Raw genomic sequence first — 60,646 nt, 5'->3', positions numbered from 1 at the left:
TTGTGGTAATACAAGTTGTGTGCAAGTTTGGTTAAAATCAAATCATAAATGAAGCTGTTATTGTGCAGACAAGGTCAAAATAGCTAATTTTGGCCCTTTCAGGGGCCATAACTCTGGAACCCATTAAGGGAACTGGCCGGTTTAAAAAAGGAACCGATATCTTATGGTGACACAAGTTTTGTGCAAGTTTGATTAAATTCAAATCAAAAATGAAGCTGCTATTGTGCAGACAAGGTCAAAATAGCTAATTCTGGCCCTTTCAGGGGCCATAACTCTGGAACCCATAATGGAATCTGGCCGGTTTAAGAAAGGAACCAAGATCTTATGGTGATACAAGTTGTGTGCAAGTTTGATAAAAATCAAATCATAAATAAAGCTGCTATTGTGCAGACAAGGTCAAAATACCTAATTTTGGCCCTTTCAGGGGCCATAACTCTGGAACCCATAATGGAATCTGGCCGGTTCAAGAAAGGAACCAAGATCTTATAGTGATACAAGTCGTGTGCAAGTTTGGTAAAAATCAAACAAAAATAAAGCTGCTATTGTGCAGACAAGGTCAAAATAGCTAAATTTGGCCCTTTCAGGGGCCATAACTCTGGAACCCATAATGGGATCTGGCCGGTTCAAGAAAGGAACCGAGATCTTATGGTGATACAAGTTGTGTGCAAGTTTGGTTAAAATAAAATCATAAATGAAACCAGTATCGTGCAGACAAGAAATTGTTGACGCACGGACGGACGGATGGACGCATGCACAGACGACGGACGAAGGGTGATCACAAAAGCTCACCTTGTCACTATGTGACAGGTGAGCTAAAAAGTGAAAAATAAATATTATGTTTTCATACATCGATTACATTTCCATTTTGTTTTTACACCCTCCCCACCCCCTGAAAAACTTAAAGTTTGGAAAATTATAGTACTCATCAATGCGGAGATAGTAACAAAAACTTAAAGTACAACTTGTTATGAAAATCCTTTGAATCTGTATTTACTCACAATTACACAGATTATACATATCCCCTGAACACTGCCATTCAGTGATAACAACAATTTTATACAAAGATGTCTTTTTTTCTGTAGCTCAAAAATAAATAAAATATAGCCTGTGACAGCATGCCCAGTTTTATACATACTTCATACATACCATAAGCACTGTATAGCGGGAGGGGCACATCAAACTTTAATTACAAGAAAATCATGCATAGTTAAGAAAATCAGCAAAGCAACATTTTACAAAGAAAATATAAGTGAAGCAGGCACTGTACAACCCCTGAAAACAAGACCACACTGTTGTTATAGCATTACACACATCAACTATGTTCTTACGATGATCGAACAATACCGATACTCTGTAAGGAAACACTTTGCTGTTCTATAATAAATCATTAGCAGTTTCCATTATATTTTAAATTAAATTGTGCGGAAAAAAAAATGTTTTAAATTTCAATGTATATTTTTCTTTTTGCTACATATTTTGTTATGATGCCTCACAATCTATGACTTAAAGATGAAAACCTATGCCTTCTAGGACAGTTTTCAATAGGTAAAGAAATTGTATCTATTTAAATGCTTAAATTTTTATTTGATTTCTTTCCCTGTTATATCTGGCCTTGAAGTAGGATCATCATTGACAAAATGTAATCTACAATGATACTATATTTAAATGAAATACCAACTCCTCTGCAAGTTACAAATTTCTCCACTAAAATGTGAGGATAACTAGAGACTGCTTTTAACCCTTACCATGCTAAATTTCTATAATGGACTGGTCCATCTTCCAATATGGGCAGTACCATTTATCATTTGAAGGGGTGTTTACTAAATATTTACTGACTGAATAGCGAACAGTGCAGACCATGATCAGACTGCACGGATGTGCAGGCTGATCTTGGTCTGCACTGGTCGCAAAGGCAGAATCACTTGCCGCCAGCAGGCTAAGGGTTAAAAGAAAAACTTCCCTCACAAATTACTTTATAATGGCTGTATGAATGGATATGAAATATCTGGGTGTAACAAAAAGACTCATGTTTGGGGGAAGACAAATAATACAATAAATGTTAAGCAGCAAAGTGTCTGTGATACAAGTTCTTTTTTTTTGGGGGGGGGGGGGGGGGGGAATGTAGAATCAGTTGTTTTTTTTGTGGGTGGGGAGGGGGAGAGGGGGGAGGGAGTGAGGATGGGGTAAGTCACATCAACATGATTATAGGTCATGCTAAATGGTGGAGGAAGAGCCCAGGTACCCCTCCTTGCATTATTTCATCACAGGCGGCACAGGTCCTGTGTATAACCTGAGTAGAACAACTAACCTTCTGTAAGCAATCTGGATAGCTTCTTCACATATATATGAAGAATTCAACACCCAAAGTAAGGCTAAAACATACATCAGTGAGAGGCAATTGATTCTAAGTCAGTGACGTTAATAGAAAGGGAAACCATTTAATGTAAAGAGGATATTGTATGTAACCATTAGTAATCAAGAAGAGCAAACAAGACGGCCATGGTGACCTTTTACCTCTCACCCGAATACCATTGCTCTTAATTCATGGTGAAGTTCACAAAGACCCAACCTAAGTACATGCTCTGACACCCATGACTTCAAATAGAAAGTATGTAGGCACAATAATACAAGAGTTACACTGAACATTAATGTTTAATTGTTACATAGAAATTATTCATAAATTAAGAGAACATACCTCAGCACTCAACAGTCTGACCTCAATAGTCCCCTGACCTGACATTTGATTTTACAAGTACAAGAGTTGTTCACAAAATATGTAGACTGATGTCATAACTTCAAATCTAGCCAACAAAGACGTGTTAAATTTGTATCATCTCGAACAACAATGTATCTGCTACAAATATACCAAAATTGGAAATTGTTACCGTGCATTTTGTTTTTGCTGTGGTCATTTGTTTAAGTAAGGGTTATGCATACCAGTCCATGCACACCAGCACGTGTTCAACATGTCTCAATAATGTCAATTTCTGTAATCAATATGACTATTTATTTTAATCTATAAAAGTATACTGAACAGTTTCATATTAAAAATCAGAGTACCAGCTGAAGAAAAAGAATTTTCATTTCAAACAAGATATGACTCTTTGTTGATGTAAAAAGTACAGTTAACAGATTTAACAGAATGCATATAGATATTAGAATTTTTTTTAGTTTATTTCTCTGTAAATCATAAAAATCCATTTGTATGTGCATTATGCCATATAAAGTTATTCATATTATTACTAATTGTTGATTGAGCTCTATTGCAAAGATAGGTCAACTAAAACTCTTGTTTTCTTCAGTGATTAAGAAATGCTGTTTTTTTTTCTGTGCTGAGGTTACAAATAATTGTATTTTATTAGATGCACACTGCAATGTTGTTATGAGCACACTGTACCTGTACTACGCAATGTTTAAATACTAGTCTTGTACTATTAGAATAGGGGCAATAACATAATTACTTTAACAATGTGTCTGATTATGGACAGATGGACAAACATAGTAATTACTAAATGTCTTCATCAAAAGATGGACCCTACTAATATAAGTAACTGCCAAAGTCTAGTAACATTCATTTCTTTATAGTGCCTGTAACCCTTATCATGCCGGACATGATTGGTTCTGCCTTTGCGACCAGTGCAGAACATGATCAGACTGCACATACTGGCAGTCTGATCAAGATCTGCACTGTTCCCCATTCAGTCAGTATCTTTTTTGTATGCACCCCTTTTAACAGTTAATGGTACTGTTCAAATTGAAAGATGGACAAGTTCATTATAGAAATTTAGCAGGGTCTGGGTTAATTTAGTTGCTAGCCTGTATGTAAAGTCAGCATCTTGCTGGAGGAATGAATTTCTGCCCACTGAAATAACTGGTATGACAGAAAATTATTGTGTTGGTGATCTAGTATGAATGATTAAATTAATAATTAAAATATCTAACAATCTGACTAGTATTGACGCTTTTAAAGCTGTTTTCTCTAAAGTTGTAATTCTGTAACTTTAAAAGTTAAAGTTGTAAGTATTCATGGTTTATAAATATTTCTGCAATTTGAGAACTGAATGCAAACTTAAAATTAATGTTACAGATGTAATTATTAAACAAATTCTAACTTTTCTGTTTGCTAAAGGCAGCCTGTAGCAGTATTTCAGCCCTGCGAAGTATAAAGCTCTAATATCTAATGCAGTACTTAAACAAGAGGGCCATGATGGCCCTGTATCGCTCACCTGAGTACCATTGCTCAATTTGATATGATCGTTTCAAACCAATCTCATTAGAAGCTGCTAAGGTGTATTCATTTAGATAAAAAAATAAAGGGAGGTAATTTGTCACAAATTCAGTCGATATGTATCTTCACTGATTGTCCAAGTCCATCTGTTGACATAAATGAAATTTCAGATCAGTATCTTCATTAGTTACTGAGATATACCCATTTTAATTTGAAATAAAGGGAGGTAATTTGACATAAAATCAGTCCATAGTTATCTACCTTGATTGTCTCAGTTCAACTAATGTCAATAATGAAATTTCAAATAAGTCCTATAAGTACTTACTGATATAAATCTATTTTGATTACAATCAGGGGAGGTAATCAGATATAAATAACTCTGGAACCTATGATTGGATCTGACAGATTTGTCATGGAATCCAAGATTTATTGTTGTTGAAGATATTTTGGAAGTTTGTATCAAATCAAACCATAAATGAAGTCTCTATATGGCTGCAAAAGCCAAAATAGCAAATTTTGGACCTTTAAGGGGCCATAACTCTTGAACCCATGATGGAATCTGGCCAGTTCAAGAAAGGAACCAAGATCTTATGGTGATACAAGTTGTGTGCAAGTTTGGTTAAAATCAAATAAAAAATGAAGCTGCTATTGTGCAGACAAGGTCAAAATAGCTAATTTTGGCCCTTTCAGGGGCCATAACTCTGGAACCCATTTAGGGATCTGGCCAGTTCAAGAAAGGAACTGAGTTCTTATGGTGACACAAGTTTTGTGTAAGTTTGATTAAATTCAAATCATAAATGAAGCTGCTATTGTGCAGACAAGGTCAAAATAGCTAATTCTGGCCCTTTCAGGGGCCATAACTCTGGAACCCATAAGCGGATCTGGCCAGTTCAAGAAAGGAACCAAGATCTTATGGTGATACAAGTTGTGTGCAAGTTTAGTTAAAATCAAATCATAAATGAAGCTGCTATTGTGCAGTCAAAATAGCTAATTCTGGCCCTTTCAGGGGCCATAACTCTGGAACCCATAAGCGGATCTGGCCTGTTCAAGAAAGGAACCGAGATCTTATGGTGATACAAGTTGTGTGCAAGTTTGGTTAAAATAAAATCATAAATGAAACCACTATCGTGCAGACAAGAAATTGTTGACGGACGCACACACGCAGACGAAGGACGAAGGGTGATCACAAAAGCTCACCTTGTCACTATGTGACAGGTGAGCTAAAAACCATTCTCAAATCTCGCACAACCATTTTGTTATTAAGCAATGAAACTGAGAGAGAATACAAGCAGCATTCACATAGAGTGGTTATTACAATTAACAAGCACATCACAACATTCATTTTCATTCCATGAAACAGCGAAAAGTTCATGCTTTGTATAGTCTATTCTATAATAATGGTAACTTTCGTTCTACAACATCACAGATTCAGATGCCTTAAAATCACGATAGGTAATCACGATAGGTAAGAATTTTGTCATTCTAAATAAATGGTATTTAACTCAGTAGATGTTTTGGGAACATTCCACATATTGCATATCTGGAAGCTTCTCTATACAACAGTGTTACCATGACAACAAGTGGTCTGATTTTACCGAGGTGATACTGTACCTGATACTCAGTAGTTACCATAGAGCTTGAGGTAGACGACGTCGGGGGTAGAGTTCTCACCCGCTTTGCCGGGGGTTGCTGTCCATGTGTGGAAGAAGCATCATTGCCGGTCTGTTGCTACAAAACAAATTGCAGTTTCTCATCGTAGTAAATTGGTTGTAGAGTTTATAAAACTGAGTTTGGGGACCAGTTTCAAATCTCTAGGATCTGATTGGCTGATGCTGAGCACAATTTTAATATTGACCAATGGCAAGGCTGCATCCTTAGACTGATCTCCAAATTCAATTTTTAATAACCAAGGTATGCACAGAGAAAATTGTCAAGGAAGACAAGTCAACTAACTGTTCAAATCATGACAATCTGCTATATAATAATCATAAAATTTAAACGAAGATAAGACATGCTTCTGAAAGGCATACATTAGCAAGGCTAAAACAAACTAGTAAATGAACATTAATTTTAGGTACTGAGAATCTGTTAAAAATAGTTTTGTTTCCACATCTTTGTGACACATTTGTTTTTTGAAAGAGAAAAACATAAAAGTAAGTTTATTTCAAATCCATACACATCTCTTATTAATCCTTTACCAAAGCCTAGAACCTTGTCAGCCCTTTAGACTAACATTCTCTACTTTTTTTCTACATGGTCAACATCAGTATTGTTCGTACCTTACTAGCTGCTCCTGATGCACCTTTATCTTCTTCATCATCAGCCAGAAACTCTCGTTTTGGATATGGAATTTGGTAGGTTTCAAATACACTGTAATATAGAGAAAACAGGCCATGACAAAACACACTGTCATTTTGCACACAGTATTTATAAGGTCACTGAGCTCAGTGGCTGTGAGGCAATAATTAAATTAAAGAAAAAGACACTAACATAAGAAATTATGTGACAATAAGCACAACTTACTCAAAGAAACCGGTGAAAACAATTTGGCTGGCAAGCACTAGTTTGACAACACTGGTACTAAGAATGGAGGCAGCCAGTCCTACTGGTGGTACTGGATTAAAATCTAATTAGAGTCATAGTTGCAACACTTTGTAACATATTACTGCTGGCTTTTCTGTGGAAGGTATACTGCGGAAATTCAAATGAGTTTTTATGTAATATTTACAATCAAGTTATTCAACTTAAAACATCCCATGTAATAATTTAGGTTAAAAGAAACCTAGGTTTAGTCGGTCTTGAACATTTTGCTCCAAGGTGTTCAAGATTCTAATATTCTAACAGTATTGTCCCAACTTGCTCACTCAAATAATGAAAAAAGTGAGGATAAAAACTCAAATAGCAATATTTAAACACTGACCAACATACTGTGAAATCATTTTTATTCGCGTAGGACGAATTTTCGCGTATTTCGCGCTATGACCAATGTTCGAATTTAAGACCATGCTATTATTATTATTCTAATCTACTTTTTCATTTCTAAAATTGAAAATGCACAAATTAAAGCCAGCATGAAACAGTCTTTTTTCACATTTGCACAAAATTTAATGCCAGCGAATTTAAATGATTTCACAGTAACTGATATACTGAAAAATCATTTAATTTCATGGGCATGGAATTTCGTGGTTTGGTCAAAATGTTAATTTCATGGGGATATGAATTCGTTGATTTTGACCTTTGAACATAAAATGAATGGGAATTTTACTTGTTTATTGGGATTAAATTTCATGGATTGACTCAATCACGAAATCCAAAAAAATCTGTCCCCTACAAATATTAATGATTTTACAGTATGTAGAGATAGTACCTATTTTTTTCAAATCATAGGTATGATGTTAAAACGCTTTGAAATGCATGCAAATGTCCATAGATTTCTCAGAAATAGATATACTGACAATATTTTAATCAGAAGCATATAGTTTTGAGTATTTAACAAAAAAAATTGCGATCAAGGAAATGTAACTCTTCTTGGACATGTAGAGCAGAAACATCAAAGGGACATAATATATTGGGTACCATGAAATTATTAATATTCGTGGGGGACTAATTTTTGTGGATTTGTGGTTCAGGCAATCCACAAAATTTAATCCCAACAAACAAGTAAAATTCCCATTCATTTTATGTTCAAGAGTTGAAATCCACGAATTCATATCCCCACAAAATTGCTGTTTTGACCAAAACCACGAAATTTCATGCCCACGAAATTAAATGATTTTACAGTATTTTCTATTTGTGTGTATTTCATTGTACATTAACAGTGATCAGGATTGCTAGATAATCATCCATTATACTCGTCGCAAAAAAATATAGAACATCTGAAACAGTCTGATAGCCTGCAAATACATGCTGTAACAGAATGCAAGATTTTAAAGTCTGACTGGAACTCAAACCCAGGACCTCTCACACATAAGACAGACAGTACCACTTTGCTTTAACAGTAGTAGCTAAAAGTAGGAAGTGTAAGTGCACCCCTATTCTCTACCCGCCTACATTAAGTGAACTGGAACAATTTTGTGACAATAACATCATGTTCTGAGTACTCTGGATTATCAGCACACTGACTTTGCTAGCTAACAGCAGTTTTTGTGTAAAGAAAAAAAATATAATCTAATTTTTATCAGTCAAAACTGCCCAAATTTCCCTGACATGGGTTTTACAGTATGAACTTACTAAATGGCAGTACCAGTGAAAAATAACTTACACAGAATCTTTTGTATTTGCCCTTTTACCAGCAGGTGAATGGCATAGACAGCGAGCTTTGTCCAAATTTAAGCACTGATTTTATAATTTTCAGGAGGATTTCAATCAATAGAAAATAACAGTTATAAAGTTAGTACCTTTCTGCATCACACAAAGTCATTAGCTTTCATTGTCAATCAGTATTATTATTCATAGACACAGAGACCATTGTTTATATTTCTACTCGTTACTGGTGATTACATTTGCAAAAATCAAAGTATGTGAAGAACTCTTGTACGGTCTCAAATATATGAATGCATGCTGTGAAATAATTTTTATTATTGGAGCCAGCCACCATGTGACAAGTTATGTGAAACAAGAGGGCCATGAAGGCCCTGTATCGCTCACCTGACCTATTGACCTAAAGATCATCAAGATTAACATTCTGACCAAGTTTCATTAAGATATGGTCATAAATAAGTGTTAACTAGCTTTTCCTTTGATTTGACCCCGTGACCTAGTTTTTGGCCCAACATGACCCAGATTCGAACTTGACCTAAAGATCATCAAGTTTAACATTCTGACTAAGTTTCATGAAGATACAGTCATAAATGTGGCCTCTAGAGAGTTAACAAGCTTTTCCTTTGATTTGACCCCGTGACCTAGTTTTTGACCCAACATGACCCAGATTCCAACTTGACCTAAAGATCATCAAGTTTAACATTCTGACTAAGTTTCATGAAGATACAGTCATAAATGTGGCCTCTAGAGAGTTAACAAGCTTTTCCTTTGATTTGATTCCGTGACCTAGTTTTTCACCCAACATGACCCAGATTCGAACTTGACCTAAAGGTCATCAAGTTTAACATTCTGACTAAGTTTCATGAAGATACAGTCATAAATGTGGCCTCTAGAGAGTTAACAAGCTTTTCCTTTGATTTGACCCCGTGACCTAGTTTTTGACCCAACATGACCCAGATTCGAATCTGACCTAAAGATCATCAAGTTTAACATTCTGACTAAGTTTCATGAAGATACAGTCATAAATGTGGCCTCTAGAGTGTTAACAAGCTTTTCCTTTGATTTGACATAGTGACCTAGTTTCTGATCCCAGCTGACCCAGATTTAAAGCTGACCTAAAGATCACCAAGATAAACATTCCGACCAAGTTTCATTAAGATATGGTCATAAATGTGGCCTCTACAGTGTTAATTAGCTTTTCCTTTGATTTGACCGGGTGACCTAGTTTTTGATCCAACATGACCCAGATTCGAACTTGACCTAAAGATCATCAAGTTTAACATTCTGACTAAGTTTCATGAAGATACAGTCATAAATGTGGCCTCTAGTGTGTTAACAAGCTTTTCCTTTGATTTGACCTAGTGACCTAGTTTTTGACCCCAGCTGACCCAGATTTAAACCTGACCTAAAGATCACCAAGATAAACATTCTGACCAAGTTTCATTAAGATATGGTCATAAATGTGGCCTCTACAGTGTTAATTAGCTTTTCCTTTGATTTGACCGGGTGACCTAGTTTTTGATCCTACATGACCCAGATTCGAACTTGACCTTAGGATCATCAATACTAACATTCTGACCAAGTTTCATGAAGATATAGTCATAAATGCGGCCTCTACAGTGTTAAAAAGCTTTTCCTTTGATTTGACCTGGTGACCTAGTTTTTGACCCCAGATGACCCAATATCAAATTCGTCCAAGACTTTATTAAGGATAACACTCTGACCAACTTTCATTAAGATTGGGCCAAAATTGTGACCTCTAAAGTGTTAACAAGCTTTTCCTTTGATTTGACCTGGTGACCTAGATTTTGACCCCAGATGACCCAATATCAAAATCGTCCAAGATTTTATTGAGGGTAACATTCTGACCAAGTTTCATTAAGATTGGGCCAAAATTGTGACCTCTAGAGTGTTAACAAGCTTTTCCTTTGATTTGACCTGGTGACCTAGTTTTTGACCCCAGATGACCCAATATTGAACTCATCCAAGATTTTATCGAGGGTAACATTCTGACTAAGTTTCATTAAGATTGGGCCAAAAATGTGACCTCTAGAGTGTTAACAGTCAAATTGTTGACGACGGACGGACGGACGCCGGACGACGCCGGACGCCGGACACAGGGTGATCACTAAAGCTCACCTTTGAGCACTTCTTGCTCAGGTGAGCTAAAAAAATGACTGTGGGTAAAAAAATAACACAATCCTATAACAAAAACAAAACAAAAGCAGATATCAAAATGATAACAAATTTTGTTTGTCAAAGTGAAATTCAATCAGAAAACTATCACAAAACAAGTTCACAAGTCAGTTGTTTTGATGAACTTGTTTATTAGAGCTATCAGTAAGTTTAAAATCCACCATTGATCAAGATATGTTATCAAAAGTTTACAGTTAGATAAATATAAAAGCACAGCGATTGAAGTCCACATATCACTGCTGTACATGGCAAAAACTGTCATCAAATCAGTTTTAATGGTAATATAATTTCATTTATCTTAATTAGGATTATACAACTGTTTCTCTATAGGTATCTTATCTTATCTTTTATGGAGTTAGTACAGTGTGTTACGACCAGGCTTCCATATATATAAACCAATACTTTCAGGTAAGATTAAGAATATTTAGATACATGTGCTCAATACTATTCCAGCTTTTTTACAACTAAGCAAGATAAGTAATGGAAACCAACAAACAAATAATTCTACGTTGCTCATCTGTGGAACATGACCTACTCACTTGCTCCTGACCAAGTGTGGTAAACATCCAATAAGCAGTTTATTAAAAGTAATTTAATGTTTTCTTCCTTTTTTTGCTGTGACAGCCCCAAAATGCATAAAAATTTGAACAAACTTGAGAGAGGTCTAACCAAAGGTGATCGAGATAAAGTTTGATACATCAAGTGGTTCATAAGAAGAAGCTGTTGAACATTTTGTTTCTTTTAAATATGGTTTACTCTTGTAGGGGCCAAATGGAACCATTTGAAGAACTATGAGAGACCCAGGCCAGGATGCCACTGACTAGGTTTGGTGTAATTCTGTTTGATAGAAATGTTGACACTGGACAGCAGGGCCATACACCTATACCAATAGATCGCCAGGAACAAAGTTCTGGTGAGCTAAAAAGATATTAAACATGAAAACTGTGCAATTCTTTTATAGTTGTTTCATTTTTTTCCTGTGCATTCGTTTAGAAAATAATTTGCATTGAATTTATAATTTATGTATCTGAATTACTTTTTAAAGACTTGCCACAGAAATCTATGAGCACAACCGAAATAGCCATATTTAACAGATTCAGGGTGACATTTTTCTAACTTCTACAAAATACAGCCAAACATGTTCTTAAGGACCACCAGAAATTATTTGGTCACTGTGCAATGGATGTTTCACATTATGACCTCAAATTAATAATTATGGCTTAATTACCAGTCATAAGTGACCTCCATATCTTAGACCAAAATATTCTCTAATTATTTGGCAAAAAATGTTTTACTGTTCTGGGTCACCTGACCTTGACCTTTGACCTACTGATCTAAATATCAATAAGGGGTCATCTGCTTCTCATGACCAACCTCCCTGTCAACTTTCACAATTCTAGGCCCAAGCGTTCTTGAGTAATCATCTGGAAACCTATTGGTCTACTGACCAACTGACCAACAGATGACATCAGCAAAACAATATACCCCTCCTTCTTTGAAGGGGAGCATAATCATAAAACCATTTTCTCTTCTAAAAAACACATTCTCGCATACGAGAGCTCTGCCATGGTTTCCCAGTAGAACCTCGGGTACCATGTCGAACATCTGATAAATGAGAATGAAACTAGAGGGCCATGAAGTCCCTATATCACTCACCTGACCTACTGACCTAAAGATCATCTAGATTAACATTCTGACCAAGTTTCATAAAGATATGGTCATAAATGTGGTCTCTCAAGTGTTAACTAGCTTTTCCTTTCTATTTGACTGGGTGACCTAGTTTCTGACTCCACATGACCCAGATTCAAAACTGACTTAAAGATCATCAAGATTAACAGTCTGACTAAGTATCATGAAGATACAGTCATAAATGTGGCCTCTAGAGTGTTAATAAGCTTTTCCTTTGATTTGACCTAGTGACCTAGTTTTTGACCTCACCTGATCCAGATTTGAACTTGACCTAAAGATCATCAAGAATAACATTCTGACCAAGTTTCATTAAGATCTGGTCATAAATGTGGCCTCTACAGTGTTAACTAGCATTTCCTTTGATCTGACCTGTTGACCTAGTTTTTGATCCTACATGACCCAGATTCAAACTGGACCTTGAGACCCTCAAGATTAACTTTCTGACCAAGATTCATGACGATAAAGTCATAAATGTCACAAAGATTTCATTTCGAAAGTTAGCTGTCTAGTTGCTAAAGGCAAGTGGCTGTTATTACACGTTCGCTGTATTAGTATCAACATATCTTTTTTTAAATTATCAGGAAAAGAAAATGGCAAGGAATAACAAGAAAGACTTATCAAGATGCATCAGCAATGAACTTAATTTGGTTGGTTTCAACCGCGAAGCTATTAGACAGAGAGTTACATATATGGATAAAATTTCAAAAGCAAAAGATTTATCAACTAAGAAATTACTAGGTGATAAAACAATACAAAAAATACTTGTTGGGAGTCGACGAGATGGAACTGGGCTTGACCTTGAAAGCGATTATGACATTCTTCAAATTTATAACTCTGTTATGTGCATTGAAGATTCCACTAAAAAAAATAAATATGTCAACAGAACAGTGCTTCATTTAGATAAAATTTCGGCACCAGCTGGTTACACATTTTTGACAGTTTTAGTCAATGGTAAAAGTGCATTTTACACCTCTATTGAACATACTCTGACTAAGAAAAATGGTAAAGATTATGTTTCTAGTGACCTATTCATGAGTAAAAATGATGACATTTTTTATGGCAACAATGGATTCATTGGAAGCAGAATCTGCTATCTGGAACGGAAAGGGCCATCTATCCCAACAACTGTAAAAGCAAGCTATCTAGAACAAGTTCTATTTAATGTTGATACTTCCGAGCGAATGGACTTTGTACGTGCCTTTCCTTGCAAATGTGGGTCACTTGTAAACAGTTGGTGTGAAAGAAGAAGATATAAGTGGCCTTCACAAAAAACTATAGAACGTATCAGACACCTACCAATGTATGTTGTTCCTGTGGGGAAAAAGGGAAGTAAAAATGAAGATTTCCAGTGGCGAATAAGTTTCATTATGGCAGAAATACATCTAATAAAATCATTCAATAACACTCAGATAAAAGTTCTAGTACTTTTAAAACTTATAAAAAAACATATACTAAAGCCTGTCTGTGAAGAGATTACAACTTATGTCATTAAAAATGTTATGTTTTGGATCTGTGAAGCAAATCCACCGTCAAAGTTCCGACAAAAGCACCTATTGAGCCGTCTGACTGATGCATTGAAGTTATTAAAAACTTCAGTGCAAAACAAAGACCTGAAGTGTTACATGATTCCAGAGCAAAATCTTCTAGAGGGAAAAATAAATGATTGTGAAAGAGAGACAATAGTTACTAAAATTGATCAAGTCCTTTCAAAAGGACAAGAACTTCTTTATAAATATTTCAGAAATACACTAACAAACATGGAAAAATATGAGTCTGCTCTTGCACCATTTGCTATTGAACACTATTTCTTGAAAGCTGCTTTGAGGAAAGGAAAAGATGTAAATGCAGAAGAAATAGCTGAATATGAGGTTTCAACATACCATATTAAAAATCGCTTACAGTGGATTTTTCAGTATGGCCGAGAATATATTCAAACAATATACAGATATGGATGGGAAGGTTATTCTAATTTGGTTACAGATAAATATATTAGTAAATATTTCTGGTCATCTATAGACACAAGGAATGAGAATCATAAACCTGAAGCCAGTAATATACACACAGAACACAAAAACGTGAAGCAGGACCAATATACAATTACTGCAAGCCTGAATGAGTCCCCTAGCAAATCAAGGCTCTGCATACATAAAAACAATAATTCAATCATGAACTTTCTGTTGCCTGCGATATTTCTTCTAAACTGTACAAGTACTATATGCACCTACAAAGTTGCAGGGATAAACACAGTATCTGTCATATTACATATTGCAGCTTATCTTTTATATCTATATCTACTACTGAATCATATTATTATCACAAAGCATATAAAATTGAAGTTAAAGTGTGACAGGCACTATCCCTGTGTACTGCAACACTTGTTTGATATACAGAACAGCTTGATATCTCTTGTGTTTTTCCTTCTGTTTGCAATGCAATTGGACATTTCAAAATATATCCTAAAATACCCTGTAATATTTAGGTGCATTTTAAAGTGGATATTTGATTACCTGTATCAGGTATTAAAATGGAATAGGTCTTTCTGCTGGAGCAATATTCATTTAATTTATTAATCAACTGTAAATGAGTCATACTTATGTTAATTCTTTGAAACTGCGAGACATGTCTTTTATTTTTGGGATATATTTTCAAATATCATCTTCAGTAGTTGCTTTTGGCTTTCCATTTTTAGCAACTCTATGAGCTAATGTAATGACTGTTAATCAATGTTTGTAACAATAATATTCAGATCTGCCATTTATTATTAAAAGATATCATATTTGTTTGTTTTGTTTGGTTTAACACCGTACCAACAAAATTAAAGGTAATTCTTCCAGTTGTTTATGATGGAGGAGGACCCATGATGCCAAATAATATCTCATCATGGGTGGGCACCTGGGTAGAACCACTGGCCTTCCGTAAGCCAGCTTGATGGTTTCATCATATGAAAGAATTCTACACCCTGTGTCTAAGCTTCAAACTACAGTTGTAAAGGGCAAGAGATTCAAAGTCAAGGACCTTTACCACTCTGCCATGGAGGCAACTCACAGACATCACTTACAAAGTTTTTGAGCTGTGTCTTCCAGGGAAATGTGAGACATGTCTTTTTTAAAATATAATCTGAGACTTGACCCTTTAAAAATGAAAGCAAAGTAATACTAACTCTGTAGCAGGTTTTGGTTCTTCAAGAAAATATGGATCCATCATTGCTTGTTCTGAGGTTATTCTTTTGGTTGGGTCCATTGTTAGCAACTTCTGTAGCTGTCAATATTAATTGTAATAACACATGAAATTCAAATACTATTACTGCAATTATAGAACTTAAATCAAAAGTAGGCATTATTCTTGAAATTCTTTTTAAACTAGCTAAGTACTGAGTATTCTATTAAGATTAACAAACACATACATAGATCACTATTTAAAGGTATATTAGATCCAGATTTCATTTTTTTTTTGGTTGGATTTAACGTCGCACTGACACAATTTTAGGTCATATGGCGACTTTCCAGCTTTAATGGTGGAGGAAGACCCCAGGTGCCCCTCTGTGCATTATTTATCATGAGCGGGCACCTGGGTAGAACCACTGACCTTCCGTAAGCCAGCTGGATGGCTTCCTCACATGAAGAATTCAACGCCCCGAGTGAGGCTCGAACCCACATCAATTAGGGGCATTGATTTGAAGTCAGCGACCTGAACCACTCGGCCAATTCGGCCCCCAGATTTCATATTTAACTAGAAATGTGTCCATGGGACACAGATGCCCCCACTACATGACATTAGTCAGGGGCCAGAACTCCTACAATACTGAATGAATCCGGATGCGAAACCCCAGGTGCACAACTACACATGCTGACCAACATTCCTGTAAACTTTGGTGATTCTAGGTCAAATACTTTTGGGGCTATGCGCGACACAACATTAAAATGACCAATTTTTTACTAAGTCAGGGGCCATAACTCCTACATGACTGGATGAATCCGGACGCGAAACCCTAGGTGCACAACTACACATGCTGACCAACATGCCTGTAAAGTTATGTGACTCTAGGTCATATACTTTTGGAGCTAGGCACGACACAACATTAAAATGACCAATTTTTACAAAGTCAGGGGCCATAACTTCTACATGACTGCATGAATCTGGACGTGAAACCCCAGGTGCACAACTACACATGCTGACCAACATTCCTGTAAACTTTGGTGATTCTAGGTCAAATACTTTTGGAGCTATGCGCGACACAACATTAAAATAACCAATTTTTTACTAAGTCAGGGGCCGTAACTCCTACATGTCTGGATGAATCCGGACGCGAAACCCCAGGTGCACAACTAAACATGCTGACCAACATGCCAGTAAAGTTTTGTGACTCTAGGTCATATACTTTTGGAGCTAGGCACGACACAACATTAAAATGACCAATTTTTACAAAGTCAGGGGCCATAACTTCTACATGACTGAATGAATCTGGACGCGAAACCCCAGGTGCACAACTACACATGCTGACCAACATTCCTGTAAAGTTTTGTGACTCTATGTCAAATACTTTCAGAGCTACGCGCGACACAACATTTTCGGAAGGACGGACGGACGGAAGGACGGACGGACAAGAGCAAATCTATATGCACCCCCCAAAGTGGGGGCATAAAAACATGAACAATTACTTCATATAGTATATGTAAACATAAAATTAACAAGTTTATGTGTATTAACAATACTATGCATTAAATTTAAAATAGTACACACTGCATACATGTGAAGATGAACATGGTATAAGTGTGTACTACCACTATTACTAGCTGTTTTTTAACAATCAGCTGTTACTGCATAACATTAAATTATAAATGTAGATCTGTATGCAAACTTAACTTAAATATTTAGTAAAGGTAAATATTTTTGATGAACATTTTATACATTTAAAGTAAATATCTAAAGATAAAATATTTCAGTGAATGATGGCCATTGGATGTCTTTAACATATTAACTGTTTCACCAAAGTGTGCAATTCAAATGTTCAAGCGAGTAAATGAAATAAGAGGGACTGGAAGGAGAAGCTTTTATACCCAAAGAACTCTAAGTGAGAACAACTCACACATATCAGCATGTGACTACTCACCCCTCTCCCCATTCCTGTTTGTGTATTTTTCACAATAATCATACACCTGAGAGACAAGAAGAGTCCTGGTTTATTTAAAATCATATCAACAGTAGCAGACTGCAGTACGACTGTTGTATGAAGTTTTCTATAACTTACCAAATGGAATGCTTTACTATCCGGCTTTATCTTATGCTTCTCCATATATTTTGTAAGATTACAATTACCATAACTGAAAAACAAGAGGCACTTCAATCAAACCGAAATCGCCCACCTGCTTAGCTCAATGGGGAGAGTGCAGATCTACTGATCGCCGGGTTGTGAGTTTGTTCCCCGGTCAGGGTATATTTTCTCTGTGACGATTTGATAAAAGATATTGTGTCTGAAATCATTAGTCCTCCACCTCTGAGTCATGTAGGGAAGTTGGCAGTTACTTGCGGAGAACAGGTTTGTACTGGTACAGAATCCAGGAAAACTGGTTTGATTAACTGCCCACCATTACATAACTGAAATACTGTTGAAAAATGGTGTTAAACCAAAAAAAAAAAAAAAATCGAAATAAAAAAGATCTTTATGCTACTGTTCAGATTCTATGGCAGCCAGTTTTGTATTTTCTAAATGAAAAATTACAATAATGTCGAGGTATTCCTATATTCCATTTAAACAATATACATACATTATATCAAACTATTAGAACTTTAGAAATATTTAAATTGTGAATAAAACACACAAAAATGTTACATGTCCTTTCAGATTTCAAAACTAGTAATAATGGTATGGAAAGAATAAATCATATATGTTCCAAAGCATTTGAAGACAATTATTGACTGATTGAGAAGACATTATTCATTTATAATTACAAGGACAAACAGTCAATTTAGCAGTTTTGATTTAGTGAATGAAATGACTTTCATACTTAGATCTTTTAAAATCTTTCATTAATGTCCCGTGTTCTGGCATTTTCCGTATATCTTCCCAATCTTTTTCTGCAAGAAAGAAAGTTAAAAATAACAAGTAGTTCCTGTTATCAACATTTCACATATTGGGTAAGACTGAAAAGTTAAAAGCTCAACCATATAATACAGAACTGCCCTTCTCTAAAAACGTATTGCCATCATCAAAGTCATCTTATCTCCACTCACTTTGTCATAAGATATATTGAGATTTGTAGACAATAACGTATCCAGCTTGTTGTCCTAATACTCCATGATGATGATGAAATACTTTCTGAAGAAGAATCCAGTTTTGGCATAAATAACATTTTTATGTCAGTTTATATCTGCTAGAAAGCTACTGAAGATACTGGCAAATGTTGACAAAATCCCAGGATGGCAAAATTTCTTATGCTGTTCATTATCTAGTTAAAGCAAATTTGTAGTCAGAAAGTTGTTTATCATCTGACAACAAACTGCATACTTCCATATATCAAGACTCTGACCTGCAGCAAAGTAATTTTGATGCCAATAACATGTCTGTTGTAATTACTTATGCCGTCAAGCAGAGTAATATCAAGTGATCACCTTGTTAAGCTGGATTTGTCTTCAGAAATCCCCCCTTCATGTATGAGAAATAGAACAACAAACTGTCCCCCAAGACAAGCAGAATATTTTGCACATATGGTTTCTTAGCCTTATTTGTTCTTTGGTTTTGGTAGGACATGTGTTGATATTTAGTTCTGTCTTCGATGAAAGAGAAAGCTGACAATTGGTAATAAACAGAAAAATCTAATATGATATTGTCACTGTAACAATGTATTACCTTGTGGAAAACCCATAACATTAAATATTCTATCTAGCTGGTCGTGATGGTAGGGATTGCTGGTTTTAATGTCTTCTTGTCGACAGTGAAATATAGGTTCTGATGTTAACAACTCCGCAAATATACAACCTATAGCCCATATATCTGAAAAAATATATATCTAAGAATAAACTGTACATAGAATATTAAAAATGATCAATTTCTCCTGGTTACCTACCAAACAATAGAGAGATTTTGTTCACTCTGTGAAATATCACCTAGAGGGCTTTTCTTCAGGTTTTTTTCTGGCTCCTGTATTGCAGGCACTAATTTTTTGTAAGTGATTTGGAAAAAATGAGTCATTTTAAATATATTCTGTTCAGCTATAGATATGAATGTTTTGCAAAGTCTGTAATTTTCTTTAAGAGTCTCAAATTGATGGTGAACCATCAAGCCAAGGAAATCAAATATTTCTAAGCAGATATCCTAAATGTAGGGAATGCAAGTTCATATCATTTCATGTTTTAAATTAAATTATTATTCTGTGTGTAAACAAACAAGCTAAGTTTAAGTCTGAAAGTGTTTACAATCACTGATTAAACAGCAAAGATCAACAAATTTAAAACTGAAACTTCAAGCGCAGGTTTAACTGGCTACCTTTAAATAATGTTCAAAGCACACTAAAACAAACAAACCTACCAATAGCTTTAGTATAATGTCTAGCACCAAGTAAAAGTTCTGGAGCTCTGTACCAGAATGTTACAACCACAGGATCAAGGTCAGCAAGAGGCTTCAACGGAGCATTGAATAACCGTGCAAAACCCATGTCAGCTGTAAACATCAATGTAATATGTTAACCCTTACCCTGCTAAATTTCTATGAACTTGTCCATCTTTCAATTTGGACAGTACCATTAATTGTTAAAAGGGGTGCTTAGCAAAAAGATACTGACTGAATGGCGCAGTGCAGATCATGATCAGACTGCATGGATGTGCAGGCTGATCATGATCTACACTGGTCTAAAGGCAAAATATCTCATGTCCAGCATCATAAAGGTTAAAATTTCAACTTAAATATAAGTTTAAAGAAGCATGTGTTTTAGAAAGTTAAATATAAGTTTAAAGAAGCATGTGTTTTAGAAAGTTAAATATAACTTTAAAGAAGCACGTGTTTTAGAAACTTAAATATAAGTTTAAAGAAGCATGTGTTTTAGACGTGTTCAAGAGAGGTTACATTATTTTAACATTTAAAGTGCCGAAAGATGAAATCAAGAACGGATGGTAAAAGACTAATTCAACAACTATGTTTAGATAGTTGCAGCTGATTGTGTTCTTTGACATGATCCTTATTAAAATTCACATCTGTTTTAGATTTTTGAGTATAAGATATATAATTCTTTGCAAATATTATCCAAATTATGTAACTGTATGATATTAGCTTTACTTTGTTTAACAGTGAAATATCAAATATTTTAACAAGAGGACCATGATGGTCCTGAATCGCTCACCTGTCCCCACATGACCCAGTTTTGAACTGAGTATGACATAGTTTTTTCTATTATTTGAAAGTGACCTAGTTTTTAAGCTCATGTGACCCAGTTTTGAACTTGACCTAGATATCATCAAGATAAAAATTCTGACCAATTTTCATGAAGATCCATTGAAAAATATGGCCTCTAGAGAGGTCACTAGGTTTTTCATGTGATCCAGTTTTGAACTTGACCTAGATATCATCAAGGTGAACATTCTCACCAATTTTCAGGAAGATCTCATGAAAAATATGGCCTCTAGAGAGGTCACTAGGTTTTTCTACTTTTAGACCTAATGACCTAGTTTTTGACGGCAGTTGACCATGTTTCAAACTTGACCTAGATATCACCAAGATGAACATTCAGACCAACTTCCATACAGATCCCATGAAAAATATGGCCTATAGAGAGGTCACAAGGTTTTTTATCATTTGACCTACTGACCTAGTTTTTGAGAGCACGTGACCCAGTTTCAAACTTGACCCAGATATCATCAAGATGAACATTCAGACCAACTTTCATAAAGATCCCATGAAAAATGTCACAAGTTTTCTTATTATTTGACCTACTGACCTAGTTTTTAATGGCACGTAACCCAGCTTCAAATTTGACCTAGATCTTATCAAGGTGAACATTCTGACCAATTTTCATGAAGATCCATTGAAAAGTATGGACTCTATAGAGGTCACAAGGTTTTTCTATTTTTAGACCTACTGACCTAGTTTTTTACCGCAGTTGACCCAGTTTTGAACTTGACCTAGATATCATCGAGGTGAACATTCAGACCAACTTTCATACAGATCCCTGAAAAATATGGCCTATAGAGAGGTCACAAGGTTTTTTTTATCATTTGACCTACTGACCTAGTTTTTGACTGCACTTGACCCAGTTTCAAATTTGACCTAGATATCATCAAGGTGAACATTCTGACTAAATTTCATGAAGAGCCATGAAAAGTATGGCCTCTAGAGAGGTCACAAGCTTTTTCTATTTTTAGACCTACTGACCTAGTTTTGGACTGCACGTGACCCAGTTTCAAACTTGACCTAGATATCATCAAGATGATCATTCAGACCAACTTTCATAAAGATCCCATGAAAAATGTGACCTCTAGAGTGGTCACAAGCAAAAGTTTACGGATGGACGGACGCACGGAAAGACGACGGACGCTGTGTGATCACAAAAGCTCACCTTGTCACTTTGTGACATCTGAGCTAAAAAACTGAAAACCAAACTGTATCACTAATTCTGTAGAATTTTACCTGCAATCCTGAAATTCCAGTTAGATCGACAGATCATTTACTACTAAGATTCAGACAAAAATATTGGATCTACAGTCATTTGGTCTCGAACACAATTCATGTCCAATAACTGAGTTTTAAGTGCCATAAGATGCTTACCAATTTTAACTCTGCCTCGCTCCTGTCCCTCACCCATCACCAGGATGTTAGCTGGCTTCTACAAACAGAATATGTACACTGTGATATAACAAGTTCTGATCATTTTTCTATTTCTACCTCCACTTAAACAAATTTGGGAGTGGACCTTAAAATGATGCTACAGACCAAGTCTGATGATCAATTATGTGGTTCATGAGAAGAAGTTGTTTAAAGATATTTCTAGTTTTAGCTCTAGTGGCCCCCTAAAATGGGCAAAGTGCCCCCATTTGAATATAATTGCCAGAGGACCTTATAATGATGCTAAATACCAATTCTGATCAAGATCCATTAAGTACTTCATGAGAATCACTTGTTTAAATGTTTTACTATTTTCAGCTTTAGCGGTCTTTAAATGGGGCCAAGTGCTTCCACTTTTAAAAATTGAGAGATAATGATATTACAGACCAAGTTTAATAAAGATCCATCAAGCTTTTCACGAGAAGTGGTGTCTAAAGGTATGTCTATTTCTAGATTTAGCAGCCCTAAAAGGGGCTAACTGCCCCCAACTGAACAAATTTGAGAGAGGACCTTATGATGATGCTACAGATCAAGTTTGATGAAGATCCATCCAGTGGCCCATGAGGAGAAATTAATGGTATTTCTATTATTGGCTCTAACGGCCCAAGTGCTCCATTTGAACAAATGTTTAAGTAAAAATGTTGAAGCAGGACAATGGACAACAGACGATGGTCGCCAGGCCATCTATACATACTAATAGCTCACCCTGAACATAAAATATTAGTGCAAGTGTAATGGCCCTTGTGTCATATGATGTGGGTTATTATGAGGAATGACTATTTTAAGTTTGAAGCAATTCCATAATGAAATAACAGAGATGATGTGAAAGTGCATCAAAACTTTAACCAAGGTATGGACATGGAAGGACGCCAACACTGGGTCAAGTAGGATAGTTCTCCATATACTTTGTACAATCGAGCTCAAAACCACTTTTTTTGCTTTATCCTAAAATGTGGTATTTATAAACAACTTTGAGAGTATATACTTACCAGATCTCTGTGTAGCACCCAGTTAGCATGGAGGTAGTGTATACCGTCCAATATTTGATATAATAAGGATTTCACCATGTTCTTTGGCACACTGATAGGTTTCTTTGTTGCCTTCGCTGATCTATGAAATTTGATGATATGCTGCAAGAAAATCGGGGAAGCAGAATTAACCATGCTGGTTTAAAATGACAGATATAAGGAAATGGTAATGCTTTTCAATACTAAAAATTCTAGTCAAATCTACTAGTTCTTATGTGCCAAAGGTGTAATACTGTTCAGCCATATTACACTATATGTTGCGAATAACTTGAATTTAACAGACCTACTGTCAACATGGTAAGTATTCTATGCTTTGAAATGAGGTATACTAACTTTAAAGTTTCCTTCATATCAAATGGGTTTGATATTTAATAAACTATTTATCATATTATAACACAGTTTTTAAGCTCAGAGTTCTATACAATATAATTATGTCTAGTCTAATAATAACGTAGAAAATAACAGTGTTGGGAATTCTTCAAAACGTCTGCATAGATAAATCGGTACAAAAATGCCTGATTGATGATTATACATGTACATGACAAAAGTCAAACAAATCAATTCTGGCCAAAATATGAAGAACAAAGTAAATATTTTGAATTGGGGCAATAATTCCAGTTACTTTGGTAGTTTTGAAACAATGTCCAGGCATTTTCAATTACATAATTCAGTCTAATTACAAATCAATTTAAAGGCACATTGATAATTAGAAGTGACACGCAATTTTACCAAATTTAGGAATTATTAAGATGTCAAAATTTCTTGAAGATGAAAAACTTTGCCAACAATCACATCATGAATATCATTCATCAATTTTATAATTAACTAGCACATCACTAGAAAATAGTGTTTTATACTGATGTTTAAACTTAAACCTGCTAAATTTCTAGAATGGACTGGTCCATCATTCAGTTTGGACAATACCATTTATTATTTGAAGGGGTCTTCACTGAAAATTTACTAACTTAATAGCGAACAGTGCAAACCATGATCAGCTGGCATGGACGTACAGGCTTGTCTTTGTCTGCAGTGGTCGCAAAGGCAAAATCACTTGTCACCAGCAGGCTATAAATTGCATTCAGTGTGCACTAAGCTAATCAAACAGATTACTCACCCATAGATCATGTTCTGCATAGTCAAACAACAGCCATACTTTTCTGTCTGTATGAGATAGGAATACTTTCTGTAAACTTATCACATTTGGATGCTTTAACTCCCTCAGCAACTGAAAGTAAACACAAACTGATAATGTGAAATATGAGAAGATAACAAGCAAAAGTGGCAGGTGAAAATTAATCCTTTCTGCCTAGAAAAACTTTGTCTCACCAGGGCCAAACAACCAGTGAAATATCAAAATTTTCAGAGCTCCAAGTAAGCTTTTGGTGGAACTGGATATTTACCAATCACTTTTTGTCTGAAAATAATATCATTATCAAGGCTTTTCAAAAGTAACTGGGTATTTGCTAAAACCATTTGGTTATTTCACCAATCTAGCACAAACAATTGAGTATTTGTTTTTTCTTGTGGCTAAATGGTACTGGATGAAAAAAGCTTACTGTTACAGCATATATCATTAACCATGTTTGACTATTTTTCTACATGCCCGTAAGCAAGGTAAACATGTGTGTATTATAATTTATAGTTCTAATTATGTGTAACTTAAACCAAGGATATTTTTTTCCTCCAATTGTTTCATGTTTTCTGGGATACTTTCGTTCCACTGTACTTTTTGCATTTTAATATGCAGTTGGAGATCAATTCATCCACAATATCCGGAACGATGTATATATTATACCCCAATATGTGCTCTCATGTAAGATGTTGGCCAGTATCGGTGGCTCTATATTATCACAAACAGATAAACTGTCTTTGTTGAACAACAAAATAGCCTTCTGTTTTGTTTGTTTGTGCTGCAACAATGGTTTTCTGCGACCTCTTTTAGTACTGGAAGTGGTCATTTTATCGGCGAACGTTTTTGTTACCTGTTCTGCCGTAACGTATAACCAGTCTGTTGTCTAGTGTTAAAATCTCGTACCCATTCTATAATACGGCAAATGCGATACACAAGCGATTTTTAATGAACTGGGTATAAGGAATTTTAATTGTGTTTCAGTACGCACACTGTATGAATTCAATTGGGTTTTCTGCAAATTTAACTGCGCAAATACGCAGCTTATCTGGAGCTCTGTCAAATGCTGGTGTCTCAACCTAAAATGCAGCAGAAAATAACTCTATCAGAGTTCTATAAAAGATCTCTAGCAAAGTACATGTCACTGTCTGAATTACAGAACATCTTGTACAGATAAAACACCTGTCTAATTTTCAGACTGTATGCAAACTCTTATAAGTGGTGTTCTAGTGATTAATGTGTCAGCCTCTCATCCTTGAGGTCCTGGGTATGAGCCCGGCTTGGGGCCATGTACTGTTTTCACCAAAGACAGATTCAAATAAGCTAATAACTTTTATTACAATTGAGCTAAAATAAATTGCTAAAAACCAGTGTTAGAAATAATGATATGCCCACTTACCTCTGAAAAAATAAAAGCCAGCAAGGCAAGTCAAAAGTGCTAGTATGGTTGCAAGTTTACAACAACTTCTCCAAGCATTAAATCATTTGTGAACTGGTGTGACTGGTGAAAATCAGTTGTTAAATTGACATCGTATACATCGTATACATGTCAAAACATGTATAATTTAAATAAATTCTAAGTGATTTCTATACTACTTTAAGTACTTATCTCGGCAAGTTGAATTCAGTGGAGGCAATTGTAAAAAGAGAAAATTTAATCTATCACTGTAAACTTAACTCCAAGTGAGTCAGGTTTAACTGTCACAAACTAAAAATGTGAATGCTAATATTTTTACTGAAACATCACAAATAAAGAGAAAGTCTTACAGCTATTTCTCTGCATGCAGACATTGAGATTCCTGTCCCTTCAATTTGCTTCAATGCATATTCTTTCCCATCAGAACTGAAACAAAAGAAAAACACTAACTATTAATATTGAAGTATTAAGAACAGTCATTATTTTCACAGAGAAAAACAGCCAGTCAATATCTGACTAAAAAAGAGTTTCCTTCTGTACCTGTAAAATTTCCCAGGTTTATCAGACCACTGAGTGATGCGAAAAATGTGTAGTCTGTCTGGATATCAAACCAATGACCCTCTTTTTCAGGGCGAGTTCCTTACCAACTGAGCTGATCAAATGCTTAAACATATTCACAGTTCTAAAAAAATTACCCTAAGCCCTTTTTACACAAGGGAAACAATCTATTTATAGAGTGAAATTGTTGAGTGAACAATGTTTGTCAATGATAACCCTGTCCAAGTTATAACAGTGCTATGAAAAATTAAGCCATCTATGTAAAAAGTATGTTACCTGCTATACATGCAGGGTAACACAGTCAGTAGTAATTAAAACAAGCAAATTCGATGAATTGGTATCCCCCGCCGAAAGGGTTTGTGGTGAGGAATGGCGAAAATATATATCCGGCAAAAAGTTAAGGATGTTAATAAGAAGCAAATGATTTCATTAGTCAAAATCAATTTAACAGAAAACAAATGTTTAATTAAAGAGTACATAATAAATGTATGATACTTTGATCCTGACTAAAGAATTTATTTTGAATGGGATATGCTTACTGTAATAAGCTTAGCTTTTAAAATTAAATGCAGTTAATTGAAATGTGAGCTTGAAGTTTAACTGGAATGAAATATTGTCTTTGAGTGGTTTGGCACCAGGTGTTGCTGTTTTACATTTACATTTGAACTTAAAAGATCAGATGTCCTTAAGAGAACACAGGTAAGATATCTTGAACATGCTGAGGGCAAGGTTTGTGCAGTCACAACTTAACATGCTGAAGGTTTGAACATTTAAAAAAAAAAAAAAGGAATGGAAATATATATATCTATATATAGATATATGTATATACTTATTTTTTTAGGGGGTGGGGGTGCAGGGGAACGGGGAGAGAAACAAAATTTCACATGTTGATTATAAATATTGATTGAAAATTAAAAATGAAAAAAAAAAAAAAAAAAGGTAAAAGGGTGAAGTTGGAGGGGGGTGGGGGGGGGGGGGGGGGGCAGAGGATGCATGATCAGTGGTGGGCATGACTGGGTGGAGAAGTGAAGTGGGGGAATGGTACAACTTGGAAGGTTTGAAAAAAATATAAAATAAGAAATGAAAAAAAAAAAAAAATTGGGAGTGGGGGGGGGAGGGGGAGGGGGGTTGGGTGTGACCAAGGCAAGTGGGTGACCAGGTGTGGGTGCGCAACTTCACATGTTTATAATAAATGTTCACAGAAAAGAATGAAAGAAATTTAATGAAATTCTGCCAAATGGTAAGTTTGTTATGTACAAATATGTGGATTTTTAGACAATTAAAGGGCAATAACTCTGAAGTTACAAAAAGAAATCCGTACAAAATTGTCTGTGCACAACCACATTATAGTGCTCTAAATTCTGTTAAAGTTTCATAGTTCTAGGTCAAATATATCAAAAGTTATGATGCAGAAATTGGCATATCTATAATACCCTATATAGTTAACACTAGAAACTTCTAAGGGCCGTAACTCCGGTGTTACTTGGGCAATCTGTCTGAAACATGATGGGCCCCATAACCTCATAGTGGTGAACATGTATATGAAGTTTGTTTGAAAAAAATCTAAAATAAGGAATGATTTTTTTTTTTTTTTTTTTTTTTTTTGTTGGGGGGGGGGGGGGGGGGGGTCGGGGGATAGGGGTGTCGGTGTGTGATCAAGGTAAGGGGGTGACCAGGTGTGGGTACACAACTTCACATGTTTACAATAAATGTTCATGGAAAAGAATGAAAGAAATTTAATGAAATTCTACCAAATGGTAAGTTTGTTATGTACAAATATGTGGATTTTTATACAATTAAAGGGCAATAACTCTTAATTTACAAATAAATCCAAATGAAATTGTGTGTACACAACCACATTATGGTGATCTAAATTCTGTTTAAGTTTCATAGTTCTAGGTCAAATATATCAAAAGTTATGATGCAGAAATTGCCATATTTATAGTACCCTATATAGTTAACACTAGAAACTTCTAAGGGCCATAACTCTGGTGTTACTTGGGCAATCTGACTGAAACTTGACGGGCCGCAAGAACTCATTGTGGTGAACATGTATATGAAGTTTTAAATAAATATTCCCAACCATTTCCTAGATATGGCTCCGGACGGACGGAAAGACGGAAGGACGGACGGACGGACGGAATGACGGACGGAAGGACGGACGGACGGACAACGCCAAAACTATATCCCTCCGACTTTCGTCGGGGGATAACAAAGTAGTAAGTGCTTATTCCTTACTCACTAATTTATCCGATAATTGACTGCAAATGCAAACTGCAACTCATTTGTCAAAATGTTTAAATAAATTACACGTATAACCTTCACACGGTTGCATAAAATGCAGACTGCGTATCATTTTTTCGTAACACGAATTGAAGGCAATTTATCTGAACCACTCAAAATTGTAGACAGGTCATGATTCAGAACAAACAAATATGTAGAAATTTCCATTTTCGCCACTTGTGATTTTTATGAGCCACTTTTATCGCAAATTCACCAATAATTTGGCTCAAACGGCAAAGGACACCATGGGCCCTGTTTTCAAGACTTCATTTGATAAAATAAAGGCAGAGGCTACAATTACGGTACCGTAATCCTAGCCTCCGATTCTAGGATTACGGAAGTTCCGTATTCCTAGACACACCTATAAGGATAGGCTAGGATTACGGAAATACTTGAGGCATCAAATGTATGTTAGGACATGCATAAATGTTATTGTAAACTTACTTATATATTTCACTTAAAATAGCGGGTTTTTTATGACTGTCCTATTATTTTGTGTTATCTATCAGCCATTTCGGGTTAGTATAATCAGAAACAGTCGAAATCATCACCTGTATAACATACGTTTTTCTTTCCAAAACCACACTCCTTTTTTTTTGAAAATTGGCAGACAAACGAAGAATTACATATAATCTTAATAATAGCTCAAAAATATTTTTAAAGATATTCATTACTTAAAATTTTTATGATTTGATTTTGCCTGTCACTTTAGATTTCCTCGCATATAGAATCAACACCCATATACGTTTTTGCATTTCATTTTCGCGATTTTAAGTGAAACAAGAGGGCCAAGATGGCCCTAGGTCGCTCACCTGAGAAACACACCATAACAGTGTTGTAAACATGTTTGACCTAGTGATTTCATGGAAATAAATATTCTGGCCAATTATCATTAAAATTGGAGCAAAAATCTTGAGTATAAATAAGTATTTTCTTTGATTCGACCTGTGACCTAATTTTTGACCCCAGAGCACGAGACCCATATTCGAACTTGACCTAGATTTCATCAAGACTACCATTCTGACCAAATTTCATGAAGATCAATTGAAAAATACAGCCTCTATCGCATACACAAGGTTTTTCTTTGATTTGACCTAGTGACCTACTTTTTGACCCAAGATGATCCATTTTCAAACTCGGCCTAGATTTCATTAAGGTTATCATTTTGGACTTAATTTCAGGAAGATCAATTGAAAAATACAGCCTCTATCGCATATACAAGCTTTTCCTTTGATTTGACCTAGTGACCTACTTTTTGACCCCAGAGGACCCATATTCGAACTTGACCTAGATTTCATCAAGGCAATCATTCTGACCAAAATTCATCAAGATTAATTGAAAAATACAGCCTCTATCGTATACACAAGGTTTTTCTTTGATTTGACCTAGTGACCTAGTTTTTGACCCCAGATGACCCGTTTTCATACTCGGCCTAGATGTCATCAAGGTTATCATTCTGAACAAAATTCATGAAGATTAATGGAAAAATACAGCCTCTATCGCATACACAAGGTTTTTCTTTGATTTGACCTAGTGACCTAGTTTTTGACCCCAGATGACCCATTTTCGAACTCAGCCTAAATTTCATCAAGGTAATCATTCTGACTAAAATTCATGAAGATTAATTGAAAAATACAGCCTTTATCGCATACACAAGGTTTTTCTTTGATTTGACCTAGTGACCTACTTTTTGACCCCAGATGACCCATTTTCGAACTCGGCCTAGATTTCATCAAGGTAATCATTCTGACCAAAATTCATGAAGATTAATTGAAAAATACAGCCTCTATCGCATACACAAGGTTTTTCTTTGATTTGACCTAGTGACCTACTTTTTGACCCCAGATAACCCACTTTCAAACTCGGCCTAGTTTTCATCAAGGTAATCATTCTGACCAAATTTCTTAAAGATCAGTTGAAAAAAACAGTCTCTATCGCATACACAAGGTTTTTCTTTGATTTGACCTAGTGACCTAGTTTTTGACCCCAGATGACCCATTTTCGACTCGGCCTAGATTTCATCAAGGTAATCATTCTGACCAAAATTCATGAAGATTAATTGAAAAATACAGCCTCTATCGCATACACAAGGTTTTTCTTTGATTTGACCTAGTGACCTAGTTTTTGACCCCAGATGACCCACTTTCAAACTCGGCCTAGATTTCATCAAGGTTATCATTCTGACCAATTTTCATGAAGATCAGTTGAAAAATACAGCCTCTATCGCATACACAAGCTAAATGTTGACAGACAGACGACAGACAGACGCCGGACATTGAGCAATCAGAAAAAATCACCTGAGCATTGCTCAGGTGAGCTAAAAAAGTAAGTTCACAACATCATTTATGCACATATTAACATAAATTTGATGCCTCTTAAATACTTCCGTAATCCTAGCCTATCCTCATAGGTGTCTAGGATAGGAATAACAAACAATTTCTTTTCTTTTAAATAAATGGCACACACTATATACTGTTAACATCTGAAATCTTCCCCAGCAGTCTAAATTACACAGTCTACAGAGATGATAGGTCATATTCAAAAGGCGGAGGTGTCCTCCTTGCTGTAAGCAACAGGTTACTAAGTCAAGACCAGCCCCACCTTAAAACTGATTGCAATATAGTTTGGTCCAAGATCTCCATCACTGGTTTAAAAGACATATATGTTTCATCATATTACAAACCACATGAAAATGATGAACATTCACTAAATGAATTGTGGACATCAGTATCAAAAATCCCTAAGAATAGCCACATCTGGATTTTCGGAGATTATAACCTTCCCAGTACGGATTGGGAAACCCAGTCACCCACCCTTACATGTAAATTCAAAGACATATATGAATCCTTCACTGAAAATCTTACAAATTTCAGCCTTGAACAAATGTTCAAACTCCCCACTCGTGATAAAAACATACTTGACCTATACCTCACAAATAATCCCTCTGTTGTCCACAACATCCAAACACTCCCAAGTTTAGGTTCTTCTGATCATGACATTGTCCATCATGAACTCAACCTAAAAAGAGGCCACCCAATCCAGGTTAAAAGACTCATTAAATCATATAAAAATGCTGACTGGTTCAATTTCAAGATGGACTTAAAACAGTTCTCCGAGAAATTTCTCCAGTGTAAGCACACTAATCTAAATACCTCTTGGAATAGTTTCAAGGAAGAAATAAATAGGTTAAGTTCAAAGTACATCCCATCTAGACTTAGTAAATCCCGCCAAGACCTCCCATGGGTTACTCACGAAATTGTAAAACTTATTAGGAAAAGGGACAAATTTTATAAAAAGATCAAAAGGTCAACTACCAATAACCCAGATAATGTCAAGTCATTCAAAACTCTTACGATGGTCATCCAAAGTAAAATTAGGAATGCATATTGGTCATACTTGGACTCAGTCATATTTAGCGACAGCTCAAACACAGGTCAAAAGAAAAAAATTTATTCGTTCATCAAACATAACAAAACTGAAAACAGTGGTGTCGCCCCTCTGTCTAGTAATGGCGTTATCCATTCTGACCCCGTTACCAAGGCTAATATATTGAACAAACAGTTTGAGTCTGTCTTCTCCAAACCCCAGCCCCTTAGTCTTAAACAAATAGCAAAGAGTGCAGTATCTAAACTCCTACATCCACCCATGACACCAATAGATATCACAGTCCAGGGCGTTGATAAACTGTTAGCTGGTCTCAACCCAAATAAGGCATCAGGCCCGGACGAAATCTCCCCTAGGTTATTAAAGGAACTGCACAGTGAGGTTGCCCCCATGCTCACACATATATTTCAATTGTCTCTGGACACAGGCAATGTCCCCGATGATTGGAGACATGCGGTTATCTCCCCTGTTTACAAAAGAGGTGAAAAGTCCAAGGCTAGTAATTATCGTCCAATCTCACTTACATGCATAGCGTCCAAACTCCTTGAACATATCTTAGTCTCTAATATCATGTCCTACTTTGACTCCTACAACATTCTTAGCCCAAAGCAGCATGGTTTCAGGTCAAAACACAGCTGCGAGACCCAACTCATAGGTTTCACCCAAGAAATTGCTGATTCCCTAGACCCAGGCCAGCAATCTGATGTCATTGTTATGGATTTCAGCAAAGCCTTCGATAAGGTGGATCACCATAAGCTAGTCCACAAACTTAAACGTTTAGGCATAGATAACAAGGTCACATCATGGATTAAATCATTTCTAAGTAATAGGTCACAACAAGTTCTTGTTGAAGGCAAGTCTTCAGATAGGTTACCAGTTCTCTCAGGGGTTCCCCAGGGTTCAGTCCTAGGCCCCTGCCTCTTTCTTGCATACATAAATGACCTGCCCGATAGTGTCAAAAGTAGGGTCCGCCTTTTCGCAGATGACACTATCGTCTACCTTACCATCTCATCTCAGTCTTCAGCAGAAAGCTTACAGCATGACTTGCACTTATTAGAGTTATGGGAACAGGATTTGGCCATGGAGTTCAATCCTGATAAGTGTGAGATCCTTAGGATACATAGGAAGAGAAAACATAAATCCTTTACCCCTACAGATTACACAATACCCTACTTAAATCAGTAATCAGCAATACTTAGGTGTTACTATAAGCAAGGATCTCAACTGGGCCCCCCACATTAACCTCCAAGGCCAATAATACCCTCCGCTTTGTTAAAAGAAATGTCAAAACCAATAACACACAGGTCAAAGAAACTGCTTATAAAACATACGTCCGTCCCCAGGTAGAGTACTGTTCTACAGTCTGGTGTCCTTGGCAGAAATATTTAATAAATAAAGTAGAAATGGTCCAAAGGTCAGCTGCCCGTTATGTAAAAAATGACTACAGTTACACCGGTAGTGTCACAGACATAATCAATACCCTCAAATGGAAAACACTCGAACAACGTAGAAACCATGCCTCCCTGATCATGTTCTATAAAATAAGATCCAACCTTGTAGTAGTGGATAACCATCACCTCCTCCCTACTAGAAATCTTAATTATCTAATCCCACATTCTAAGACCAACTACCATGCTACATCCTTCTTCCCAAGGACCATCAGGCTATGGAACAGTCTTCCAATATATGTCCAGTCAAGTTCGAGTCTACCAATTTTTGTTGGTAGACTTGACTCATGCTCTCTGTAGACCGATGTATACTGTTTTTAACCTTAGATCTGTAGATCTTTTATCTTTGCAATATATGTATATGCTATATATACTTTTAACCCCCATGCACATAACATATCTTTTAAACTAATAACTGCTCCTGACAAGCGCCTGCAAAGTGTTATCAGTGTTGATTTTATGGCAGTATAAAGTTGAAGTTGAAAGGTCTATTTTTAAGAGAAACAATGGTGAAAACCATTTTTTCATAGCTTCATCTGTTAAAAAGTTATAACGAGTTAAACCTGGTGACTGTCAGAAATTCATCTGTCAAAACTACGGCAAATCCATATCGGAAAATTGAAGAGTATTTGTCAAGGGATGTAATTTGTTTATAAGTTTATAACTAGAGTGCACCTGCTGAGGGGGTATTTGGAAACGATGGCCCAAAAAAGCGCAAGGTTAAACATATATTTGTATGTTATCAACTTTTTCTTTAATGATTAAATTCGATAAAAAAATGGGTCCTGGGAGGTCCAGTCAATAGGCTATTTTCAGTTATATTTTTTTTAATATTGCTTTAATTTTCAGAAAATAAAAAAATTCACCCCCTTCGGAGGCCTCTTATGAATAGAAATTAGCCTCGTTTTGATAATTTTATATATAGTATGATGCGTGTACAGCTATTTTTGTTTCCCATATGGCACTATTCGAAACAAAAATGGCGGCCGAATTCCTCGTAAACTAGAAATTTACCGCTGAAACAAGGTAAAACTACATAATCTCAGATTAAAAAATATATAGATATTTCTACATATTTAAAAAGATAAATCTAGCAACCCCAGCTGATTTTTAAACTTATTCAAATTCCAGAAACAACCAGACAGTTATTTAGAGCTCTTCATGAGCTTTAAAGAACACTTTTCCTTTTTAAAATATCTTTAAAAATAAAAAAGTTATGACCATTTGAAATTTGAAAAATAACGCGTAATTTTAGAATTTTTCCACTATATAAAATACAGCTGAACATGTCGCGTTCGCGGCACCGAGAAGTGAATTTTCTCCGTTGCCATAATAGAAAAATGGTCATATCTTTTTTAGTTTTTAAGATATCTTCATGAAATTTGGAATAGTTACAGATCTAACCCTGTAGCATTAAATGCTTTATTTAAAATCATAATATATGTGAATAAGATACAGAAACAACACAACAAATGTTGGCAATATACAATGGATTTTAATAAAATGGACGAGGTATCTGGTAATAAATACATCTTATTAAAGCATGATAAAATGACACTCTATATTTGATCACAGATCATCTATGACTCATCTCAAACTGTTTAACAACAATTTCCTAGCAATATATACAAGACAAATGAAGAAAATATATAAAACCTATAACAAATTTTCACAATAAAATTATTTTTAATTTTTGACCGTCAAGTTGATTTTAATAAATCTACACATTCAAATAAATGTCTATACACTATCAAACATTAACAGACACTACACTGATAAGCATGGCAATTTGTGGCTCAAACAGATTCATTTTATGTACTCAAGTACAGTATTCAGAAAAAAACACTGGAATATTTCTTAAAGACACTGTCAATGGAGTTTGCCTCTTTGATTTTCCACATACGTCCGGAATTCATACAGTCTGGTATGAAACCGGTTGACAGAACAAAACCTTTCTCAACAATCTGAATGTCTTCACGGCTAGGCCAGCTGAAACAGCCAGGCTTACGGGTTGGTGTCATGAACTTAACAACAAAATTTTCATTGTCTTTCACTTTCACAACAATTCCTGGGTACCATGCATCCTGATATGCGATTGCAACATAGTCATTTTCTGACACAGTTTGGTTTGTTGGAAGTATCTCTAACAGTCTTGCTTCCTCCTCTGTATCAGAATAGGTTTCGTTATCTTCATATTCATACCTGCCATTTTTTTCGGAGTTTTTAAGGTTCAAGTCTGCTTTCCTTTTTTTGTTTTCTTTCTTTTTCTTATTCAATAATATGTCACTATTAATTTCATTAAGTACATTCTTGTCACTATCCTGATGCTTTTGTCTTAAGAGTTTACCTCCTTTTCTTGCAGATTTCAGTAGTTTTTGGCGATCACTTTCAGGCATTTCTGTCAACCAGTGCATCATTGGGGACCGGTTTCTTTTAAGAAGTTGCACTGATGAGTGGTGATGAAGAGAGGCATGTGGTCTTCGGCGCTGGCTACTGTCTAGGTCACCAAAGTGGTGCTCGCAACCTAAATTAGTGACATGAGCGAAGTTTGTTCTCTGTAACTCTTTCTCTGTTGCCTCCTGACTGTACTGACCCTCATTTAGGAAGTCAACTAGCTGTTTTTCAACTGTACGCTTCATTGCTCCTGAAACTAACTTAATGGTCACATTCAAAAGTTCTCGATACACTGGGTTTTCACTGATATTTTCAAGTTTTTTCAGTAGTAATTCTTGGTAAGGGACTTTGTTAGTGTCTATTTCACTGAAGGGGATTTCATGGAGAATGGTTGCTGGGTTAATTTCACATTTTGTGAGAAATTGGTGGAGGACCTGCACTTCCTTGTGCAATTCTAGGTATGGCACATTGTTTCCAACAAGCAAATTCCAGTACGGACCGGTAAGCTTCAAATAAAACAGTCCTAAGCACTGCACTACAGTCATTATTGTGTCAGACTGAAGGTCTGCCAAAACAGACTGGAGTTTCAGATTTGGGGCATTAATTGTTTCTAGGACAGTGATGAAGTCTTCTCGGTGGAGATAAATTTCAGCAGAAGTCTGGAAAAGGGCATTAAAACGATTGTCTTTGTAGTTCCCGATGACAGATTTCAGTCCATTCTTTGCGCAGTGGGCTTCCCATATATCACGTACACCATGGTGATCACCAGATGGCCCGAATACATCTGAAGTTGTGCGTAGAGCTCTCTCGACAACAGTTCCTTTCTTACTCCAGAATTTGAATACAGATAAATTATCCCTTCCTAGCAGACCATGTTCTGCGACAAGTGAACTTTGCTGAGCTTTAAGATCAGCACAAATGTAATTGTGGAAGCCAAGAAGTACGTGCGCCATACAATGAAAATGATGAACTTTGCTGGGATTTTCTATATTCTGTTGCAAAACCTGATCACGCCACTCATCCAGAAGTCTGTCTGCTTTTTTCTCGTTGCTTGCGCGATCGCTCATGGTAAATGCTAACTTTTCAAGAGAATTTACAATGTAACTTTCAGCTGATGTTCCATCATGGTCAACACTTGAATGCAAGTCGGCCAGTTCATGTAAATGTGATTTTGTGACTTCATTTATTGCTACCGCTGTCTCGTGCGCAACCCTATTAAAGCCTAAACTCATTATACCACCTGAAGACAAGGTTACAGATGTATCTAGGATCTTTTGTTTACGGCGAGTTGTACCGTCCCTACTCAATCCCCAGTTCTCAGTTTCCGACAGTTGATGTGAAATATAGGTCTTGGCCAAGTAGTGACCCTCATCCACAATTGACTGAACAGTGCTACTTGAAGGCAAGTCACTGTTTTCAATGTCCACATGAAAGAGATGCTTTGAAACAGTTTTTATCACTTCTGAAACCTTTTCAACTGCAACCTCTAAACCAGACAGTTCAACAATGCACAACCGAACTTTATCACTGTAACTTCCATCTTCATTCTTTGTTGTCAATTTTTCAGACTTCAACATATTTCCAAGTTCTTCAAGTTCAATAACTTCATTTTCCTTCTTGGATAGTCTCGCAAGTAGAGTTTCACAATTGTTGCACTTTCTATCATTTTCCGTTTGCTCAGTTTTTGTTTCACTGTTCGTGTTCTTAAATTTCACTCTCAGGGACCTCAGTTCATTTCGCAGGTGCGAGTTGTATTTCTGTGCAGAAAGCTTCTTACTTTTTTCACTGCTTATTTGCTGTTTTAAAATTTCTACTTCATTGGACAAAGAAGTAACTTCATCGGAAAGTGCTTTTGTATCAATGCTTAGTTTTTTAGACTGTTGTTCTGCAGTTTTCAGTTTTTCTGTAGTCACTTTTAGTTGCCGTTCTTGCTTGAGTGCTAATCTCTGTGTGTCGCGTAATGCATGCAGATTCTTTTTGGCTGTTTCGTCCCTTTTGTTGACATTGCGTACTGAATAATGTCCAATTCTATTTTGTATCTCATTCAAATTTTCATTCTGATCTTGAATTTTCTGTGAAAGTTGTTTGCTGTATTTCATTTGCTTAGAATTTTCATACTGAAGCAGATTTGTAGTTTTATCTAAATCTTCATAGTTCACATCACCTGTTTGAGTGGAGACTGTCTTGCGGTGCACTTCATCAGTTACAGTTATGTTTTCAATTTTACGTATTGTTTCATTTAAACATTCTGTGTCTCTTGCATTTGATGGTTTGTGATCAGCCCGTTCAGTAGCACTTGTACTTGCTGGCGGAGTAAATACAGCATTTAATAAGTCACTGACATTGTTCATTCCTTGAACCTTTTTCTTGTGCGCAAGTTTCTTCTTTTGTTCCCATAATCGCGACACCTTAGTCTTAAGAGTTTTTTACTGACACTGATTTTAATTCTGGCTCTAGCTGCACTAAAACATTACATAAATCATTAGAACTGAACCCTAATGTCTGGAAAAACTTGTTGATTTCAATCACAATGCCATTTAATAATGGTTGGCTTGTTTTCTTGATATGCCCTTGTTCTAAGTCAGACTTTGTGATACCGTGTGCCTCACAAAATGGGCCTGGGTATGTCTCTGCCATATTTGACCTGAAAAGGTAAAAAACTACCATTATACAACTGCTTTAACTAAATTTTGACTACTTAATCTTTATATATAACAATTATTTATCAAAACTGTTTTAAAAAAAAACTACTATCGAATCATCATTTACATCTTGTTACATCGCTCGATAAATGCAATCCTTTAGGTACGAATTTGTGAGGGACAAAACGGTCGAATGATTTAAACAAAAAAATGGGCAGTTCAGCAAATAATTTCGTATACAGACGAAGAAATTATATTTTGTTACATATATTACGCAATAATATTTTGAATTAACCTCAAATTATTATGTTTAAATAAAAGAAAAACTTGTTTTCTTTGCGGGATCGGCGATGTAATTTTTTGATCTTTCGTACCCTCCGACGCCCCGTTAAAGATTTGTAAACATTCTCGCTGTATTTCTTCTGAATGATAATAAATAACTTATAAAACACTTACCATATGTTATGATTAAACAATCATATCATTTTTGATCGTTTTCCTGTATTTTAATTGAATAGATTCATTGATTATTGGCGATATTTTCTATCGGTATTGTGTTTACGTAAATTTCAAAATGGCGGTCGACCTGAAGCGTGCGTGACCTTTGGATTTTCCGAAAATCACTATTTTCAGAAATAAATGCGACATGGTAAATGGCGTTTCCGAAAAATGATTTTGGTACCAAATTAAACTTCAGAATGTATATTTTGCATTGGTATATGATGCATGTCGGAAAATATCGGAGTTTTTGAGTAAAAAACGGTCAACTTTGGGGGACTATATCTTCGCGTAGAAGTATCATATTAATATGCATCAAGTTGTAATATATTCATAAACCTTTTTTCTGATTGGATAAGTTAAGGTCATTAATATTCATAGCTATTAAACCAGTCGCATATTGAAACAAAGACACATGGTATCACGCGACCGCTGCATGTTTCCTGTTTATATCAGATCGAGCGTAAATTACCGTGATCTGTATGATAACAAGATCATAAATCTGATAATATGGCAATAAAATAACAAAGAAAATATGCATATTGTAGATAATTTTATTAGCTTTTTAAACATGTATATCTTATTTTGATTGAATGTCATTTGATGATTTGGCATGAAAAAGTTTACGACAGGTATTAAATTTTTGCACTTTTCCAGGTTAATCTGGAGGCTTATCAGTGATAAGCTGGGGTTGCTAATAAATCTTTCCTTTGTTTAATGAAACTAAACAACTGTAATTTGATTAATGAATAAAGAAACTACAGCCGATTGAAGCAGGTAAGGTTTATAACAGTGACAGATAGTGCAGCGCTCAAGCAGCCGATATGTTGTTATTCCTATCTAGGAATACGGAACTTCCCTAATGGGCTAATCCTAGAATCGGAGGCTAGAATTACGGTAACGTAATCGTAGCCACTGCCTAAAATAATGTTACTTAGGCATACTGTTAAAAAATAATAAAACCTGGTTTCTTATATAATTGAATGCTTATTCATTTTTAGAAAAGACATATGCTTTGAAAGAAAAACCCGTTATTTTTTGTAAACAAATTTGAAAACATCTCCGAGTCTGACCTATCCTTGCTTTTAGCCTTGTAAACACTTCCGTAGGTTCCTCTGCCAACTTTGCAACCTTCATAATCAAATAAATCTTCAACTTTTTTCCTTTCTTGTGCAGTTTTCTGTTTATATTCGTAGTCCATGTTGCTGAAGTTGAGGGAAACCTAAAATTACTTTTTTGCAAGTGCCATTTTACCATGAGAGTAGCCTCCCTTGCTCTAAGCGCACAAATAAACCGAAAGAAGTAATTTAAAGGACTTAAAGAGCTTTAAGTGAGGAGAAGTGAGATTGGAATATTGTTGTTCATGACGTAGTCATAACCTAGAAACTGATACAGAGTCTTCCCTCAAAAATGAATTTCCCCATCCCACCCCCAACTCCTTTGCAGAGATAGGACCTCAGGTAAAGGAGGTGGAGTATTCATTCTTATCAGAAACTGCTGACTTTCATCTGAACAACATAAACTAAACAGATATTGTGGAATCATCTGAATAAAACTAGAAATTTAAAGCAGTTAACCTATCTACATAGCACATAGAAGTCTCATAGAATTTGAAAAAAGTCCGGGGCTAGATCTTGTCCTGTACCTTAAAGGCAAGAAAATCATTCTGGGAATTTTCTTCCCAAAAGTTTTACGAAATCTAGAACTTACCCCCTTCTTCAAACCAGGCTGTAGAACCAGTATAGTCTAAGACTAGATCTGAAAGTCTTGGATAATTACAGTCTGACACGGGTGTTTACTAAATCTCTCTACTGAATATATCAAAAACCAATATATATACTATATATATACTCGACCTTGAATCGCCGTCTCTAGTTGACAGAGTTGAAATTATTTCACCTATATCTGACCATGATATGATCTATGCACGTTAAGCTTCCCGGAATCTGTTACCTTTTCCATAAAGCAAACTGGCCCGAGTTTAAGAAAGTTCTACATATACATGCATCAAGCGAAGAAGTATTACAAAATTCTGACTTTCTTTCAGCTATAGGTCTATGGGCACAGTTCAAAAACAAATCTGAAGCCAAAACATTTCCCTGCATAATAAGAGAGATCGCCTGACCAGAAAGGTAAAGACAAACAAGAGTTGTCACTAATGGTGACAAATGCCCCCGCAGCGCCTTGACCTTTGACCTGGTGACCTTGACCTTTGACCTTGAGCATGTGAAGTTTGAAGGTCCTGGGTGCAGTGGTTCACGAGTAAAGTGCCTTCATGCAAAAAGTTAAAGTTGTGATGAACGGACATTGCGACGAACGGACGGACAGTTGAAAACTAATATGCCTCCCTTCGGGGGCATAAAAATTCAACCATACGCAGTAGAATGAATTTAAGAAAATAAAGGGTCTCGTTAAAACTAAAATATATCAATCCTATATTAATCTATTCATACATAGAACACATACTTGAAATTGCTGCTTCTGATAAGACAGACACACAAAATACCCTTTCTTCTAAAATTATGCACAATAATTAAAACCCCAAAACAGGACTCATAAAGCGTCTCCCTCCTCAAAGACCAAACATCAGGCTGTCTAAAAACTAAGACCATAGACAAAGCGAATTAACATATTTAATAAACAGTTTCACTGAGTTTTCTCTAGCAAGGCCCCACTATCCTTGAAGCAAACATGCATTCAAACAATACGATATTTATCTCCTCTGCAAGATTCTGAGTATTCTCAGATGCCTGACATCTCTATCTTAGCAAATCTGGTTAGTAAATCTTTTTTGTAATCTCAAAACATAAAAGCTATTAAACTAACTTGATAACAACATCACCTTTGGCAACCAAAATGACCTTATTCTCCTTAGCTTTAGTAAGGCATTCGACAAGGCAAATAATCTCGAACTCCTTGAGATTCTCCAAGAAAATGTTGCTTCTCCTCAATTTTTTATTGAAACTGTACGAGATGAGTATACAACTTTCATATGTAGTTGAAATATTTCAAAGCCTAAGAAAGGGCGGCTTTTTTAAGGGTAACAACTCTAGTACAATTATTGGACATAAATGTTTCGATGAAATTCCCTTGTCCACCCAAAATTGGTGATTTATTTAACGGTACATAATGTTCTTAAGTTGTAACATTCCGAAGACAAAAGTGCCTAACTCCAGGAAAAACGATTGGACATAGAAGCCCCGACAATATGCTAGGTTCGCATCATGTTGATGATGTACGTGATTTATTTGGATTGGTCGAGTGCATATCCAATTTAATAGAGGCAGCATATACTTAAAAAGATATTGTAAAATGGTATTAACGTATATATACGCTGAAAACAGTTATTCATAACATGACGAGTATCTATACCAAGATACGTTCAATCTTAGGGACAGAAAAAAAAAAGAACTAACCTAAAATGTTTGACTGCTTATTGTGACTTTGACTTGCGTGCGACACGCCGAATAGTAATGTTAAATGATTATGTCAAGTAATTAGAAAATCCATTCTGTCATGACAGAATTATTGACAATGACGATAACATTATTTGTATCTTACTTTCCAACAAAAAGAAGATTAATTAAGTATAAACAGCAATAATTAGCTACACCAACATAGACAGGAATTTTCACAAAACCAATGAAAATGAAAAGATATTTACACACCAACAAAGGCAGGAATTTTCACAAAAGAGATAATTCTAAATTGTTACTGTGTGTAACAGTCTTTATAACATTTTAACAGAAATACTCATTTAAATAAAGCATGAAAGTCGTCATCAACAAACAACTGAAGGAAATCAAACATATAATTTAGACTAGTAACTAAACCCGGAAAGCGGATATAAATATTTATACATAATTTTGAATTATTCTAATATGCAAAGTTCAGTATCTTAATTTTTAATCTTACACACGCATACTTACAGCAAAATGTGTTAATATCATGAGATGAGCAATACACACAAAAGTCATGTTTGTCAAGTTTATTTGATAATATGGTTACTATCATAAGGTAATTTATAGAATAAAGTATAAATTTCAGCATATTTCTTTCCATGTGATAAGATTGCACGCTTGGCATTTTGGAATGTGCAATTATCAGCGATTAACGTAAAATAGTTAAAGGAAAAGATTCAATTTTTTTTTTTATTTCGGATCAAATTTATATGCAATGTACTAGTATCACGAATATAATTCACGACAGTATCGCAAATGGAATCAAGTAGAAGTGAAGACGAAGGTAGGTTTATATTTGAATAAATTATTTTGCAATGTATAATTGTAACGTGTTCGAAACAATGTTAGCAATCTGTAGCCTCTATTTAAAGAACTACCTGGTCATGACCATTTAAACGCATTCTCTTGAGCGGAGATCTTATGCGTGTATCACTGGGATTTAAATGCAACGTTTAATAAAAAAAATTGTTTCAATAATCAGTAAAATCGTTCCGAATATACGTCATGTCTAAATTCGTGTAAACATCGGCGGTGTACTTTACTTTTAAGTTCATGCAATATAGTGCATTATCAAAATCGAAAAAGCAGTATTCTGTAGGGGAAAAATACCTCTACATGCATGCCTGATTCAGAATAAATCTCCTGGTCATACACAAAAAATGCCAAAAAGATTCCTTAAGATATGTTAATTGCCGTGTACTTTACCTTTTTACATGATACTAGAAAGATAAAAAAAAAACAATAATAAGATTTTCATTATAAAAACTTTGAAATAGATTGCGCATCAAAAGTGATATTATGACATTGAAAAATATTTTCAAAAGGGATAGAATAACACGCATTGGGAGCCCGAACTGAATGTGGATTGTACCACAGGGCTCATTTAAATATGAGACAGGCATGTTCGAATTTTAGTGGATAAAGTGATTCGAATTCAATAAAAAATTTGTATATACCAAGTAAAAGCATAATAACTTCAAAATAATTTTAAAGTATTTGCAATGGTTTAAAAATGAAGACGTGGCAAAACAAATAAAAAAATCGAGGGTGTTTTGCCTACTGGGTAGGAATATTTGCTTTTTTTACCGCAGATTATTTAACATTTTGTATCATTCTTTATTTGAGGATATAAGATACAAAGCGCCAATTTATATGTATTTGTAAAGCTATTAACTGAAACTTAAGATAACTGTTTAATATGAATACACAAACATTGCGGGAAATTTGACTCGCTATTGTTCTATCTCGAATGAATATTTGAGTAGTTTTACTTTTGAGGTGTTGTTATCTTGTTTCCTAGAAGCTGATATTTATAACATGTTCATGGAATGTAGTTTCATTTTAATTTTTTATTACGGAAGTTTCAGCAATTAAAACACTATTCAATTGTGTATATAGGTGTAAGAGCTAGTCTGTTGGATATTTTGAGAATATTTTTCACGGATATACCTGGACAACTTATACCTATGAATCATTATGCAACTGGCTATCTCCCGTGGTACCTTGGTAAGTAATTCTTTTGATGTCTTAGTTGATCATTTCAATGAGGCAGAAGGGAACATTTAATGAAAATGAATATGGATTCATCCCGTTTTAATATGTATTGAATGTTTTGTAAAGATATTTGCTTGCATATAAGGGACAGTCAATTAATTTTTTTTGCTTTACAATTTTAAACCTATTATCCTGATAATTATATATTATGTTTTATATCCCACTTAACGCATTTAGAAGCGTAAATTTGGGCAGTACAAATTATATCATAGCCGCATTTACAATTATTTTGCCAAATTTAATACAATTTTAAAACTCATGTTGGAAAGGTTATGCGATCTCATCATACATCACGCGTTACAAAACCGTACACTTTCGAAACATGTGTAACTTTGAAATATTATCTCATTTAAAGTTCTTATTAAGTGAGGACAATATAAGGAATGCTACATCTCGGCGCAAGCTAAATCTCTACCACCCCGCCAATCCACATACATGAGAAAGGATTCTAGGCTTTAACCAAGACCAGAAAAATAGTTTTTACCAAGGTTTGGGCGACCTGTTCTTTTTCCTATTCCCTAACGTTCTTATTCAAACATCACTACATCAAGGTTACATTCATGATGACTAGAAAAGCGCATTAATTTTGTTTCTCCATTTTTTCAAAAAGGACAAAAGCACCACACCATTAAACTACAGACTGGTATCTCTAACATCCATATGCTGGAAGTATGTTGAACACATTGCCCAAAGCAACTTGATACCCTTCTTTGATAAAAAAACAACATGATTTCTGGGAAAAAGCGGTGAAACACTCATCATTACTCCCGGAGTTATACTGCTATACTGCTAGACAAGGTCTACCATGAACGTCTTGCTGTTAAACTGCATTACCATAGTGTGAGGGACAAGACCTTGGAATGGGTCAGAAGCAATCTTGCTCACCCACTCACTGTTATCTTCCTGTTCTTCGTCGGTCACATGTCACTTTCCTCAAGGAACAGTCATGGGTTCACTGATCGTTTTAGTCTACATAAAAGACTTATCATCAAGAGCTGACATTACGGTTAGCCTTAATGTTTATCTAGTTTATTGATTGCACTATCAAATTGTTCAATGTCATTACAAAAATACTATCAGTAATCAGACTCTGCGGAAGACCCCAAGCAAGTACAGGCAGTTGTAGATCATTTAGGGCAATGGAAAGATGAGTGTTCCTTGAATAATGTGAATAAACTAGAATAGTAAACAAGAGGCACTTCATTTCTGCCAACTATTCAATCTGTGGTCAACAACTGCAATCGACATCGAAAACAAAATACCCCGGAACTGAAATAGGCATCAAGTTGTCATGGAACTCACATACACATGCGTAAACATATGAATATACCACAACCCCGTAATATTTCGAAATAAATTGCTCAGTATGACCATTTTCTTTTAGTGTTACATTACAGTGACAAAAAGTAAATGTTTAAAAGCATATTCCGAGAATAATGATACAATGCAGACATAAGTTCATTTTCTTTTTTTGTAAAAATATAACGAATGTAAATATGGCGTAAAAGCCAGTAAAAATGTTTGTTTTGATGTTGTCAAATAAAACGAATATTTAACTTTACGTCTTTCGTTTAGATGAATATATATCATATAAACGATTGAAACATTAACAGTTTTGGATACAAATAATTAGTATAATTAGGACTGATTTTATAACCTGTTTACATAACACATTTTTATCAGAAAATGGTATTTTGTCCATTAGAAGCATTCTACAATAGATCGTTTGCCTAACAGAGGCTCCGTGGACACTAATGAGACAATGTAGCGTTGAAATCAATTGTTTCAGCTGCACGAGGATCCCATCTACAGACTGTCTCTGCAAAACAGGTGGTTCATTCATTTAGAATTTCTTAATTTGAATAACAGATTTTCAAACCCGATCATTTTTAAGTTTAGGTCATCCCAATATATTAAACTGCATCTGAGTAGTAATACTTAACAAACGGAATAGATTTAGGGGCCGAACATTTGATATTCGGCCGGGGAGGGTGATGAGTGAAGGAAAAAAAATCCTAACTTTGGTTCGGCTTGAAAAAATATTCTGACTTCCAACACACTAAAAATATTCTGACTCCTAAACTCAGTGATTTTTTCTTTCCATTACTCTGAAAGCCATATCATTTGTCTTTATATTTGATATTTTATAATTATATAATAAGGTTACTGTTCTTTCATAATATAACACTTTTCGTCATTAGGAAGAGCAGCATTTCCATCAACGTTTAAATATTTAACACCGTTGAAGAAGAGTGTGAGATTGATTTAAAAGTATTAAAGCTGTGTTGTGTAATTTTGATGCAATCTGTTATATTGATACTTTAGGATATGAGCAGTAATCTTTATTGTGTACATAGACGTAAGAGCAGGGATGTGGGGAAGGAGAACCAATCTTTTGAGAATGTAATATTTCCTCTTTATTTATAAGACCATACTGACAGTTTTATCCTAAAAGCTCACTAGAAGTCAACGTTTGGCTTTTGAAATATTCAAAATCATCTACAGGACTACTTCCTGCAAGAATCTTGCACCCTATTGAAGATTTCTACTTAAATACCTTTTTATGTCCCCCTTTTTTGTGGGAGGCATGTCTGTATGTTCGTATGTCCGTCCGTACGTCCCGAAATCTTGTTTGTCAAACTCTTCCCACACTATAAGCCTGATTTGCTTCAAAGTTTCACAGATGAACAAGCTTTATCTGCAGATGACCATAAAGGAAGGAATTTTTGCTGTGACTATTTTCACCAAGGTTATGGCCGTTTGATAGTTATGCTATATAGAATATAGAGAAAGATCTTGTGTGTCCAACTCCTCAAACACTCTTAAACTGATTTTATTCAAACTTTCACAAATGAACACGTTTTATGTGCAGATGACCATAAAAAACTAAAGTTTGTTGTGACTATTTTACTGCAGTTATGGCCGTTTTATAATTTTGCTATACATGTATATATATAGAATTTAGAAAAAAACGTGTGTCCAACTCCTCAAACGCTATTGAAAGAATATGCTTGAAAGTTTCAAAGATGAAGGTCCTTGATGTGATGATCATAAATAATGGACTTTTTCTGTGGCTATTTTTCCCAGAATTATGACCCTTTCTTAATTTCACAAAATATGCCATAGTGAAGAAATTTGGTGTTTGCAATTCCTCATTGATATTATATAACTTAAGCCTAAACTAATCGTCAACCATAATTTTCAGTCTTGAAGTCACATTAGAATTCAAGATCTGGCATGCACAAACTGCATAATTTGCGGTGGAGGACCACCGTACCCTCCCCCTATACAGAAATAGTACAACGGTTTCTCGAAATAATTTTATTTAGAACAACTCTCAAACACATAGACCAAAGAGTGCGAATAACAATATTGATAGTTTTTAACTCTTATAATAAATTTTATTTAAAATACAAACTTTTCTTCAGGAAAAGTAAAACACTTGTAAAACTTAAGCTAATAAAAGAGATGACCTTCTCTAAAAACTCAGTAGATTGCTGGATTTAGTGTTTAAAATACCAAAAATATTGTAGGATCGGTTGCCATGACAGAGCAGAAAACAGACCCACCGTCTTCTAGTTATACAAGATATTTTGCTTCTTCTCCTTTTCTCTAGACCTTGTATTAGGTATAGACGGTTCACCTTTGTTTCAACTAAGAGCAGTTATTATTCAAATATATGGATAAAGCTTATTAGACATTTTTGCTTGCATTTATATCAGATAAGCCACACAGGTCCAGAGGTCAGGGCACGCTCATGATGTTCGCAGGTGGGGAGAGTATGTCAGTTCAGTTCATTTATTTCCTTGGGAGCATGCAGGGGGTCCCCCACCCCCACCAATTTGTCCCGATCAACATCAAGTTTGCCCACTGGGGCTCATTTATCTTTTAGGTATCAATTATATAACTTATGTATATGAATATTAACAGTAGTTCTATTCTACCATTTGTGCTTGGAGAAGTACATTACTGTGCACAAAATAAGGAACTGTAATTTGGGTCAAATTGCTTCTTATTTAGAAAGAAACTTGCATTTAGCTATTTCATGTGCACTTAGGCAAATTACTCAATATAGACTGTATGTCTTTAACGCGCCTTTTTGTTTTCAAAAACATAAGTATAACAAAAATAGTTTTAGAAAAAAAAGAGGAATTATCTTTGGATTAATCTGAAAAAATCTGACTTCCATAGAAGGTAAAAACGATCTTGGCTCCAAGCAAAATCATAGCCCCTTCCCAGAAGTTCAAATGGTTGGCCCCTCACACCATCAAATGATGCGTTGAATATAGAATGTATGAGACATCAAACTTCAAATAAAATCATGAAGTAAGACAAAATCTGAAATATACGATTCTTGTGTGTTAATTAAAGAATTACATTTACAAACAAATGTTTTGGATGTCTCAATAATTAAGACATTATAGAATATAGAATATAGACATGCATCTTTTGTCATACATTTACGACTTTGACCCTGCTACTAAAGGCATAAAGTTAAATATTCGTTTCATTTAAGGTAAGTAGAACATCATTTTGAATATCCCGAAAGCCCTATCAAAATTCAGTATATGAAAATGCTTTACTGTTGATTAGTTTTCTTAGATATAATCATAAATGCAAGTTATTGTACCAGAAACTGTCTGTGCTGTGCAATTTATATCGAAGCTTTATAAAGATCAATGACAATAATTGATACTTATATACAGAACAAAATACCGATGATAACCTGTAACAAAAAAGGCAAAAAAAACATGTCTAACGTTTACTTAAAGATATCAGATAAAATTTATTGTTTCACGCTGAAGTTACCTAATCTACGACCTTCAACTTACTCATGAGTCATGATTATCTCTTTATTACCACATATCTTTAGCAGTTTAACTGGATTGATTATACAAGAAATCACGTGGCCAAGAATCTGTTGTCTTATACTGATTTACCTAATCAGTAAGAATACACAATTTTGGGAACAGAATAAAAGTTATGAAAAGGATTTCCATAAAAGGTAAAAAAAGCAATTTATAGCATGATGATGTTATTTAAATATATTGCAATGGCGATTTTCAACAACATATATTTTAAAGGAATAATTCTACAGATGTTTAGGAAATATATTAAATTGATATTGCCGATAAAGAAATAAACATAATAACAGAATTGTTCCATCAGTCTTGATGGACAAAAACAGTATCTGTATACACGATAGACACACTATAATTATAGATCTTGAACATATTAATGATAGATAGATAGATAGACAGATAGATAGATATTTCAGTCTCATTATCATGTACATCATTACATAAAACAAAAACATACATGTATAAATTCACATACACATTATATAACATGGTACAAAGATGCCACTCATTAATGAGTTATAAGAGACTAATCATGTATACCACATATGCTATACAAATACAACGCTTGTATAAAAAAATCTTAAAAGCAATTTCTTAAACCATTGGAATACGATGATAGTTATCACTAGTGAATGACGAGTTGTTGCGTGAGTAGATGGATGAGTGAAAGACGTTTGGTGGATATATTAGGTGTGTGACTGAATTAAGCATTATAATTATGGTTCTGTTTTAATGCTTACCTGGCAAATGACAGAAACAAAATACTGTTCTTGATAACTATGAAGTATGAGTAATATATCACATTTACTACTATCTATTCACATAGTAAGACTATTAAGACTAAGGAGCAGTTGCCAATCACTCATAAAATTAGATTAAAAGGATGCATCTAAAACAAAACAAAAGGGAACACATAAAATATAACTTGCGCATTAATAAGAATGCTATTTTTTTATTTTGAAATTGGAAATCCCCTGTCTGTAAATGAACTGATTAGCTGCTACTCCCTAGATCAAAGTAAGACAATGTGGACAAATACAAATTAAAATATAGGCATTACGAAATAATAAGTATACAATTTCTTCGTTTGCTAGTTTGTTTATGATCGTCATCAATAAATATGTCGCGATAAGTCCGGTGGCGTGGCCAAAGTTACCGCTGATAACAAATCCGATAAAATACCGTTGAAGTAAATAATGTTGAATTTCAAATGTTATTATATAACAAATAAAATTTGACTGGTGTTAGATGCTTTTTACGTGATGACATTGACTATTTGACAAATTACTATAAAACTTATACTACTTGCAGTTTTACTAGTGAAAATGAATAGGAATACATCAGTGATATTGACAGAATATAAACCTTCATTTCGATGCTATGAACAAAGTGATATCTATATCAAAGTTTTGTTTTCGTCGCCATTTTTACCAGGGGAACTATCTATATTCCTTACTATGAAACCTATTGTTAGCATCTTACGTAATGTGTATCAGCCATTAAAGACAACTTAAATATGTTTATTTAGTTTATTGATTGCACTATCAAACTGTTCAAGGTCAATACAAAAATACTATCAGTAGACACAATGTTGCTCATTTTTCTGTAACTAAGTTAAAATAAAAAAAGCTCAGAGGAACCATTCATTGAACCAATCTGGCAATATTTTTATTTTAATGTTACATTATTTCATGCTAATCTTCTCAGGAAACTTTAGAAACTTAAAATATAACACGGTACAAAGCGAACAAACATGTGCTAGCATGGAAACACTGTTTGTCAAGGTCACTTAGAATAACTTGAATTCTTTTAACAAGGTCTGCTAAGACTGGGTTAAATCTAGATTCTCACATTCTTAACTAAAGTAGAAAAAAGAAATTTGATACGAATTTTTGTGCAATATGCCCCATCTCAAGATAGTTTTATAAACATTATACAATTCGAAAACAATACAAGAGAAAAAATAAGAATGCTACTGACTCGAGATTCTGCAAAAAGATAGCTCAGGATAAATATTGATGGATTGTCACGGTCACCGAATCATATATGTCCTTTGCGAACCTCTCCTACTTATAAAAATAAAATATGTGAAAATATCATTTATAAGCATCGGTTTGGTTGAGTCTGCTTATACTATATGAGGTATTGAAATGGGCAACATCCTTCATCTCACGCCATCTATCACCTGCGTTAATTTGCTAAGATGCGTTTTATGTCTCGAAAGCACCATCTTATAGATTCGTTAGTATGGCTTGACACTGAACTATCTATAAATGTATAGTGTTGCTTTATTTTGTTCGTGATTATTAGAAAACAGACCTATAGGTAAATGACAAATAACATTGTTTTCCAGTTCATATCTTTATTTCTGATTTAGTTAGCCTTTACTTGTTTATCTATGTTGGAGAAACCGATAACGACTGAATTAGACATTTTATTTACGTTATGCCAATGTCAGTTTATATATAGTTGAATTTTGTTGTCATATCACAGTATATTTCAACTGCAGTGCTTTTTTTCCATATTTGTTATGTTGTTCTGTCTATGCTAAAAATAGACATATATTTATAAGTTTACTTTGAGATAATGACTCATTGAACAAGGTCTAAAAGAGAACTTAGTTACGCGCGATTAGGCGTTTCTAATACATTTTAATGAACCTGGATCTTGTTTGTCGTAAAAAACTCACAGGTATTATTTTTATATTGTATAAGGTAAGTGATATTTCCGTTTATCTTTTAAATATCTAGTTTTGATAGAGTTCGCCTGTTAGAATTTTTCAAATATGTGATGATGAACCTCAGGTTATATCAGAGACCGTTTGTTTCCGATTAAGATAAAATCAAAGTAAAATTTAAAAGTTCTAAAGAGCACCTTTTCTTTTTTATTTCAAGATTCTTTTTTCAGTATTGTACTGAAAAAAGGTAGATTTTATGACAGTATTCACTGTCTGATTCAGACAATAATGAAAAATTTCACTTACAAACTGACATGAAGTATAACCAATCGAAAACTTAAAATAAAGAATATGTCAGACTAGATATTGGTGTATATTTATCACCAATAAAATATACCTCATCATCCTGAAATGAAAAATAAATCGTTTATGTGAAAGCAGTGATGTAGTCACATTACATAATTGCGTAAACATATGAAATATATTCCACTCAAATTGAAATTTATCAAGAGCAATAACTTGAAAATTTGTGATTTGTTGAAAACTAACGGAAAAGTATATGGGCATCACCAATAGAACTTATACGTCTAGATCATTTGGTTTAATAATCGTGCTCGATTATAATGAAGAAGAGAAAAACAACTAAACCTGAATGAAAATTCTAAAGATTTTTGACCAGTCTTATATATCAAATTGATTATATCCGATACACTTCTGGTACTTCCGATGCACTCTTATGGAACACGTATGGTTGACATTTCACACTTGACTGAACAGGTAATGGATACAAGGTACTGTCAAAGGCATCCGATTACCAGTAGGGCCCCGCCATCTTCATCTACGCCAATGAGTGTTCATGCGTTTTTATCTATTTAAAATGCAAGTTATACACAGCAGACCGACAAGGAAAATAATCCGTATAGCGAGTTAACCTGTGCAGTGGTTATTTGATAATGTAGACTAGAGATTAATACAATTTATATGCATGATCTTAAAATATCTGCAACATGATGTTAAAAGTCAGATTTTCTTAAAAGACAAAATATTGCATAATTATACATAGAAGAAAATTTTGCTAAGCTTCATCGTTTATACAGCTATCTTGAACTTTTAACTGGAGTGGGTATTTCCCGTTTTGGTTTGAACATGATATTCCTGTTTAAGGTTTAGTCAGTATTTAGTGCATTGACTGCTTCTTTCTAAGTTTTGCTTTAAATTTCATCATATTTTTAAAAAATGCACTTAGTCAATGCAGACAAATAAAACTCATTTGTGATTAAAATCTAAAAATACACATTTACATTGTCTGGAAACTAGCCATAAAATCGTTTAAAAATAAACCGATGATGAAATGCAACGTACAGGATGGGCGTCACATGACAGTGCTCATATGGCTTGATAAGTTCACATCATATTCGTGTTTTTTTTTCGTTTATACATTACTAGTATCTGCTAGTGTTTTATTTTTCATTGTGATAAAATGAATGTACATGTAAATGGAAAAAACGCAAAAGGTAAATACAAGTAAAACGTCATTAAAATAGGTGGTAAGTCCTAAAAAAGATAATTATACTTGTCATTGGCCTAAATGGGTGCTTACATTTTTAAAATTAGGTCTATCTTCATATACTCGTATACATTTTGTACAAATTTAATTAGTATACTGTTTCATGTAGAATGCCTATCATGAACAGACTCAGTCAAACACTATCTACTATTGTGCATGGCTGCCCACTAAAGTGCTACCAAACAACCTTCTTACAGATTTTATTAACTATCACAACAGTTTTTAAGTGCCGTGCGATGGATGTGAAGAGTCTTTCCGTAGTTGGGATCATTGTTATTTATACATTTTTTGGCCCTTTAGGATAATGGAAAACGTTCAGACTCAATCAAACTAAGTCTGCTATGACGTTGCTTGGTTGCGTTCTATGTGTCCAAAGGCTCTTCTTATAGATTTTATCAGCTGCGGCACCACACAACTTTTTGTGGTGTCCTTTGTGATCATGGAGTACATTCAATATTACTATGATAACATTCCTTTTTAGCAGGTGCAAGAGGATGATAGGAGATGTTACGCATTTCTTCCCCCCTCATGAAGAGCTTTAGTCAAACTGAATTTGCAATGAGTTTGCTTGACTGAGTTCTGTGCACGAATGCCTCGTTCTAAATGTAACTATGATCCAAATAAAATGTTTTTGTTTGTAGAACCTGAAATAATAGGATAAAGATGTTTACATGTATGTTTGTACAACATACATCTGAAGCACCATTTGTAGAATGATAAATTGAAGTGGTATTGTATTTGATTGACAGAAGTTCAAGAATAAGTTTAAAAAAATACAAGGATATAGTTTATAACTTGTGCAGTTCAGTTCGCCTTCCAAGTTTGTATTTGCAATACGTGATACAAATAATAGCCGATTTGAAGAGATTATTAAAGGAACATGACAAAGACTAAAAAGAAGTTTTAATTCATTTTAAATGAATTGGGTACCGCATATGGAACAATTAAAGTTCTCTACCAAAAAGTAAATATTTGTATCTCAACTGACATCAAAAGACAATGGTGTCAATTTACTGCGAAACCTGTTTTAAGTATCTGACGTAACTTGTACAAGCTATTAAACACTTAAAATGTTATCTAGTTTAGTTAAACATAAAAGTAAGTAGTGTAACAGATTACAGGTAGATTGAAGAGGTTTTTAGCTCGACTATACGAATAATATGGAGAGCTATCCTTCTCAGCTCGGCGTCGGCGTCCGTATCGGCGTCCATTCTGCGTCTACACCTTGGTTTTGATGCACTCTCTCTCTCTCTCTCTCTCTCTCTCTCTCTCTCTCCCTCTCTCTCTCTGTTATTATTGAACTGATTTGAGTTTAACTTAAAAAATTGTTCCTCACCATCAGCCATATCATATGACACAAGGTCCATAATTCTGGCAACAATATTTCATGAATTACCCCCAATTTTATACTTAGAACTTCTTGTGAAAGTTTTTGTGCATTTTCTTTCTATTTCTATCATTGCAAAAAGAATTTTATTCAAACTTGAAATAGCTGTTCAACATCATCACCACATCATATGACTCTGGCACCGATATTTCATGAAATATGCCCTCTTTGTACTTAGAATTTCATGTTAAAGTTTTCTGACACATTCATTTTGTTTGTCTTAAAATACTTGTTCCACATCACCAACCACACCATTTCACACAAGGTCCATGACTCTTACACCAATATTTTATGACTTATGTCATTTTTTACTTAAAGGATGTCTGGTTAATCACTATAGCTTTGTTATTACTTACTGGATATGGTTCAAACGTAAACTGATCATTCCACATCATCACCAACATTGTATGACACAAGATCTGTGACTCTGACAGCAATAGTAAGACCCCTTTTTATTAATAATTTTTGGTTAAAATTGTATTGCAATTTTTCTCTATCTCAATAATTACTAAATGGATTTCATACAAATTTTAAGATACTAGTAGTTGTTCCACATTATTAGCAACATGCTATGACAGATGGCGCATTACCCTTGCAGAAATATTCATTGAATTACGTTCCTTTTATACTTAGTTAATGTTTTGACTTTCACTCTATCTCTGTTACATTTGACTCAAACATAATCTATTTTCCAATATTATCATACGTATTGTAGTCATGAAACACTCCAGTGGTAACTTTAGCTTTTTCAGACTATCCAGCATCGAAATAGTCGAGCTCGTTGACTCCTGGGGCAGCACTTATTTGTTTGGCATTACAAAATTCCACCATTACCGCATTGATGGCATTTTACTAAAAATCTGTATATTACATAATATATATATTTTTTTTATAATTGTCTTGCGTCGTACGGACACAGCTGGATTCAAAAAGCTACAATTAGTTGTCAGTAAATTAGAGTACATCTGGAACATTATGTTAGGCCATTTTTTCTTGATAAAAGTTGTTCTTTTCTAAATTTAATGGAAATAATCTTTTTAGAATAAAATGAGTTTACGATTTATTCCAATGTTTTTCATAAATTGGGAAAATAAATTCAGATTAATTTGTTTTCTTTACATAAGTATATTTTTTATAAAAGAAACAAAGTATATTTTTAATTAGATTCACATTTTCTTTGGCTTATCCATGTTTTGATAATATGTTATAATCATCCGATATCTGTGGTGTTATCCACTGTTGAATACGCAAAATTTATTTTGAATATCAAAGTGGCTATTCAATTTTTGTACAAGTTACAAAAAGGACTTTTAAGTTGGTCAATAGTGGTTTAACAATAAGTTTGATTACTTCTGACTCTACACTATGCATTTAAGGGTGATATTCAATAAAAAAATACATCTTTAAGAAAATATATACGATTTGCATTTTATTTCCTATAACATGTATTTGACTATATCATTTACTTGTTATATGTTCTACTATTATATTTTCGAACCTCCCGTGTATCTAAGCATGTCATGTGCAAATGTTGAGTTTTACTCAGGCGCGGACAATAGCAGAAATCTGAAATACAGTTCATGAACAGGCTCAATGTAACACTTTTATTTTTATCACGTTGGCCGACCTGTCCAGTTTCAACTTTTTCTGTTTGACTCTACCTGTTTAGTTGTATAGTATAGTCTTTTATATATTTTATTTTGGTCATTGTTGATAAACTGGGTCTGTTATAATGATATATATTGCTGAATATTGAAACTCTATGTTTCCGGGTAGTCATGCCTTTAAATGCTTATTAGTGTTGGGAAAGCTAATATATAAGTGTTTATGTGCTGTTGACAATTTAAATAAGCATTTTAGGAGATATCCTGATTTTCAAGGCATTGTAAATATTTACTGATGTTTATCGATAGTTCATTTAAGAACATTGTGATAATATTACATATTACAGTATACCTTGACTTACTAGACTATTTCAGTATGTACTTCATTAACGTGTCAGCTGTATATCTGTCAGACTGGTTTAATAATTTTATTTATTGTTTTCAGATAGTGGCAAACAGTACAAAAGGGTCTACAACATCTAAAATTACATTTATCGTGAATAACTTAAATGACTGAACCTGGATTATAGTATTGTGAAATTCACAATAGTTGTTTCTTTACCTGTGTAAGGTAAGTGGTGATTATTTTTGATTCTTTGAACTTTAAAACTTCTGTGATAAAAATAATACCTTTAATATCACTTTCAACTTTATGAAAATTATTTTCTCTTATGTTTATTGTGATAATGATTTTTGAAATATGCCATTTTGAATATTTTGCTTGTACTGCAAAATTCTTATTCTTAAATGATATTAACAGCGAGGTTTTCGTAATGCTATTTTCGTGACACCTAAATTATGAAAACCGTGAAGGGATTTCTAGCCTCCGACTTCTTATTTCTAACTTCTAAGTTTTTAATTCTCACTCAGTTTTAAAAGAACATTCTGAAAATTTCGTGTATTTGTTCAGAGTATACATTGATTATGGCTTTAACCCTAACTAAAGAGTAGAAAAACAATAGATCACTGACCATACAGTAAGTAAGATGTTGGGTACGTAGTCTTTATGCTAAACGTGAGCCTTGAATATATTTCATGTTAGTTTCGGTGGAAGTCGAGAAACTGCCGTAATGTGGAACGTTATTCCAATTATAAATATGATATAGATCCTGTCATATTATTAAAACTTCGCATACTCTTTTGATTTGCAGTTATTACATATCTCTAAATACATGTAGAGAAAAAAACCATTGAAACGGAAATTACGGCCGTTATTAACTCACCAATAATGAAACATTGTGACTAATACGCAATAGTCATGATGTCATATAATAGCATTGACATGGAGAAGGAAATTTACAACCCCTCTTCATATAACACAAAATATTTCTTACTTCGAACCACTTAATACTTTGTTCTAATTTCTTTCATTTCTTACTTCTTAAGTGTTACATCTATTTTTATTTCTTTTCTTTTTTCGCACTAACGCGTATTTACTCGTTCACCTTTTTGATAAACAATTCGCCTTAAATATAGAGATAAATATGTAGTATTATCTAACTAAACACATATACGCACATAGACACTGAGCACTTTGATGTCCCGTACTCCGATGCCAATATTACACTAGATGTTAGTGATACTCCGATGCCAATATTACACTAGATGTTAGTGATACGCCCCATGTGGTTCTGGGACGTTCTGTGTATGAAAAGAATTGGAACCACTGCCTTACCCTTGCATGATCGTAAGAGGCGACTGATAGGGTCTTAACACTTAGTTTTGCAGTAACTCTGTGATTTCAGCAGGTGTGCAAATTTTGATTCCATACCTCATGTTTTTATTTCGATGTAAATGAGATGTGGAACCAAAATTTGTAGTCCTGTTTGGCGCCATATAACCTATACTGTGTTGGTGCGCCGTAAAACCCAAGTAAATAAATAAATAAATAGTGATACATTTCCTCCAAGGCATTTTAATGTTTGGACATGTTTGAGTGTTACAGAATCTATCCTTCTTAAGACCGCTTCTTCCGGCTTTAATAAGGGCACTGGCTACATCATTTTGATACAATTAGGACTTATTTCCACATGTAGCAAGTCTTCCGCTGTAAGGTGTAGAGAATCTTTTTTCAGTTCAACTCACCATGCGACAGAGTACTAATAACATAGGAAAGCAGTAAAGCAAATAGTAGATATAACAAATTATTTATCTATAGTCCACACTGGATAATCGGCTATCACGCCCGCTTGAAAAAGAAAAAAAAAAGAAAAAAAAAAAAAAGAAAAGAAAAAAAAGAAAAAAAAAAAAAAAAAAAAAAAAAAAAAAAAAAAAAAAAAAAAAAAAAAAAAAAAAGAAAAAAAAAAAAAAAAAAAAAAGAAAACACTGGAAAAATAACCACCTGTGAATGGGTAGGTAGAGTTTTTCAGTTACTTCTATTGATACGAAACCAATCCTTGCAATTCAGCTTTGTACGTAGTTATGTTCCAGGAAAGATCACACTGATGCTCCGAAAAATCAAACCAAATGATTTCACAGATTTTTTTCATCAATAAATACATTTGCATAAAACTTTTGATTTTTTTATAAGAATTTTCAAGCTGAGGAAATTGTAATGGAATTTTTAAAATTATAACAATCGTTTTCCGACTAGAAGTTGTAAATATAAGCCACGTCAATTCTATAACAAAACTTCCAAGTTGAATTGCAAGGATTGGCTTCGTTTCAGAAGTAATCATTAATCATAAACTCTACCTACCCATCTACAGCGGGGTTATTTTTCCAGCGGGGTTTTTGGCCCAGCGGGCGTTAGATTTACTTAAAGACACATTAACACACATTTGCATAGGCTATTTGTAATGAATATGCAGGAGTCCAATATGACGGTGCCCTGCTGGTAATCTGGTGCCATTGACAGTAACCTTGTATCCATTAACTGCTCAGTCAAGCATGAAATGTCAGCCATAAGAGTTCCTTCTCAAGGAACCGTGAAAATGTTTTCTTAATAACTAATTGGTTTACTTGTGTTTGATAATACAGATACGTTCTCCTAAATAATTAGTACAGTGTCATCCCACTTGACTGGAAAACCCAAGGAATTTATTTTTAGACGTTACATCACGCATACAAGAGGTTTCTTGAGCTGAATGCTGCTAAAGTTAATACGTCGCAAAACTTTAAATACACTCTATATATACACTCACTGTAGTTTCCATCCTAAAATCCCTTTTTAATCAGATTACTAGTATATCATCTTTGGTAAAAATATGTTGAAGCATTTTGACTATAACATGTATGTATTTGCTTTGCATTTTAGCCATTTTGTTGCCCAAAGTACACACATATCACACGAAGAATATGGTGACAGGTGCTATATCGCATTGGCTCAACTAAAAATAACCGATCCTTATTAGAATATTTTACAATAGACAAATATTAACTAATAAGGTTATGTACAAGTATAGAGTATCTGGACAGGAAATATTTTAACATACATCGTGGTTTATGATTTTCCATAAGTTCATAACGTCACAGTTTTGTAAAACTTGAAACAAAAATCAGAGACATTTAAAGTAGAAACGAATTAAAACAACAAGCAAATTCGACGAATTAGTATCCCCCGCCGCATTTGTTTGTCGTGAGGAATGGCAAAGCCATATATCCGGCAAAAAGATAAAGACTAGGTCAAGTTCTAATATGGGTCATCTGGGTCAGAAACTAGGTCACCGGGTCGAATCAAAAGAAAACTGTGTGTTTGAATAGGGGCTGAAAATTTCACTGAATTTGCCAGGAATTTGATCCGAATGTTTGTCTTGATGTTTCTAAGTCGTATTCGAATATGGGTTATCTAGGGTCAAAACTAGATTAGCTGGTCAAATCACAGAAAAACTGTGTGTGCAATAGGGGCTGAATTTTCATTTGTGAAATTCAATCAGATTGACCTTCCTGATGAAACCTAGGTCAAATTTGAATATGGGTCATCAGGGATCAAAAAGAAGGTCAGCTGGTCAAATAAAGAAAAACCTTATGTATGCAATAGGGGCTGCATTTTTAATGGATATTCGTGGAATTCGTACAGATTGTCTTGATCAAATCTAAATCAAGTTTTAATACAGGTTATATGGGATC

At 34.6% G+C, this 60,646-nt stretch overlaps 3 protein-coding genes across 4 annotated transcripts; 1 reads left to right on the top strand and 2 right to left on the bottom strand.

The window, feature by feature from the left end:
* Positions 1 to 5,653: 5,653 nt before the first annotated feature.
* LOC128554636 (cyclin-dependent kinase 8-like) lies at positions 5,654 to 40,235 on the bottom strand. Of its 2 annotated transcripts, none has more exons than XM_053535923.1 (12): positions 31,528 to 31,597; positions 26,109 to 26,184; positions 24,327 to 24,437; positions 23,174 to 23,314; positions 22,128 to 22,185; positions 19,899 to 20,030; positions 19,221 to 19,364; positions 18,379 to 18,448; positions 17,622 to 17,694; positions 15,534 to 15,631; positions 6,508 to 6,598; positions 5,654 to 5,956 (listed from the first exon to the last, which is right to left on the bottom strand). In XM_053535923.1, exons 1-12 carry the CDS (start codon positions 31,557 to 31,559, stop codon positions 5,726 to 5,728), a joined length of 1,257 nt encoding a protein of 418 aa, XP_053391898.1. In that variant the 5' UTR covers positions 31,560 to 31,597; the 3' UTR covers positions 5,654 to 5,725. The 2 variants fall into 2 exon arrangements, with proteins under 2 accessions (XP_053391898.1, XP_053391897.1); XM_053535922.1 differs by lacking the exon at positions 31,528 to 31,597 and adding an exon at positions 40,039 to 40,235 and having other exon boundaries at positions 5,664 to 5,956.
* On the top strand, positions 11,442 to 15,114 carry LOC128554635 (uncharacterized). Its single transcript, XM_053535921.1, has 2 exons — positions 11,442 to 11,597; positions 12,955 to 15,114. Exon 2 carries the CDS (start codon positions 12,964 to 12,966, stop codon positions 14,941 to 14,943), a length of 1,980 nt encoding a protein of 659 aa, XP_053391896.1. The 5' UTR covers positions 11,442 to 11,597; positions 12,955 to 12,963; the 3' UTR covers positions 14,944 to 15,114.
* LOC123552927 (uncharacterized) lies at positions 34,889 to 39,512 on the bottom strand. Its single transcript, XM_045342678.2, has 2 exons — positions 38,924 to 39,512; positions 34,889 to 38,469 (listed from the first exon to the last, which is right to left on the bottom strand). Exon 2 carries the CDS (start codon positions 38,174 to 38,176, stop codon positions 35,264 to 35,266), a length of 2,913 nt encoding a protein of 970 aa, XP_045198613.2. The 5' UTR covers positions 38,177 to 38,469; positions 38,924 to 39,512; the 3' UTR covers positions 34,889 to 35,263.
* Positions 40,236 to 60,646: the final 20,411 nt, after the last annotated feature.

Source organism: Mercenaria mercenaria, unplaced genomic scaffold (assembly GCF_021730395.1).
Source record: "Mercenaria mercenaria strain notata unplaced genomic scaffold, MADL_Memer_1 contig_582, whole genome shotgun sequence".
Lineage (NCBI taxonomy): Eukaryota > Metazoa > Mollusca > Bivalvia > Venerida > Veneridae > Mercenaria > Mercenaria mercenaria.
Note: the sequence above shows the minus strand (reverse complement) of the source record. Positions and strands in the feature narration are given on the sequence as shown.

Excerpts from the sequence above, each read along its gene's own strand:
- LOC128554635 (XM_053535921.1), top strand. The coding sequence starts at position 12,964 with ATGGCAAGGAATAACAAGAAAGACTTATCAAGATGCATCAGCAATGAA.
- LOC123552927 (XM_045342678.2), bottom strand. The coding sequence starts at position 38,176 with ATGAACAATGTCAGTGACTTATTAAATGCTGTATTTACTCCGCCAGCA.
- LOC128554636 (XM_053535922.1), bottom strand. The coding sequence starts at position 40,166 with ATGGACTACGAATATAAACAGAAAACTGCACAAGAAAGGAAAAAAGTT. Across the intron at positions 18,449-19,220 it reads TGTTATGGGTTTTCCACAAG|AAAAAGATTGGGAAGATATA; the intron begins GTAATACATTGT and ends TCTTTCTTGCAG. Across the intron at positions 6,599-15,533 it reads GAACCAAAACCTGCTACAGA|TGTATTTGAAACCTACCAAA; the intron begins GTTAGTATTACT and ends TCTATATTACAG.